The 72,089-nt window shown below is 40.2% G+C and overlaps 1 protein-coding gene across 3 annotated transcripts; it reads right to left on the bottom strand.

Annotated features, from left to right (window-relative positions):
• Positions 1-23,947: 23,947 nt before the first annotated feature.
• Positions 23,948-66,765, bottom strand: PUM3 (pumilio RNA binding family member 3). 3 transcript variants are annotated; one of them, XM_022573592.3, is made up of 18 exons: positions 64,175-64,657; positions 58,687-58,778; positions 57,545-57,763; positions 54,805-54,940; positions 54,136-54,211; positions 51,992-52,085; positions 51,664-51,730; positions 50,076-50,250; positions 48,989-49,092; positions 47,911-47,989; positions 45,672-45,770; positions 44,700-44,753; positions 40,733-40,813; positions 33,622-33,764; positions 32,733-32,955; positions 30,985-31,072; positions 28,557-28,647; positions 23,948-24,859 (listed from the first exon to the last, which is right to left on the bottom strand). In XM_022573592.3, the coding sequence occupies exons 2-18, from the start codon at positions 58,766-58,768 to the stop codon at positions 24,727-24,729; spliced, it is 1,944 nt and encodes a 647-aa protein (XP_022429300.1). In that variant the 5' UTR covers positions 58,769-58,778; positions 64,175-64,657; the 3' UTR covers positions 23,948-24,726. The 3 variants fall into 3 exon arrangements, with proteins under 3 accessions (XP_022429300.1, XP_089769375.1, XP_089769376.1); XM_089913249.1 differs by lacking the exon at positions 23,948-24,859 and adding an exon at positions 24,866-26,792 and having other exon boundaries at positions 64,175-66,760; XM_089913250.1 differs by lacking the exons at positions 23,948-24,859; positions 48,989-49,092; positions 50,076-50,250 and adding an exon at positions 24,866-26,792 and having other exon boundaries at positions 64,175-66,765.
• Positions 66,766-72,089: the final 5,324 nt, after the last annotated feature.

Genomic DNA, 72,089 nt, shown 5'->3' with positions numbered 1-72,089 from the left:
ATGGGAAAGATTTTTAAATATCTACACCATAAACTTTTTTTTTTAACATCTTTATTGGAGTATAATTGCTTTACAATGGTGTGTTAGTTTCTGCTTTATAACAAAGTGAATCAGCTATACGTATACATATATCCCCATATCCCCTCCCTCTGGCGTCTCCCTCTCACCCTCCCTATCCCACCCCTCTAGGTGGTCACAAAGCACCGAGCTGATCCCCCTGTGCTATGCAGCTGCTTCCCTAGCTATCTATTTTACATTTGATAGTGTATATATGTCCACGTCACTCTCTCACTTCATCCCAGCTTACCCTTCCCCCTCCCTGTGTCTTCAAGTCCATTCTCTATGTTTGCGTCTTTATTCCTGTCCTGTCCCCCCTAGGTTCTTCAGAACCATTTTTCTTTTTTTTCTTTTTCTTTTTTAGATTCCATATATATGTGTTAGCATACGGTATTTGTTTTTCTCTTTCTTACTTCACTCTGTGTGACAGTCTCTAGTATACCATAAACTTTTAAGTCACAAATTGATGTTTCTCCATAAATTTGGAAGTCCTTTGATATAAAATGTACCCAAAGTACCATTGGGCAGTATCTTTCATATCACATGATTCATCTAAAAGTAAAGTACTTGCAATTTTTCAAATTTTGAATTAGTTGATCTTTGATATTATCAGAAAGGTCTTGAATTCTATGGGCAATTCTTTGTTTGCTTAATTCAAGATCTTTTAACTTTTGTAAAATACTTTCAGGCTTCTCATACATTTTTAACAAAGTTTCTATAACTGAAATAATTTTTTTTTTTTACCATCTCTCCATCTAAAAATAGTTGTATGTGTGTGTACATGCACATGCAAGAATTCAAAGTTACAAGCTCAAATCCTGTTTAAAATTATTTTTAAATTTTTTGAACATTTAATTTTGATTTCAGGTGACTAATCCTGTAGATTGTTTTTTGACTCTTGAGAGGAAATTTCACTATTACTGACTTAAAATTTTTTTTTTACACAACAAACACCTTTTTCATTTTGTTCTGCTGTAGGAAATTGCAACTGCCATTCTATGTGAAATCTACAACATACCTCCTTCCAGCCTTTAAAAAAAAAAAACTCTTCTAATATACGGTACAGAATGTTTGTGTCCTCTCAAAATTCACATGTTGAAACCTAATCCCCAATGTGATGGTATTTGGAGAGGGGGGCCTTTGGGAGGAGATTAGATCATGAGGGAGGGGTCCTCATAAATGAGATTAGTACTCATAAAAGCGGCCCCAGAGAGCTCCTTTGCCCCTTCTGCCACTTGAGAACACTGGCAGAAGACAAGCTGTTATGAACCAGGAAGTTGGTCCTCTCCAGACACCAAATCTGCCGGCACCTTGATTTTGGACTTCCCAGCCTCCAGAACTGTGAGAAAGTTTTCTGTTTAAGCCACGCAGTCTGTGGTATTTTTGATATAGCAGCCCAAACAGACTAAGACACCATAGTCCTAGCTTCTCTTTCTCCATTCAATCCTGCATCAATAGTACAACTTTCTTTTAAAGTAAAAAAATTTCTTTATATGTATTACTTGAATTAGAAAACTGATTTAATTATAACAAAAATAATAAGCATTTCAGCTCAATTACCAATCCCAATTTACATGGGAATTACTATAACTCATGTGGTCTGTATAAAGTGTTCAAAAAATTATACTATATCAGTACACAGAAAAAAAATCAGTTGAACTGACACAATCCACTGTCGCTGACTAGATCGCTATACGCTCGTGTATAACACGAGAAAACCCAAAGTGCTCAGTCTACACACTGCAACCATAATATATTAAGTGATGCAAAAATTAAAGTGAAATTTAGTCCTACTAAAACAATACATTCGTGTTTAATGGCAAAATGTTTTACACTGCTTTGGTCTTTAAAATTAAATAAAATTAAAAAAAAATCAGTTTCTCAATCAGCCACGCTACATTTCAAGTGTTCAAAGTCACATCTGGCTAGTCCATACTATATTGAATAGTGCAGTTGAGAAAGGGGAGAAGAGACATCTGGAGACCTACCAGGAGATGTGGGATTTTGAAAAGAGGGAGCAATCACAGGAGAAGATTCTAGTTTTGTTACAGTGCCGTATTATCCTCCTTTTGCTGTTCCCTCAAGAAAATCTACAGAGAAGTATATATACATATGTGTGTGTGTGTATACATATATATGTTTTAAGGCCTTTTGAATCACATCAGTGACTGCTTTTAGTTATTGCATTTGTCTGCTTGAACTGCTATAACAAAATACATCTCTCTAAATTCTCTTGTTACATACAGATGGCCAGCAAACATATAAAAAGATGCTCAACATCACTAGAGAAATGCAAATCAAAACTATAATGAGGTACCACCTCACTGGTCAGAATGGCATCATCAGAAAATCTACAAACAATAAATGCTGGAGAGGGTGTGGAGAAAAGGGGACCCCCCTGCACTGTTGGTGGGAATGTAAATTGATACAGCCACTATGGAGAACGGTATGGAGGTTCCTTAAAAAACTAAAAATAGAACTACCATATGACCCACTACTGGGCATATACCCTGAGAAAGCCATAATTCAAAAACATACATGTACCACAATGTTCATTGCAGCACTATTTACAATAGCCAGGACATGGACGCAACCTAGATGCGTATCAATAGATGAATGGATAAAGAAGGTGTGGTACATACATACAATGGAATATTACTCAGCCATAAAAAGGAATGAAATAGTGCCATTTGCAGAGACATGGTGGACCTAGAGATTGTCATACAGAGTGAAGTAAGTCAGAAAGAGAAAAACAAATATACTGTATAATATCACTTATATGTGGAATCTAGAAAAATAGTACAGACGTACTTATTTGCAAAGCAGAAATAGAGTCACAGATGTAGAGAACAAACTTATGGTTACCAAGGGGGGAAGGGAGAGTAGAGGGGGTGGGATGAACTGGGAGATTGGGACTGACATATATACACTACTATGTATAAAATAGGTAATTAATGAGAACCTACTGTACAGCACAGGGAACTCTACTCAGCGCTCTGTGGTGACCTAAATGGGACGGAGATCCAAAACGGAGTGGATATATGTATACGTATAACTGATCCACTTGGCTGTACAGCAGAAACTAACGCAACATTGTAAACCAACTATACTACTCAAATAAAAATAAAAAATAAAAATAAATAAAGTCTCTTCTTACAAGGACACTAATCCTATCAGCTCAGAGCCCCACCCTTACCACCCCATTTAACCTTAATCGCTTCCTTTCTTCAAATATGGCCACAGTGGGGCTTTGGGCTTCAACATATGAATTCTGAGGGGACACAAACATTACTCCATGACAGTCATACAGACCAACAGGAACAGTCAAAAATTTTTATTTTACTTATTTAAAATTTTATACATTTTAAGAATTTTGCTGACTAGAGAGCCACAGAAAGGTGGACCCAGTGAGAATCCAAAAGCTGGTCCAGGATTTTAAACAAATGTAGTATCTTTCCCCACAGATTCAGGCTCGCTAATGTGTAGCTAAATGTAGCTTTCCTTTAATCACTGTATTGGCTAACTGATTTGAGGTAACTCATACATTTCTGATTTAAACCCAGTCTAAGTGGGAAAATACTGATTAATTTGGATTATTCTCCTCCTTTCTCTCATCCTAAAAGTGGCACCTGGGCACACAGGAGGTTACATAACACCGTGACATGGTGGATGGGGGCAGGGCGGGCACCTGACCCATGGCTGTTTCTCTGCAGGCATCCTCCACTGAAGTAACTCATCCATCTGTTCTTTGCTCCCCGTCTCTTAACCTAAGGAATCCACTGTTCAGGTGCCCTTGTCCTCGGAGATCCTGCCTCTGGTGGATGTAGGTTGTTCCACGCCTTTCTCATGCCCACCACAAAGCCTCTCAGGCAGCCCACAGTCATTCTGGCTGCTATCTGTCCCTTGCAGCATCACAGGAGATCAGATCTGGAGTACCATCTTATGTGCTCCTTCCCTAAACATGCCATTGTTTCCATTTTGCTGTGATCAGTACCGAGATCAGATCTGGAGTACCATCTTATGTGCTCCTTCCCTAAACATGCCATTGTTTCCATTTTGCTGTGATCAGTAGCCCTGTATCTGGGGCTCCTCTAAGACATCTACAGTCTCCTTCAAATACACTCTTAGAAATCAAGATACAAATTTTCTCTGTCTACAGAGGTCATCAGTTATCTGAGGTTTTGTGTTCCCTTCAACCCAATCAGGTACCGACTCAATCGGGTAAGAAGACTATTGATGTCCTTCTCAAGAACCTACAGCAGTGGTTCACCCTCACTCTCCTCATTAAATCCTCTCAGGGACCACCCCCACCCAAGCCCAGATGAGAATGAGTTTCTGTCATCCTCTGCATGGCAGAAAACCTGGCCTTGTATCACCACCTATTTCCCCACTAACACATACTTAGTGTTTCCAGTCCTCTAGATCTGGCCTCAGTCCACTCATTTCCATTAGGAAATGCAGAGAGAAAAGTAGAAAGAATAGTAAAATGAAAATCTGCACACCCTCCACCTAGATTCAACGCCAGTTAATGTTTTACTATATATGACTCTAGCACGCACTCTCTCGCCACACTTTATACTTTTTTCTTTTTAAATCAGGCATTTATAAACAAAAGTGTACATTAATTACGTAAAAACAGTTTTCAAATAGTAAAATTATTAAAAAGTTAGATTTAGGTTTTCAGAAAGATAGAGCCGAAAGTACACAAGGTTCTCATTTACTCTTCCTGCCACCCTCCCACCACCCTCATCCATAGTTTCTCCTATTATTAACATTTTACATTAGCGTGGTACATTTCTTACAACTGATGAACCAATATTGATATAGTATTATTAATTAAAGTCCATAGTTCACATTAGGGTTCACTTTATGTGTTGTTCTATGGGATTTGACAAATGTATAATGTCATTTATCCACAGAATAGATTAACTGCCCTTAAAATTCCCTGAGCTCCATTTATTTCTCTCTCTCTCCCACGCTCCATCCCCACCAAACTCCTAGCAAACATGGATCTTTCTACTGTGTTCTATAGTTTTGTCTTTTCAAAATGTTATATAGTTGGAATCACACAGTGCACAGCCTTTTCAGACTGGCTTCTTTCACTTAACTATGAATTTAAAGGTCCTCTATGTCTCTTCATGGTTTGGTAGCTCATTTTTTTTGTCGTTGATGAATAATATCCCATTGTATAGATGTAGCACATTCATTCACCTATTTAAGGACTTTCTGGTTGCTTCCAGTTTTTGACAATTCTTAGTAAAGCTTCTATAAACATCTGTGTGTAGGTTTTGTGCACACATAAGTTTTCAACTAGTTTGAGTAAATAGGAGTGTGACTGTTGGATGGCATGGTAATGCTGTTTAACTTTCTAAGAAACTGACAAACCGTCTTCCAAAGTGCTGTACCATTCTGCATTCTCACCAGCAATGAGAGTTTCTATTTCTTTATAGCCTCACCAGTATTGGGTGTTGTCAATGTTTTGGATTTTGGCCATTCCAATAGGTGTGTAGTAGTATCTTATTGTTATTTTAATTTGCATTTCCCTAATGACATACGATGTGGAACATCTTTTCATATGCATATTTGCCATCTGTATATCTTCTCTAGTGAAGGGTCTGTTCAGATCTTTTGTTCACTTTTGAATTGGGTTGGGGTTTTTTTTATTATCATTATTGAGCTTTAAGAATTAGTTCTTTGTATATTTTAGATACAAGTCCTTCATCAGATATGAAGGACTTTCTCCCAGGCTGCAAGCTAACAACCATAGTTTTATAGACGCTGGTAGAAGCCACAGGACTTCTGTGTCAGAGACAAAGGACTTTACTACTCTCAGCACAGCAAGTGGCATGAACTTCTTGTTCACGTTGGCTTCTCTTGCCCTCAGTTCCCAGGGGGGTAACACAGAGAAGCCTGGGAGGAGGGGTGCTGTACACACAGTGGGTTTGTGTCACAATTAAGGAACTCCAAGCTCAGGAAGCTCAAATCTTTTATAATGAGCTGCAAGAAAACCTGCTTGACTTTTACCCGAGAGGGGGACTCTGTTTTTATTATGCTACACTCTAAAAAAAAACCTTTCCCTTTGACTTAGAGAGAGACACTCTATCTTCCAAAGCTTTCTGCTAGTCAAATGTCATTGAAAAGACTGTTTGGTGAGACTTCCATGACGGCGCAGTGGTTAAGAATCCACCTGTCAATGCAGGGCACACGGGTTCGAGCCCTGGTCCGGGAAGATCCCACATGCCACAGAGCAACTAAGTCCGTGGGCCACAACTACTGAGCCTGCGCTCTAGAACCCATGCACCACAACTACTAAAGCCCACGCACCTAGAGCCCGTGCTCCGCAACAAGAGAAGCCACCGGAATGAGAAGTCCACATACCACAATGAAGAGTAGCCCTTGCTCGCCCCAACTAGAGAAAGCCCACGTGCAGCAATGAAGACCCAATGCAGTCTAAAATAAAAAAAATTTATTTAAAAAAAGAGACTGTCTGGCACAAAAGCTGTTAGTGTCTTTGCTCACAAGATGGTGCAGAAATTGATAAAGAACTGTCTCCCCACAGTAATGACACAACACCTCTAAATATCTTGGCATGTGTACTCTAAATAAATTCTCCTGTAGAATTACTATAACATTATCACAAATAAGAAATTTGACAATGATTTCATAAATCACAACTCCAGCAATTCATATCCAGTCCATACTAAAATTTCTCCAAGTATGCCAATAACCTGTTTTATGGCTTAAAAAACAAACCCAAAACAGAATCTTATAAAGGTTAACCATTACATTTGGTTGTTTTGTCTCTTTAGTATCATCTTGTCTAGCACAACCCCCTCTATTTTTTCCTATTGGGGAAAAAAATCTCACATTCTGAATTCATCTGATAGCTTACTTGTGATATCATTTATTTATTTATTAACAATTGATTTGATTTTATTTTTTTAAACATTTTTATTGGAGTATAATTGCTTTACAATGGTGTGTTAGTTTCTGCTTTATAACAAAGTGAATCAGTCATACATATACATACATCCCCATATCTCCTCCCTCTTGCCGCTCCCTCCCACCCTCCCTATCCCACCTCTCTAGGTGGTCACAAAGCACGGAGCTGATCTCCCTGTGCTATGTGGCTGCTTCCCACTAGCTATCTGTTTTACATTTGATAGTGTATATAAATCCATGCCACTCTCTCACTTTGTCCCAGCTTCCCCTTCCCCCTCCCCGTGTCCTCAAGTCCATTCTCTAGTAGGTCTGCATCTTTATTCCCGTCTTGCCCCTAGGTTCTTCATGACCATTTGTGTGTGTGTGTGTGTGTGTGGTATCATTTAACATGCTCCTCTCTCCCATGTATTTATGATAAACTGGAAATTTAGTCTAGAGACTAGATGATTCAGATTGAGCCATTCTGGCAAAATCACTTCATAGGTTGATGTTCATGTTAAATACAGTGAGAAAGCAGCATAGCAGGAGGCACTTAATGTCACGTGGTACTGCTACTAGTTTTATTACTTGGATAAAGTGACAACTGCAAGATCTCTCCTTCAAAGGTACCATCTTCTCCGTGAAATTTGTAAGCAATCTGAGATGTAATCCTTTTGACATCAAGCAAATAGCCTATTCTCCAACAGGTTTTAGCATCCGTTGAAGTTTCTTTCCTGAATTAATTATCCAGTGGGGTTAGGCTTTGCTATACTCATCATCAAAGCCAACCTTTTACAATTAAAAGAAGTGAGAACGGAAGCAGGGAAGGAGGAAGAGGGAACACCTCTCTTCCTGTAAAAATGCATCTCTTAAAATTGGCAGCTGTGGCTTTCAAGAGCTCATTTTGGAACAACAAGTCAAGAATTTTACTCTGTTCTTAAAGGTCCCCAGCATCCACCCTTCCCTGGGGCAGTGAGCCTTAGTCCCAACAATGGAAAGAACACAGAACAAAGAAGAAGTATTGAGAAGGAAAAATACATCAGGGGATATTTCAAATATTATCCGGCTATACTTAAGTGGCAGGGGTAGAAAATCATCAAAGGATGCCAGAACTCATGGGCAAAGGTTTGAGGAGAAACGTAGTATTTACATAGTCTCAGCATACATTCCTCCAAATTCCTTATTAATTTAAAAAGAAGTAGCTTTCAAGTTAAGAAGGCAGACCCTCTTTAACCAAAAGGTCAAAGTTAACATCAGCAAAAACAGGACAAGCTGAAGATGCCTCCTGATGTACCTGGGGCACAACATCATTTCTGTGCTACTCCTGCCTAGATACAGCAAACTCTGGGTTAAATCAGGCAAACCCAAGCTGAGGGACGTGACTCTTCTGTGCTCTTCAAAAACGTTACAGTCAATCATGGCAAAGGAATGCTGAAGAACTACTGCAGATTAAAGGAGATTAAAGAGGCATAACAACTAAACGCCATATGTGATTCTGGAATAGACCATGGACTAAAAAAAAAGAAGCCATAAAGGAACTTACTGGGATGATTGACAAGATTGTAATATAGACTGTGGATTAGAAAGTAGTATTACATGACTGTTATATTTCTTGATTTTGGGAACTGTACTATGAGTTTGTGAGAAAATGTCCGTGTCTAAGGAAAGACACAAAGAAGTATTTAGGGATAAAGGGTCGTATCTCCAATTTACTCTCAAATCATTCCAAAATACACAGGTACAAAAATATGTTTAGAGAAAAAAAGAGAACATGGGGCAAATATAAACAATTGGTGAATCAGGGTGAAGGGTATATGTTGATTCTTGCAACTTTTCATAAGTTTCAAATTACATTTTCTCCACCACCCAAATAAAGCCACTCCTGTTTTTTTTCACTTTCCTTACTTCCTGCTCAAAAATTCCTGTGGGAGAATGAGAACTGGCCTGGAGACAGAAAACCTGATTATAATCCTCACCTTCAACAATTTCACATCCTATATCTCACAAGAAGCCTTGGTAACGTTACTAACAGAAGCCCACTTGTGTGTAATGCTCAGTTCACAAACACTTTCACACATACCATCTTACTTCATGCTGAACATAACCCTGAGCTATAGGCAGGGAGACAACTATTTCCACCTATCAAATGAGAGGAAAAAAACAACAAAAAAACCCAAATCCCAGAGGCTTAAAGCGGCTTGTCCAAGGTCACTGAGTCAGTGAGTAGCCAAGGTGGGACTAGACCCCAAGAACATGACTCCCTTTTGAATGCCATAGCCATTATGCCCTGCTGGTCCTAGTTTGGCAACTGAGAGGCTTGGTTGCATAGGTCCTACTTTCGTGTCCTTTTCCCCAAGGACAGTTGGAGTATCGAAGATTTGGGAAGTGAAGAGCTGGCTGTGAAGATGATGTCCGGGAACAGGATTTTGGTTAGGAAGCCTATGGTAAAGCCAGGAGAATACTGAGTCCCAGGCCAGGGATGTGGTGTATCACTGTATCATGGGAACAGGAAGAATGCATTTGCTAACTCATGATCCCTAACCTGAAAAAGAGTTCCTTACACTGAAAGATGAAAGCAACAGAAAAAACTACTAGATAAAATAGCAATAATTCCCACTAGGAAACCACAGAGTGGGTTCAGCTATAGCACTGATGACCTCAGATGTCTTTATAATGATGTACAAAAGGGATGACCACGGCAAACACGGAATTTTAATCTGAGGGAACTACAGTCTTACAAGTGTCAAGGAAACTTGGTGGGTTGAGGATCTCACAAAGTATGACCCCGTGGAAAGCTGAATCATTGAAAAGAAATATCTACAGAGGAGTCAGAAGAATCATATGAAATGTTAAGAGGGTGTAGACTTAGTTGGAAATCCATAGACCCGAAATAGACACAATGAAGAACATGTGGGTGAAGCAAAAGGAGAGGGAACTAAAATTCTACCAGTGGAAGTGTGCTTCTTATCAAAAAGGCTACAGCAAACATTATTAAGAGAGACACAAATGTCAGGACTGAAGAACCGATTAGAACTCTAGTTTCTTGCCATAAGGCAGGCCTCTAGACCCATAAGAAATTGCAGATCTGTTGGAGGGAAAATAGATTTTGGCAAAATTACAAAAATAAAAATGATAAAGGTTAGACAAAATTCCAACTCTAGTCATTTCTGATTTCTCCCATGGCACATATCTAAAATAATCTGTGAAAGTGAAGAAAGACTGGACACAGACCATGTTCAAGTTTTCCAAGTGGGGAGAAGGAGAGATTCCAGAAACAACTGGCAAGCAATAAAAGTCCTCCCCCAGAGTGCTTAGCAGGTGGTTTGCCATTTAGAATGGAAAACAGTGGTCTTCAGGAGGCAGCATGGGTCACTGAAGCAAGCCATGACAAGGTGACTCCACTTCCTACAAGGACTGGACTGACAGCACAGAGGGATGCAAGAATGTAGAGAACTTGCCATTAGCAGAATTCCTGACATTTTCTCGTAATGGTGGACAAAGTATTTAGAAACATGGGCTGGATGTTAGTAAAAAGAGTTAAATCTGTAGCCTGTTGGGCTTGCCCAAAGAATGTTGATTGACGTATCCACAACAACTTGGACAACAGAAGAGATTTCTCTAGTTGGCTTCTGAGCTTGATCCTTGGCTTGGTTTTGATCAAAATTTTTATTAATATCTTGAGTAAAGATATAGAAGCCGTAGTGTGCTGAAGCCGGCTTATGAGCATAGATCATTAAATTCTTAGAAAATCTGTGAACAGGTTAACATGTTAGCTTGTAATTGGTCACAGCAGGGTATTTAGACTATAGAAATTAGCAAGCACTGTAAATCAGGGCCGTTCCTTTCCCTTCCCAACGAGAACTGGTTGTTCAACATTTACTACCACACCACTACACAGAAAACAGTATATTGGTTAGGACTCATTTGACTGAAGCTAAAATCGGTTTAAGCAAACAAACAAAAGAACAGCAATTTCAAGTAACTGGAAAGTCCAGGTCACAGCCTTAGGCAGAGTTGGACACTGGCACAAATGGTGTCACAAAGACTCAGTCTCTCTCCCTCTACTGCTCTCCCTCTATTCTGCTTTCCTCCATGTTGGCTTCGTTCAGTAGTAACTCAAGGCTTTTATCATATTGGTATTGAAATGCCAGTGGAAAGAGAGGCCCTCTTCCTCAATAATTTAAACGAACGATCTACACACTACGATGAAGGGAATAGTGTTTTGATTGTTCAGTCCTGGGCTGTGTTCCTATCTCTGGGTATAGAGACTGAGAATGCGGAAGTAACCAGCCAAATCATGATGACGTTACCAGGAGAGAGGGAGATGGATGCTGGGCATCTAAGGAACGTGTGTCCAAAGTGCATTTACTTGATCTGTGAAAAAGACTGAGAAATTACAATTCAGCTAAAAAAGTGTAATCTCGGGATGATTGAATCAATGGGCATAGAGTGCCAAACCAGGAAATGTAAGAGCTGTTCTATAATTACTTAACTACTCGGAGTATCGCATTCAGTTCTTGGCACTGCAGTTTACAAGGGCCATTAAATATTCATGAGAAAGTCCTAAAACCACGTATGTAGAAGAATGTACTAAAAATGGCTGAAGAAATCAAAGAATGTTTGCTTTGGAGAAAAGAAGGTTTAGGAGCATATGGGATCTCTGTTTTCAAGTATTGAAAGTCTTCTTCTAACAGAGGCTGTCCTCTGTGTGACTCTAGAGGGTAGAGTCACAGGACCAGGGGACAGACTTGGTTCAACGTAAGAAACTACTCCCTGACCCTGAAGGCTGCCCAACAACCTGAACGGGTTGCCTCAAATCAGGCTCATGGAGGTTAGACTCTATAGTCGGTAAGGCAAAAATCACATGCAGCCAAAACCACCTTGAAAATTACCTGTAAAGAACGGTTAATATAGATCATGGGTTTGTGCCTGTATATCTATGTATAAACAGACGATGTATTTAGTAATGTACAACATAATAGAGAGCACAATCTTTTAAACACTGGCATGACAAAACCTTTGAGAAGTGTGTGGCGACCAAATAAAACCACCACTGATTCAAGTCTCCCATTCACATTCACTTTGGGGCACACACCGATTGGGTGTGACAATCACTCTTGCCTCCCACTCCTCTGCAAGCACATCCTTTGTCCCTGCTTCCTGGGAGAAAGACTCTTAATCCTTAGAATTTCCCAAGTAATAGGAGCATGTATTTATTCATGAGCCTCTTGGATCACACCTGAGTTTATGCTACGAGATGAGATAAGTCAGGATGGGGGCTGGTCACCAGAAAGACTACATGATTGGAGTTTGGGGACTTGGAGCCAGCCCAACCTCCAGGGAGGGGAGGGGGGCTGGAGATTAAGTCCAATCCCATAACCAATGATTCCATCTATCATGCCCACTAAAAACTCTAGATCAGCTAAGTGTAATTTCCTGATTAGGGAACACATTGAGGTGCTGAGAGAGTGATGTGTTCCACCAGGAGAGAGTATGGACTCTCTGCATTTGAGACCCTCCCACACCTTGCCCTATGCATCTCTTCATTTGGCTAGTCCTGATTTGTATCCTTTACAATAAAACTATAGTCACAGCATGGTGCTTTCCTGAGTTTTGTAAGTCTTCTAGTGAATTATTGAACCTGAGGGGTTGTGTGAACTTCTGAATTTGTAGCCAGTGGTCAGGAGTGTGGGTGGCCTGGGGACTCCTAAAGTGTGGCTGGCATCTGAAGATAGGGCAGTCTTGTTGGGGACCATGCCCTTAAGTCTATGGATATGACACTAACTCTGGGTGATTAGCATCAAAAGCACACAGCAGTATTCCAGCTGGTGTCAGAGCAAGTGTAACTTAAATATGGGATGTGATTGTACAGTACATCTAACAATAATTCTCTAATAACTCCAAAAGTCTACTTTTTTAAACTACAGACTTAACAAAATTAATTCTTTTATCTTGGCCCATAGAAAAGCCAATAGGCAACAGTCTTGTATTATCTTACTTTACGAAATTTATGTTTAAAAGAGGCAAGAGGGCTTCCCTGGTGGGGCAGTGGTTAAGAATCTGTCTGCCAATGCAGGGGACACTGGTTCAAGCCCTGGTCCGGGAAGATCCCACATGCTGCGGAGCAACTAAGCCCGTGCATCACAACTACTGAGCCTGTGCTCTAGAGCCCGGGCGCCACAACTGCTGAGCCCGTGCGCCGAGAGCCCGTGCTCCGCAACAAGAGAAGCCTCCGCAACGAGAAGCCCCTGCACCGCAACGAAGAGTAGCCCCTGCTGGCCACAACTAGAGAAAGCCCGTGTGAAGACCCAATGCAGCCAAAAATAAATTAAAAAACAAAAAAAAAAGTCAAGAAAACTGGAATCTGAGAGTCTTTGGCTCATGCAATTGCACATTACTGATTCAGGTTACCAGAGAGCAGCTAAGGTCTAGGGATGCAACAGCTTCTCCACAGTGAGGTCAGGCCAATTAGGAAAGGAAAACAGACACCCTCTTCCTAAATCAATCAGAATATGACCCAGGAGACACTAGCACCGTAATAACAAGATGGGCACTCCCATGCCTAACGGCTTAAAAGTTTGGCAAGATTTTTCTTTTCCTTTTTTCTTTGAGAGAGATGTGAATCAAAAATATCCACTGCCAATTTCACAGAAATTTAGAGAGAGGGCAAATCCACTTGCAAGCTCTTTCAGGGCAGAAAGGACAATGCATTTTTCCCCTAGCCCCTTCAGTCAGAGGCCAACAGCAGCAGTATTCATCCCCAACACAACATCTATTCAAATCTCTTAAGATGCCCCCAGAGATGTTGTCCTGCTCCCCCGGTGGTAAAGGGCAGGGAGTGAATTCCCAGAAAGCAGAATTGATCAAGGGGGGAAGTTATAGGGGTCCTTCTCAGCTGAGTGTAAGGAAGGACTTTCTGAGTGGAAGGTGCTTCTCGGGAGATTGGGGATGAACTCCCTGTTGCTAGCAGGTCTAAGCTCAGGGTCACAGCCAACTCACGGGGACAACTGGACAAGGAGATGTGCAAACCCGATAAGGGATGAGGACATCAGAAGACATTTCAGTCCCTGCAGCTCTGACAGCCTGTGGTTCTGTCTGTACGCTCAAAGTAAAACCAGGGAAAATAATCCCATGCAATGAGACCTATCTGCTGTGTCCTTACCACAGATACTTCTCAACAATAAATCCCACTAGAGTACGTCCTGCATGATGTTATTTAGGGAACTTAAGGGAGATTTTGGAACTACTTCAATGCTCTTAAATTCATTATCTAATGCTAATTAAAATGATCTGTTTTGCTGTCACCAAGGAAAACCTTGTTAGCGAAACTGATGAGTTGCAGCGAGCTCTCTGTCACCGAGCTGGGAGCAGATGCACGCTTACAGCACCACACATCCTATGTCACGGACAATTAAAGGCGAAGGAGAATTAACCTGGCCGTGTATCTGGCCTCGAGCAGGTTTCTAGGGCCAGCCAGGCATCTGACGAGCACTCGGCTGGATAGCAGGAGGCCTGCCTCTGACCCTCTATGCCACCTTGGGGCAGGCACCTCATCTCTCTGAGTTGGTTTAGCTCAGCCTTATTCAACCTATTAAAATCACCACAGGAACTTTCAACAATTCAGTACCCTGGCTCCACCCCAGACCAATCAAATCAGAATCCCTGGAAACGGGGCCCAGGCATCAGTATTTTAAAGCTCCCTAGGTGATTCCGACGTGCAGGTAAGGTGGATTACCACTGCCTCTGATGGCCTCTAAGGACCCCTCCCTCCAGCCCTGTGCCCCTCCCCGTTTCCAGACTAATCAAATGATGAGAAGTCATTTGCTCATTTCATCACTCTCTTGCAGACACTGGTTATAATGAGTCTGGTTCAACGGGACTTCCACATGAGTATCAGCTGTTAAATCCTGAAGGTTAACTACTGTTAATCATGACCACGTCTCAGTTATTTCTGTACATGCCTAGCACATACTAGGTGCTCAGTACCCATCCGACAGATGAACGATGCAGAGGCCCAAAACTCCTTTTGCAGTTCATCCCATCTCTCTGCTTCACTCTGAGGGGCATTTTAGTCGTGTTGCTGCTCCTCAACACTCAGCAGAGCAAGAAGAGTTACTTACTAAAGTTAAATAATGTGTAAGACTCAACTTTAATAACAAAATAGCCCCAAATCTTGTTTAACCCCTTAAACAAGAAAAGTTTATTTCCCTAAACGCGTAAAGCCTTGGCTTTCAAAACATGGTTCTGGGACCAGCACAATCCGTATCACCTGGGAACTTATTAAAAATGCAGACTCTTTGGCTCCAAACCATTATCTACTGAATCAGAGACTTTTGGGGTAGGGCCTAGAAATCTGTTTTAACAAGCCATCCAAGTGATTTGAGAACCCTGCCTTTATAAAAGCATTTGAGAGCTGGTAGTCCAAGGTTAATATAGCAACTCCATGAAGCTGGCAGGGACACAGGCTCCCTTCTGCTCACACGCCTATAGGGTAAAAACCTTGTCCACATGCTCCAATACAGATGCTGAAGTTCCAGCCATCACATCTAAGTTCAAAGGAGTGAGAGAAAAAAAAGACCAGGAGAGGGCACTCTCTCTCCTTTAATGTGACTTCCTGAATGAGTACATTTATTCTTACATCTCATTGGCAAAAAAACTTTTCTGTGAAGAAGGCGGAAATGTTTTTGAGTTGGGCAGTCCACCCAACCAAAAACTGGCGTTGTTTCTGAGGTACTGAGATAGGAAACTAGTTGTTTCTATCTCGACTAATCACCCAATGATGATAATAAGGAAAATGAAAACTTATGAGCGCTTTTCATGTCCAGGCACTGTGTTCAATACATCACATGACAGTATTCTATGGGGAATCGTTACACAGTAGGCGTTCTTAGCCTCAAACCTATGCTACTCTGATAATAATGCTGGTGGAGAAGAAAGAAGATGAGCAATAACCAATATTATATATCCATTCTTATTTAGCAGGAATAATACAGCACTGGTTTTGCCATCACTTAATAAAGTTGAGCTTGCAAAGCAACACCCACCCCATTCCAAATGGCTGGTTTGTTCTTTCTAAGGGTGCACGTTCAGTTCACTAGGACGGGTGTGTAGTGATGTCTGTACATTAAGAAGCTTGCGTCTTGGGCTTCCCCGGTGGCACAGTGGTTAAGAATCCGCCTGCCAATGCAGGGGACATGGGTTCGAGCCCGGGTCCGGGAAGATCCCACATGCCGTGGAGCAAGCAACTAAGCCCGTGCGCCACAGCTACTGAATCCCACGTGCCTAGAGCCCGTGCTCCGCAAGAGAAGCCACCGCAATAAGAAGCCTGGGAACCACAACGAAGAGTAGCCCCTGCTTGCCGCAACTAGAGAAAGCCCGCAGCGCAGCAACAAAGACCCAACACAGCCAAAAGTAATAAATAAATTAAAAATAAATTGCTAAAAAAAAAGAAGCTTGCGTCTAACGCAAGGATCCAGGATTCATGGGGCCTAAAGCCTGTACAATTTAGGATCTCCCCTTAAGAAAAAATTAAAGTATGAATACAAAATGATGTAGCAGGCTTTGGAATGCCAAGCAAGCAAGCGGCCCAGATGCTTAAGCCTCGCTGGCTTCACAGGAAATCTGCTCGCAGTCTAATGCCTCCCTTCTGGCCCAGCTTGCTGACTGCATGTAGCACTGAGGACACCGTGCAGGAGATTGCAATCTCAGTGGTTTTCTAGCTTTTGGTTTGTTTTTAACAGCAGAACCCTGTTACAAAAAGAAACCTAACTCCAAATCTGAACGCGTTAAACAGATATTAGTGGGGCTGCTCTCACTGGAGCCTAGGTGGCTGGTCAAGAGCCCCATCGGCTCTGCCCCCACCTCCTACCACAGTGCTGCTCCCCAAGGCATCTCAGGGCAAGCTGGGACTTGGAGCATCCCATCTAGAAACCACCTGATCTACTGGTGGGTTGCGGGTTAGAACTCACATCTATCCCAAGCTCCTTTCATTCTACCATACTAATCCTTTGATTCCCAGGCCAGGCCAGGTCTCAAACACCTTTTGCTGAGCTCTCACCTTATCCCAAATGCATGATTTGTTGTACTGTAGAATCAAAGTACCACGTATTACCTGCTTCTAAGGTGAGTCAGGACATGCCTGTCCCCCCACAATCCTGGTGGAGGAGGGCTGTGTACTCCTTGTATTAACTTAAGTCACCGAAGGTTCTTCCCCTGGAGAAGGTCCTTTCTCCCCTTCTTCCACCCTGCACCTCTGGCCGAGTCCCTGGCACACTGCAACCCTGTGACTTGGGAACCAAACAAGGCAAGGAATATCCAATCTATCTCGGGAATCACGAACACCTACAAAGTTTTACAAGGCATCTTCACATACACAATCTCATTTGATTCTGACCTCAACCCTCTGAAATTTTCAGGTACTATCTCTATTTTTATAAATAAGAAAACAGAAGTTTCTAAAGATTGTGACTCACATTCCTGGTCAGACTCAGGGCCGCGCTTCAAAGCCAGATCTTCTGAAAACAAACTCCAAGTGCTTTTCACTGCGGTACTACTCTCAAAAACCCCTCCCATTTGTAGTGAATGTTCTTGTTTAAAGAAGTCTACTAATTGAGGGAACGTGAAGCAGGTGGCTTGTTTTGTAGATGAGAAAACTGAGGACCAAAATCACCTGCCTAGTAAGTGGCAGAACCCATGCTGGGTCCAAGCTTCTCAAACAAATCCAAGGCAACTTCCTCTACAAAGCAATCACCTGGAGTTGGCCCAGTGTCTCCCGGTGCTGACTCACACCCATCTCTGCATGACAAGACCACTAAGCAAGTTGAAACCCTGGACTTCTCTGCTGTTCCTAGGCTTTTTGGCCCAGGTGAATGACCTCAAATTACCCCTTGCTCCTTCCCAAGGAAACAACTCCCTCTCCAAGCTGCCTAGCTCTCAGCATTCTACCCGAAAAGTTGATAGACTTTAAAGGAAGGTGTTAACCACGGGCTACAGCTAAAGGTGCTGTTCCTATCAGCGTTATTTGCATTTAAAAAACAGCCAATTTGGGCTCAAGTGCTTTCACCCTTGCTTCCTAACCTGTGGGCAGAAGAGACTGCAGGGGGCCTGCAGACCCTACCTTGCCCCAAGCCCTAGCTACAAATGGAGTGACGGCTTTTCAAAGGTACACAGCTGCTTTAAATTGATTGTAAAATATGTATTTAAAAGTGGTAATGAATTCATGGACCTTCCTATGTGATTTCTTAGCCAATACAAACTCAAAAGTGCAAGTGTAATACTGCATTTTGGGGCAAGGGTTGCTGAAATGTTTGATGTCAAAAAAACTCAACAATGGGAACTCTGACTTCCAAGTCACGGCTCTGTGACAACAAAGCTTTCCAGCAATCTCCAAATCTCCCATGATTCTACCTGGCCACTAGAAAGCCTGGCCCTGGGAGTGAGCCCCAACCTGTGTATTCAGGCCCAGTTCTAGGTCCTTTTCACATGTAAACTCAATTTAAGTTGAGTTAAACCTCACAGTGATCCAGTGAAGCCCCAGAGCTCTAAATGCTCTTGTTTTGGTCCCATGCCAGATTCTGATTTGATGCTATTTATTAAAAGGCGCACTTTACCCATTAACTAATCATCGTGGCCAAGTGAATGGTGCTGTGATTTGGGAGCCCTGGGTCACGTGCATCTGATGAAGGCAGGTCATGACGGGCTCACCCTACACAAACGGGATGACTGAAACGTGAGAGGAGGGGAGCCCCCAAAGAGGTGCCAGCCAGACCAAAACACACGTCCACCAGGTTGTATTACACGCATATGCAATGGGTTTCAATACATCTATGTTTAGAGCTAGATTTAAGTATTAAGCAATACAGATGGGGCAGAATAGTTGATTGGGCAAGAAAAATAATACCCAAGACTTGTCCATTTCCTCAAAAGCACTTCCTTGCTGTTACACAGGTCTTTAAAAATCATGTTCATTCTTTCTATCACTGTCTACTGTGGAATGTAACAGCAGCAAGTCAATGTGTTTACTGGCAGGTTTATCAATAAGAACATGAGTTTTAAATGCAAGAGGATTTCTATCTAAAAGCAAAGTCTGTTTTCAAGCATCTGGAAGTCATTTAAAATATCTAAATTATTCATTATGCTTAATTATAGTCATCAAGAGCACAGATGATCCTCATAACCTTACCAGATTTCTATCACCTTCCACTTAAGTGCTATCACATATCGGCACAACGAAGAACTAATCATTTCCCCCAAGATAGAATTAATTCCCCTAGAAACAAGACAGCATGGACCAAAATTTCTCATTACCATGTTTTTGGAGCTCTCTCCGTCCACTTACATTCAGCAATGGGCATGAGGCCATGTTTAAACATTAGAAATCATTTTGATGAAAGATTCCAAACACCACTCCTTCACAGGGATGCGAGTGGAAACATCGGCACTATTTTCCAAGTCACTGTTTTGGGTACAAACATGCCCACAGCAATCAGTGTCTGTTTGCAAACTCTGGAATGCAGAGCAGAGCGGGCTGTTTAGTTACCATTCATAAAAGACCAATCCAAAGAACGTATCTACTGGTTGACTTCATTTAAACCCTTAAGAATTCATCTGGGAAAAAGGGTAGGGAATTTGGAGGCACTGTGGCGGTAGAGGTTTTGAATTTAGAAAAGGTGTCTTAGTTTCCTAAGGCTGCGAACAAATACCACAGACTGGGCGGCGAAAACAACAGCAATTTATCTCCTCAAACAGGTTCTGGAGGCTGGAAATCCAAGATGAAGGTGTCAGCAGGGTTTGTTTCTTTTGGAATCCTCTTTCCCTGGCTTGGGGATGGCCCTCTTCTCTCTTGCCTTCACATGTTCTTCTCTTTATGTGTGTCCTGATCTCTTCTCACAAGGACACCAGTCATACTGAACTAGGGCCTACCCATAAGACCTCATTTTACCCTAATTAACTCTTTAAAGACTCTATCTGCAGATACAGTCATTTTCTGAGGTACGGTACGGAAGTGGGAGTGGCGGTTAGGATTCCCACACACACACTTGAAGGGGACACGATGAATTCAGTCCTTAACGGATGGAGATGATTATAACCTGTTTCCTTACGTTAAATGGTTTCAGAGGTGAGAAAAAAGTTCAAGTGGCAGATTTTTATGCTTATTTAAGTTCATTAGTTTTAGAAATAGTTTGATTAGCAGCTCAGTATAAACTGTTGCTGCTTTTTCTGAGACCTTGTACTCTCTTAACCATTATTCTAAAAATATACACACACTCTTGTCTTTGTAAGATGTACTCTTAAGAGTGACTAATCTGCTATAATTAAGATGTAACCTTTCCAAAATTTCATTGCCAACAGAAACAGAAGTGCCATCACATATTTTAAAGAGCCTATCCTTTGCGTTCAGGCAAGCAGGAAGCCTTATTCCATTAGGCAAACACACATTACCCCACGCTTAAAGGGGAACAGGTTCTCCTTCATTCTAGGCAATGTCAGATTGATCCCTGAGAAAAGCATGGGGTGCAATCTGAAAGCTACAAAAGCTAAATTTAAAAATTAAAGACATTCTCAAGAGCAGGAAACTTTTCCATGGAAAATACATCCTCCATTCAGCCAGGTAGGTTGTTCTCAATTTGGTTAAAACCATTTGTTGATTTCTGCTAAGAATAAATTAAAATGGTAGAAAGTCAAAACAAAGAAAGAAACAAACAGGAGAGAAGCCATCCGTGAGTGAACAACAATAAATATCTGGAAAAAGAGGACGCCACGGAGAAAGTTATCAGGGCCAAGAAAGCTGAATACCACGTATAAGCAGAGGAGCAAGTTAATTCTCACTTTGATCTACAGAAAATCCCAGCAAGTAGAGGTGCTAAGTACTGGGAAAAGCTGGAGTGAGGCCTACGATGGAAAACAGGGGGATTGGCTAAAACTGGTTGACTACCACTCCACACATTGGCAGAAGGCTGAGAGTTTATTTCGTGGACTCACAGTGGTTCGATTTCTTCAGACAAGGGGGTCCCAGGTATACGAGAACATGAGGGAGAGGTGCTGTACTCAAAGCAGGTGGGTTAATGAAAATCTGCACACAGTGTTGAGCACCCAGAATTTTGGCTGCCAGGTGGATTTCCCTCTAGAGGCACAGAATGGCCCAGACACAAGGCCTATGGATCCTGACATCTGGAGGACTCCAGTGAAACAGGAGCATCCATACCTCGTCACCTGTGCAATGAGCAGTCAACAGTCCAGAAGGGCCTGCCCCCTTTCTGATCAGTTTTAAATGTCTTAAGTATATAAAGGAGAGCCAAAGATCTCTCCCAGAAAGTCTCAAACATGAGAGACCAAAATAAACAAAAAGTGCAGACACAAGAGAGAAAGCAAGGTAAAACAAACAAACAAAAAAGACAACATTCCCAGGGATTTAAGAGCTACTTCATTCAAGAAACAAAAAAAAAAAACAGGTCAATGGAAGGGCTGACAGAGAAAGTGGAGGAAATATCTCACACAGAAAGCAAAACAAAGAGCCAAAGAATTGAAAAAGAAAATTAGAGGATCAAATCAGCATGCGAAATCTGCAAAACAGATTTCTTTCAACGAGAAAGAATAGAGAAAATAGGGTTGGAGGAGGAGGGGGTTAGGGAGACAATACAGATACAGCCCCCAAATGGAAGGCCTTCACGTCTCCGACTAAAATCCTCAAGTACCCAGCACGAAGGATAAACAGCAGACACACGTGACACATAGCAATGCACATGATCCTGAAATACAAGGAGGCTGGGGATAAAAAAAGTCCTGAAACCTTTCAGAGAAACCCCTCACAACCGCCCCCCCCCACAAAGGCAGGCCACATATAAAAGACTGAGAATAAGAATGGCATTAGACTTCCACAGTAACTCTGCAAGCCAAAGAAAATATTGACCAATGTCTTCAAAATTCCAAGGCAAAATTAATTTCAAACTAGAATTCTATATCCAGCTAAACTAGGTGTCCAGGTGTGAAAGGGTAGAATAGACATTCAGACTTTAAAATTTTACCTCACATGCATTCTTTCTCAGGATGCTACTAGAGATTGTGCCCCATTCAAAAGAGGATATTAAGCAAGAAAATGAAATGCATGGGATCCTCGAATGGGCTCTCCATAGGAGACATGAAGGGAAGGCCTGGCATGAGGATGGCTGTGCTGCAGGTTCTTAGGACACTCAGAAAGCCAGGTGGCTCCAGCGGAGGTGTCTGCCAGTTGACCTGAGGTACTGGATAGTGTGGAAGTCAGTATTCACTGACAGGTTAGCACAATTTTGGCTTCAAGTTTCTAAGGATTCAGCTCAAAATGGCCTAAATGATAAATGAAAGTTAATTCTCTCACGTAACAGGAAGTTCAGGGGTAGGGCAGCTCCAGGAGTTGATTTATTCAGCAGTTCAACATCAAAGTTTCAGATTCTTTCAACCTTTTGCTCAGCCATCCTCAGTATGCTTTCTGCATATACTAAAGTCAGCCGGCAGGAAAGGGACTCTGTTCCTTGTGGGTGTGAGACCAAAGGAACCTCTCCCAGGAATATACTTCTGAGGTCCATTGGCCAGGCTCCTTCCTAAATCCATCACTGACTTAAGGAAAGGGCCCCTGGGATTAGTTCATACCAGTGATCTTTTGCATGAACCACACAAGGGAAATGTTTGTATGGCCTGCTGGAGTAAGGGTTGAAGCTGTTAAAATTTCAGCACATCTATGACCCACTGGAGGCACACTAGATGGGACATACTGGAGCCATCGGGAAAGGGGTTGACCCCAGAATAACATGTGAGCCTTGCCAGGCTGAAAAAAGAGGAAAATGCCTACTGGAGAAGAGTGTATGCAATTCTGATGGACATTTTGAGAAAAATTAATTATAGGAATGTAGGAAAGTAAGCAAATAAAAATAAATGAGGCAATTTATTAATTCCAAGAAAAAAAATGGTATAGGAAATGTCATGACAACTCACTACTTCCTTCAGTATTTAACAACTGACGTCAACATAATCATATAAACTGAACATCAATTTATCAAAGATGATGCAATTCTACTGGGAAAATGGAAAGAAAAGAAGTAGGGAGACAGTGGTGGTGAAGAGTCTCAATCTGTATTTTTCCATAACAGGAAGTTAAAAGAAAATGCCTAAAACGGATAGATTTTTTTTTTAACCCACAAAAATCATATATTTAAAAACTTAGCAGAGCTAAAAAGAACTGAAAGTCGTTGCTTCTGGGGAGGACAAGGCAGGGGTGTGGAGGAGGGGGGCAGAAGAAGAATTTCTTCTTTCGTTATATGCTTCATAATATTCTAACTTTCCAAACTACGGATGTTATTTTTTTAGTCTTACAGATGGAACAAACAGCAGAATTTCTGTCCCCCTCTCTTTCCAAATGGGCCCTTTATACGGAAAACAAACACACAACATATCAGTCAAACAAAAGCAAGCTCTTCCCCATTGTCTCCCACACCACCCCCAGTTCCCCCAACGGTCCCACCTCTACTCTTAGACCTGGCTGGGTCGTGGTGGTGGTGGGGCGGGGTACAGGGTGGGGGTAGGAGGAGAATCCATGCCAAAAGAGAATTACAGGCATCGGCTCTTTTGCTCCTGCAGGGTTCAATGCACCCACAGGAGAGGGCAGCAGGTAACGTCCTGGCAGCTCATCCGTTGGGAGTAGTCCTGGGACCCAGCGGTCTGGTAGGAAAGGCACAGCTGTTCACCTGAGGTGTAACTGCAGTGACAGACTTGAGTGGGTGTCCTGTTACATCAGGCTACTTAGAGGAAGCCCCAAAGCTCGGTTTCGAAAGCAGTCAGGTATTCATAGGCAGGGCTACATGAGCCTGGCTATGAATTCTTCCAAGGTTTACCAATCCTTCCAAGCTTTGTTGCTTGGAAGCCAAGTGTAGTTTTAAAACTCAAACATCCTACTTGTACTTAAATTCCAACTTCTGCACTATTAACAAATTTGCATATCCTTCTAACTCAAACCCTGTAGGCCTCAACTACTTTAGGGAAAGTCCCAAGAGAGAAAGTCTCACTACAAGGAGCTATTTACTGGGAAGGCCCAGTTTCAAAGACAGGAAGATTTCTCCTGTGACAATGACCTTAACACTGCTACCCACTATGATCCCCTAATTCATTCAGCACATTTCCTCCTAAAAATCTTAACTTCCTGGAGTGGCTTGTTTCAAATAAAATCTAACATGGCACCCAATCCATAAGGCAGATAGGAATGCAGCTGTCCTGGATGCAGAGTATCCCCATGACTGTACCCAACAAGCCCCAAGCCTTCCTGAAGTTCAGTTCAAAACCATTGACTGCCACCTCACTGCTCCCACCAAGGACTCCCCGTGGCTCTCCTTTACCACATCCTGCCTTCCTCTGAAGCAGGAAACTCTCAGGTTCCTCCTCCTCCATGAAGCCCTCTCAGACTACTGTTCACTGAAGATGTCTTCTCCCCTGAATCAATGCACACAACTATTTTATATAAATTTGGTTGGTCTCACTGTGCATGACTGTTAAACATTTTACATTGTAATTTGCTTACTATTCAATATGATAAAAGAGAAGGCTGAGATTTTTTTCTTACAAAGGCCATTTTTAGAAATCATTTTATCAATAGATTCTTATACAAAGAAGAAACACATATACAGAGCACCCAAATTACCAGTAAGATGGACCCTAGCCCTTCTTTTCTGTACTGGGAAAACAGAAGAGGAAAAATGACTCCAACTTGTTCTTAACAGTTTCTACCTAGGCAGTCAGTTTTTCAAGTAGCATTTCTATTCCTTTGCTGGTGTTTTTGCTTTTTTCCAATGTGGGAATAAGGCTTTTCAATCCAGCTTTGACTTTATTTGCAACATCTTGATCAGAGCTCTGGAGAAGGCTGAAGAGAGAAGACAAAAATTAACAAGCAAAAAATTAAATTTCATAAAAAACCCTTAGATCGTCTGCAAATACTAACTTCGCACACAGTACAAAAAATTCATTGACTTGTGAGACAAGTTGTGTAACTATAAATACTTTTTTTTCCCCATTGATCAGATGAATGATGGGGGCTAGTAGCCTATATTCTAAAACCTCATAATAGGTCCTGCTTTCACTTTGTCTTAGGACGAACACCCTGCCTTAAAATTGTTTACTACATTTATTCTACCTTTCCTTCTCCACCTAGAAAAGCTCAGGAGCAAGGACCCTGTGCTTTATTTATCTCATGGTACCATGTACACAGAGCAGTCAAGAAATGCTCACTGAGTGACTGAATTAACATGCGTGAATAGGTGTACACGGAGGAACGGTGGGGAGCATGAAAGGTAAGCAGTTAATGAATGGCCTTCTTACTGAACTCTATTGCCAAAACACTGAGTGAAGGCGTAAAGAGCTTTACCTTGGAGCTTAACTGCCCAGATCTGAAACCTGCCTCTGCCACTCAGTAACTATACAACCAAGAGCATGCTATTTAAATTCTCAAAGACTCAGTTTCCTGGCCTGCAGGATGGGAACAAGAGAACCCGCCTTCTTCACAGGGTTGTGTTTTGAGGCTCACATGATCCTGTATCTGAAGCACCTATAGCCAGAGCCGGGCTCCTAGTTAACCACTCGATCAGTGTGACTCATTCAACAAAATGAGGTCAGCTCTGCTCTCTGAGACCTTGCTGGCGTACTTTATCACAGGTGAGCAGAGCTCTTCAGACTGGCAACAAGTAGGCCCCTTTCTCTAAATAGGGGCCAAGTCACAGGCACTCAACCACCAAACCCCAGGGCCGAATTTCCTATTCTCCCCCGACGTCCTCATGACCACGTTTAAATGCTGACCACTGAAACACAACCCAGAAAGAAATCACTTGGCATGTTTGAAAGACCCTGGTCCCAATAATTTCCATCATGTCCACAGAGAGGAGGACATGCTTGTGGAAGACAAGCAACAAGTACTGCTTGCCACCTGCAAAGCTGAAAAGTAAAGTGCCCTCCTAATAGACTTGTGACTCATAGGTGTTCTCATTTATAAACCTTGGCTAAACGCAGTCATACAGTGCATAATAGTGACACAAGTTAATATTTACTGAACACACGCATTAAACATAATGCTAAGCATTATGTATGCATCATCCCATTTAGTTTTCATAACAACCTAGGATTATTATTAATCTCCTTTTACATCCAAGAAAGTTAAGGCTCAGAAAAGCTGAGTAATTTGCCTAAGGCCACACAGTGAGCTGGGACTGGAACCCAGGCAGTCTGTCTAGAGCTCATGCATTTAAATGCTAGAGAATTATGCTTCCCTGAGTTATTTTTCAGACTGCATACATGGCTGATGTTTTCACCCAGAATGACACTTTGTCACTTACTCTAAAAAAGATTTAGCAAAACAAACAAACAAAAACAAACACGCACACATACACATACTGCACGAGTTTTAAAGAAAAATATAAACAAGGAAAATGACAATATTCCAAACAAGCACATGACAATATTCTAACGCCAAATAAAAATAATTATTATATTAATCAATTATTAATTTTTCTCCAGTTTCACTTCCCTTTAGAACCTCAGATACTTCATGTTCAGATATTTCATATTGCCGTTTTAAGGAATATTCCATAATAAACCGACAGTATCCTTCTCATGTTTGAAATCCACCCAAGGGGGGCTCTGATTGATGAGCAATCTTTAAAAATTAATTTTGTTGAGGATTTTTGCATCTATGTTCATCAGTGATATTGGCCTGTAGTTTTCTTTCTTTGTGACATCTTTGTCTGGTTTTGGTATCACGGTGATGGTGGCCTCGTAGGATGACTTTGGAAGTGTTCCTTCCTCTGCTATATTTTGGAAGAGTTTGAGAAGGATAGGTGTTAGCTCTTCTCTAAATGTTTGACAGAATTCGCCTGTGAAGCCGTCTGGTCCTGGACTTTTGTTTGTTGGAAGAGTTTTAATCACAGTCTCAATTTCAGTGTTTGTGACTGGTCTGTTTATATTTTCTATTTCTTCCTGGTTCTGTGGCACATATACAATGGAATATTACTCAGCCATAAAAAGAAACGAAATTGAGCTATTTGTAATGAGGTGGATGGACCCAGAGTCTGTCATACAGACTGAAGTAAGTCAGAAAGAGAAAAGCAAATACGGTATGCTAACACACATATATGGAATCTAAAATTAAAAAAAAATGCTCTGATAAACCTAGGGGCAGGACAGGAATAAAGACGCAGACATAGAGAATGGACTTGAAGACACGGGGAGCGGGGAGGGTAAGCTGGGACGAAGTGAGAGAGTAGTATTGACATATATACACTACCAAATATAGATAGCTAGTGGGAAGCAGCCGCATAGCACAGGGAGATCAGCTCGGTGCTTTGTGACCACCTAGAGGAGTGGGAGAGGGAGGGTGGGAAGGAGATGCAAGAGGGAAGGGATATGGGGTTATATGTATACATATAGCTGTATAACAAAGTGAATCAGCAACTATACTCCAATAAAGATGTTAAAAAAAATTAATTTTACGGCATTGCCATAATTTTTAGTTAATTGAGTGTAATGAAAGAATGTGTCAGTAGGTGTTAACATTCCAAATGCCCAGTAAAGAAATTCATGTCAAAAAGTTCATGTTTCAGCTAATAGACTCTGGCTGTTCAACACCAACTGGAAAATTAGCTAATTTTAATGAGAAATAAACTAGTGATCTGTATCACCCATATATTTGGAGATACTGATATACCTAAAAATAATGAATGCCCGTTTGGAATGTACGTATTTGTGAGTATATGTGTACCAAATCAAAATATATATTGAAGAAATGCCTACAACATTTATAAACATATACAAATTAAACTGCATAGTAACTTGCATGTGAAATACTGTGGGAAATTCAAGCTGAGACTGGTGACTGTTTTTCCAAATCTCGATAACACAGGGCAAAAAAAATCAACAGTGATTACTTCAAAACAACACACAAATCTATTTTAAAATGAATATCCTTAATAAAAGGATCTTATCTGGGAATAGAATAGATGGAAATTTCAATGACCTGTAAATTATAAACTCAACCTATGTCCAAACAACAATATACAAGTTAAGCATATGTCTCAATTCACAAATCATCAGTTTTCTATCATCTTAATTAGAAACAAAGATTAATTAGCATGCAGACTTTAATAGCAAATGCTTCTCGAATCCTTTTAGAATAGTTGAAAACAAAGTCAGTAAAGTCAGTCACGATTTGAAAAACAACTCTGTCAGTTTTTACAGGAACAAAACTAATCCATTAAAAGAGAATACAAGTAAACTTTGGTCTAAACCCTAAATGTGGTGAAACAATCAAATGATGCCTTGTGAATGCCCTCATTTTATGGTGCTCGCCATCCGAAAGAGGGCATATGAAAAAAACTGTAAGGACTGATGCAAAGAGTTACATTTGCTCTCTAATATTTGGTGTACTTGTCTAGACCAAGAGTAACTGACAGGAATGCTGGACTATTGGAAACAGACATTAGAACTGAGAAGTAAGTGTGAAGGAAGCATGCTGCGCACCCACGGGCATTGAGGACGAGGACCCTAAGCAGAAAAAAGGCACACTTTCTACACACCTGGAAAGAATAATGGCTCCTCGATTGACACTAGCCCAGGACTTCAGGTTCTTCATACCAACAAGCTCTACGAGTGTTTTTGCAAAACAACCTGTAAAATAAACTTAATGAACATCATATACCCAGGTTTAAACTCCCAATCTCTCTCCCTACTACGCTTAAAGCTGGAAACCTGTTTTAACGAGAAAGCTAATAAAGCGTTCTCACCCAGTATCACTTAACACTAAAAATTCTAGCTCAGCTTTATGCAATGCATTTTTAATACAGCCATTTCTCTCCACTCTGACCCAAATCCTCAGCTATGTTTAGCAGTAATTACTCAAGAGAAACAATGACTTCTTATAAAATGCTCGCTTGGTCATGTTTGCATTTCTTTGTACTATTTAATGATTTAACCCTGACAATTATTCAGGAAGTAAATGTTTGACAGCAGCACCTCCTGTTTGGTTAAAATCAAGTTTCCCCTCAAGGAAAATGCTCACTCAGAAGGTGCCTTGAACACAATTAACGGTCAAATGACTATTCTGGCTTACACCTGGCAATTTCTCTCTACAATACTAAACATTTGTTCACCCATCAAAAATACGATTCATCTTTTGTTATTATAGTATATCTGATTCCCAAGGTCTCAGAGTGTATTATCTTATTCACTGTGCCACCTAAGTTGTTAACTAACTCTTGGACAAAGGAGAAATTCTGAAGACTAGGATCTGGTACAGATGGAGGTGGGGACAACCTATCTTAAAGGCAAACATCTTGGGTAGGTAGCATGTAAAATTCAAAGATACCCAAATATGAGGAGCCTTTAAAAGCCAAGAGGCCCACGACTATTTTACTCTTCGTGGCACATGCTCAAGAGGGACAGAAATCAGCTGGTGAGGCAGACAATGTTTTCCAAAGGTGACCACAACAATATCTCCTGTCTGTGTATGCTTCTAGAATAGTGCCACTCCCTCACCTAAAGGTGGAATTGATGTCTTCTCCTTTCAAACTGGGTGGGCCTTTGTGACTGACTTAATCAAGGGAGTACCGTACAACTGCCCTTAAATAACTTCTGAGGCTAAATCATGAAAGTACCATCCACCTACTTTGTCCTTCTAAAACTCAACCACTATATTGTGAGGAAACCCAACAGCCTAGGGAGAGGAAACGAGGCTGCTGGACTTAGCCACTGCCAGCCATTATGAAAGTGGATAATCCAACCCCAAGCCAAGCAGCCCCAGATGACTCAGAGTAGAGCTTCTGAGCTCCACCAAACACTGACCAAATGACTGTTGTTTTGAAAACTAAGTTTTGAGGTGGCTTGTTACACAGCAACAGATCACCAAGACAGCTAGCCACTCATTTGGTGCTACATGAAAATGACAAATACATCAAGTTCAAGCAGATGTGTTTTAGGGTTGCCAGGGCAATTTAAATGAGGAGAAAAGTCACTAGAAAATTGCTTGGATTTTAAAAGCAAGACGACTTTTCTGACATAAGCTCAACTATGCACCAACTTTTTAATAATAAAAAGATAATTCAATACATTATTTTTTCTTCAAAATTTATTACCAGAAGCTTCCTCTTTTCTAAAAAATTTACAGTGAGAAATAGGCCCAAGTCTCTGTTCTTAAAGTCAGAGTGAGAAGTAACAGTTCTATTACTATACTGGTTGCCTCATTAGCCATTAGAACTGCAACTTGCCTCAAGACATAAATTCATGATCTGTCACTTTTTTCAGACACAGTAACAGAAAGCCCAAACTGTTTTAACTCAGTGGGAGGAAGCCTCTTTAGTGGCTAAAATACCAGATGGAGTTTGAATTTAGAAAGAGAAGGTCTGGTCAAAGACAGGACTGAGAGGGGAATGATATGCAAGTTTTCACTCATCAATAAATAAAAGATGCTGTCCTCCTCTTGAGAGCTGAGTTTCTACAGAGCAGCTGTAAGGTTTATGAAAAACCAGGAAGTGCCAAGGCCTGGCTTGCTCTTTGGTCATATATATTTCAATGCCAAATAGGCACCAGTTCAAAATTCCCTGATGAGGATAATTTTCTTCTGCTTATCCTTTCCTCAAAACTAAAGATAAATATGCTTTTCAACTGGGATGATGATACTCACAAACTGGCCCTCCTACTCTGCTCTCACCATCCTCAAAGAATAAAACGGCATTTTAGAATGTTGGACAAGCCCGTTTTGAAGTCTGAAGTAGCAGAGGAGGGAGGAGAGAAAGGGAGGGAGGGTGGGAAAGGGAAAGAAAATGAAAGGATTCTAGGAGACAAATTTCCAGGGGGAAAATGCATTATTTGCAACCACTAAATCATTTCTTACTCACAAACTCAACAGACTCTCATTTGAACTTAAATGGCCGGCATAAAGTTCAGGGATGCCAGATATGACTGAAATTCCACATCCAATACAAGAAAAGGTCAAGTTGCACAGCCTACCTTCTCGTCCACTTTCTTTCATCTTTCTATCTTGCTCTATTAACCACTTCAGAACTAGATGTCCTGCAGGATGTTCTGCAACGTGAAGCTGTGAGGGGTCAAGAACATATTAATTAAAAAGCTGTTTTCATCCACTCTATACCACCACATACAGATAAAGTCTCAGGCGAGTTGAAAGTTCCAAAAGGCTTAAGAGGTCTTTATCTACAATGACTACTACACCTGGAGGGACGAGAGATCTACTCCAACCCTGACTGAAATGAAGATGGTTATTCAACATAGCATGGCCACTGAGGCAGCTCACATTCAGCTTCATGAGCTCCAGTTTGAACAGCTCCACCACCAGGCTCATCTTAAGATCATGCTAACCACTTTCCAGATTGTCATACGTAATTCTGAGGAGCAAAGAAACCGATGGGACAGAACACTACAGCAGAAACATTAAAACCTAAATGCTGAATGATGTTTAAATCATCATTTAAGGTGATGCCCGAGGAGCACTAGCTGATGAGCAGGCCAAGAAAGCATCTTTCAGCTTAACCTCACTCCTTTTCAAGGGCCATACCAACTGCTCGCACAGAGATCTCCTAGGACCTCTCCTTGTCCAGCACGGGAGACAACAGGCCCTGTGTCCTTACAGAGGAACTTTCATTACACATGCATCGTCCCAATTTGTTAACAGGATCTGCCCTGTGAGGGCAGGAGCCAGGGTGTCTCTAAGATCCATGGCCCATTTCTTTCCCCATCTCCTGTGTCAGAAAACAGTGGGCTCCCCATCCATGTGGGTCCATCAGGAGCTCACAACCCAGCACTGGGCGAGGGCCTGGCAGGATCTGGCTTCCGCCTTCCTCTTCCCTTTGCTCACTGATTTCCAGCCCCGTGAGCCTCCTGTTCTCAAACATGCCGAGCTTCTTCCTTCCTCCAAGGCGGCCGCACATGCTCTTCTCTCTGCCTAGAATCTTCTTTCTTCACTCAGCTACCAGTCCTTTGGGTCTCAGCTTAGCTTTCACTGCCTCAGGAAGCCCTTCTAGGACAGGTTGGCTCCCATTTGTATATAATCCCATAGAACCTGGTGTTTTCCTTCACAGCACGTATCTCTATTCTACAATAAATAATCATTTGTGTGCATATTTATTCAAGTATTGTGTTTCCCCAAATGGTATTCTCCTTTTTGGGGGTGGGGGGGTGTTGACCACTGCCTAGCACATATCCAGTGCATGAACCAAGAAACTTAAGATACAAGGCAGAATAACACAAGGCCCAAAAAACACAGGCAGGAGCTTTCAGAAAGAGCAAAAACTTTCTGATTGAGAGGGAATTAAGGGAGACTTCACGGAGAAGGATTCCAAGGCCCTGGAAGGGTTAATAAGGCTTTCTACAGGAAGAGCGCAGGAAAATGGAAACATAAGTAGCACGTGAGGTTGAGAAAAGAAGTACATACAAATGAAGGAAGTGCAAAAGTCCACAGCAAATTCAAAACAAAATTAAGAACACAGAATATACTGGAAAGACAGCCTGGGTCAATCATGGACAGCATTAAGAGGATTTTGTTTTTACTCTACAGGTATGTGGAATCATCAGAAGACAGTGCGTGTTAACAGCACTGTTTTGAATTCGCAATTTCCAAATGTACTGTGGGTATGAGGTGAGTTAATTATCACTAAAATTCTCTTTATAGCAATGTTCCCAGTAATTGGAGTTTTTGCAGCCACTGTGGCTTTCCCGCCTGTCTCACGATAGCACAGTACCTCTCCATCCTTGCCACCAGGATGCAGCTCTGCCGCTGCCAAACTGGCGACGGCATTCATGGCGGGCTGCACATCTCCAATGGCAGCTCCCAGGATGTCAGCCACAAGCACACACGCAGACTTATCCAGCACCACCTCTTGGGCGTGTCCTTGCAGGTAGCTTAGCAAAGCTGGAGAAATGGATTCTAACAGTTCTCGTTGGCGGATCTCTGTATCTTTCTTACTGTGGTAACATGTTGAATGAAGAATTAAGGTAAGATAAATAGCAAAGGAAATATGGTGTTTTATTATCACAGAAATCTCTAAGGGCTTGTAACAGTTTGTGCCACGCTCTGTTGTCTAATTTCTGTTGTGCATGTAGATAAGCAGTTTGAGGGCGGGATATCTGTCTTTCATCTTTGTGTCCCCAGGATCTGAACAGTGCCTGGCACAGAATGAGCGCTCAATAAGTGAAGCTTGCCTTGCGTAATACAAAAAAAAAAAAAAAAAATCCCGAACCAACCCCAAACCAAATAACAACAATAACAAAATATCTTACAACACATGTTTAGACTACTTTATGGATTCTGCTCCCTAGAGTACTTGATTAAGTGGTACCAGTTGCTTTAAACATAAAGCAAAACACACACCCGAGTGCCTACTATGTGCTGGGCCTCAGAGGCGTTCTTTTGGCATGATGCTTTCATTTCCTTTTCAGGATAAAAACTTTAAGAATCTGCCAAAACTACAGGCTTAAAAATGGAATTCACCTTTGGAGTTTTAGAGAGGGAGGGAGCATGAGAGGTGTACACATGTGAGTAGATTTATGGAAGCACATGCCACTCAAAATGAATGAACAATCAGAGCAGAGGAATAAAGGGCCCAAGCCCTTTATTCTACTGTCCCTCACCTGTGTGCGTTACCGTCTCCTTTCTGCAGAACTTCAATGATCTCTCTTACCGTGTGTGCAGGATCTCTGGGGCTTAGTAAATACAACAGGACCTTCCTTCCATATTTGTCATTTACTATGTTAGGCAAGGAATTAATAATTTCCTGTAAAATTATAGAAACAAAAAGTGAATCTATATGCTTAAAATAAACTATGATTGTAATCTGAATGGTAAAGAAGGATACATAACTTTTCCCCAATGTACTTAATGAAAAATGTACAGCTAGTTCTGAAGTCGTCTCATTAAAGCACAAAGAAATTTACACTCGGAATACAGAACTGCCTCTCTACTGGGACTAGCATTACTGAACAATCCATTTGTATTTAACCGACCAAGCTCAAGAACTTAAAAAATATATGTCTAAAGGAGTTATCTCATTCATTGTAACCAATATTTCTTAGGCCACTATTACTAGGGACATTGCTTGCTGGGCCCACTGAGCAGATACAGTTAATTTGCAGCTGCACTTAAATGGAGCAGCAGCATTGATGACGACCATTCTTATCAGAATTTCCCTAATGAGATGTATGTGAAAGGAGATAAAGAAACTCTGTTAAATAGAACAAGTGGATAAAGGCTTTTAAAGTTAGGTTACTTACTCATGGCAAATGAAGGCTGTTTAAGTATCACGTGGAAAACAAAAAGAGCGGGGAGGGAAATAAATGCAGAAAGACTCCATGGAGCAGTTACAAATAATTGCATTCTATGACATCTCCAATCAACTTAACAAGAACAGTAACCTCCTTTTCTAGTTGTTTGATTAAGGAACAAAGGCAATGTCATCCCCACCCCAACTGAGCTCCTGTGTAGATTTGGCGATATTTGCAAAGACAGAAAAATCATTGTTTAAAAATTCGTTTATTCTACGTATGCAACAGAAAAATCATTAGTCTTTCCCTCTCTAACATTCCTATTTCTTATAGCAAACCTAATATTCGAAGCCATGTGTGTCTGAACACCAGAGATTCTTCAGAACTGGCTGGGGCCACAGAAAGAATTCAGTCCAACCACCCAGCTTTACAGATGAGGGGCCCAGAAAGGGGGGAGGTGACCTGCAGGAGGACATGAGAGTGGCAGTGCAAGGGCTCTCACTAGTTCTGCTCCTCTGACTTCAACTCTAGTCTCTTTCAAAGAAAACATACACCCCATTCTTAAGGAAAGGAATTCTCCGGGAGATGATATACTCAGATTTGCTATTCTCTTGAGTGCCTACTGATTACAACGAGATTAGTAATTTCAGTGCAGGAAAAAAAAACAAAAAAACAAGCTAGAAAATAGGTGCAACAGATCGAACCACCTGAAAATGAATATAAATTTTAACCACTCAGAAAAAATGACGTAAAATTTCAGTACTAAAGGGGAAGACAGAAAAAAATGTACAGCACTTCATGGGGATGGGAGCTCTTTTGCAATTTCAAGGTAAACGTGTCCCAAAGTAGACTCAACATATGCACTTTTGAAAAAGAGGCATTTAGTGCCACAAATATGGGCTACTTTTAGTGTGGCTTTAGTTAAGGTTTAACCAACTCATAAAAGAAGATAAATGCTTTAATCAGTTTAAAGAGGAGACTGAGAATGATACATAGCTTAGGCCAATTTGTACAATCATTAAAAAATCTCCACAACTTTGCTGTCCTTAAAAAACCCTTTGGGATATTATACCTTTAAAACACCTGCTTTGGGCTTCCCTGGTGGCGCAGTGGTTGAGAGTCCGCCTGCCGATGCAGGGGACACGGGTTCGTGCCCCGGTCCAGGGAGATCCCACATGCCGCAGAGCGGCTGGGCCCGTGAGCCATGGCCGCTGAGCCTGCGCGTCCGGAGCCTGTGCTCCGCAACGGGAGAGGCCACAACGGTGAGAGGCCCCCGTACCGCAAAAAAACAAAAACAACAACAACCACCAAAAAAACACTTGCTTTAAAAAAAGAAAAAAAAAGGGAGGGGGGGAGTAGGCAGTGAAGAACATAAATGGCTGCTATTTATTTTTAATTAACTTTTTTTTTCTTGGCCTAGCAGCAAAAGGGGTGGCATGAAGCCAGCAATGTAGTCTTCAATGTACTTGATCTTCTCTGTGGGTTCTATACTTAAGGACTAGTGCATCGTACCTGGCTTGGGCAGAAATGGTTTCACCTTAACACAAAATGCATATAAAATCCATGCAAAAATACTACTCAAGGACTAGTGCCCAAATTCACTGAACTTTTACTACCTTTCAGTCTGTAATTAAGGAATTTAGAATCTACACTTATGTTGGTCTAAGATTCTTAAAAGAGTGCAATGTTTATAAACCAACAATCATATGAAACTAAAAAATGTTTACTTAAAAATGTGATATCAGTTAATTCTCCCCCAACTCCCCCTTATTCCTGGTTTCCTACCATCAAAAACATTCATCTCGGAAAAAATAAAACAGTATGAGTGATGCTATTTTATGGAGTACTAATTCATTTCTCTTTAACCTGGTTCACACACAGAGGAGAGAAATTTCTAGATGATCACCTGGAGAACACTGAATGTCAAAACACGTAGAGATAGGGAAGAGGCAGCTACAGAGCAGCTGATTTGTGCTGAATTTGGTCTTTGGGTTCAAGCTGTGTAGCCGTTGGAAAATCCTTTAACCTCTCTATACATCAATTCCCTTATCTGCAAAAGGAAATGATACACCTGCCCCACCTGTGGGCCACTACCAGGAGCAAATCAGAAAATTCACACTATAAACTGGAAACTGCTATAAAGTAATTATCTTCATATGGAAAACACCCATCAATATACAGCATCTTTAACTATGGAGGTTAAATAAAGCTGATGGGAGTCATGAGTTTGGCATCCTCAAAAGAGCAAAGAGCCCCAACAATGAAGGTTCAAATGTAAAGGTTTTCAATTCACTTTCCCTCTTACTTAGAGAAAATCACAAGAAGGACCACTGTTGTAATATCTTCCCCTTATGCTTTACTCTAAAGCAGGTATGTAAACAGAAGAAAAGTGCAAGAAGAACAAAAGATCTCCCTTGTGAAAATGTGTGGCCATTCTAACCTTGTGTTGGACGCTTGTCAGATTCTTTGGCATTCTTGTTTTGCCAACCCTCTTTTAAAAGGGAAAGGTAAAGGTCAAAATGAAAGGTGAACACTGGAAGTAAGGTTAGAGCACATATGCATTTTCAGTGGAAGAAAGAAATGCAAAATGCAACACACATTACTGAGCACCATGCCCATCCATGGTGCGTGTTCCTCTATGGAAGGTTGTGTGTGAACAAAAAGAAACACAGGCTGACCTTAACCTTAAAGAGCTAAAATCTAGCAGAAGAGGCAAGAGGAACTCTTTAAAAGTTAAAAATAAAAATAAGAGATTTAAATAATGGATAAAAACAGAAGTGTAAGAAGAAGGTTAGATCACTGGCAGTGACTGCAGCCTCTTGAGTGTTTTGTTTTAAAAAATGCGGTGATTTTATACAAAAGTCCAACTTTTTGGCTGCACTCAAAAAATTGGGATGAGGTTATTAAACGTACAGAGTTTTGGTTTTGCAAGATGAAAAAGTTCTGGAGACTGGTTGTACAACAGTGTGACTACACTTAATACCACTTAACTATATACTTAAAAATGGCTAAGATGGTAAATTTTATCACAGTTAAAAAAGAAAAATAAATTGGAAGATCTATCACCATGGGGCTCACACTCCCAGAGGCTGGAGCCAAGGGTGGCTACCGCCTTGGACAGGGCATGTGCATTCTAGTTCCCCCCCCGCCCCTCCCAACCTGGCCTGCCTCACTCATTTACCTGCCTGGTCAATGAATGTTTCTGAGTTTGTAAGCCCTGGGTCGGATCACAATTAACTGCTAAATGAATAGACGGCAAAGACAAAAATTATTAGAGTTGAGAGAATGGGGAGAGCAGGTCTGGCTGAGAGATCAGAGAACATTATCTGGAGATTGAATTGGAGCCTGGTCTTAAAGAGAAAAGGAGTGTTTGTTAGGCTATGATTTCAACCTGACATTTCAGGAAATCCAGTTACTCTGAATAGAATGCTTAGCAACACTAAGTTTTCTTGGCTATTTTTAAAAGCACTGCATAATGCAACAGGTTTTGTAGTGGCTGCGTGGGAAACACAGACACATGACTCTATATAACATACGGGCAGCATATCTGGCAACCCACAGTTCTGCTAAGTAAATGCCTTTGAGAAACGAGGAGACATACAAGAATGCTTACAGAATTATTTGGAATAGCAAAAAATAATATGAATGTTTAAAGTTACAAATACTATAAACAACCTAAATGTCCATCAACAGAAAAAATGGAAAAATCAACTGTGGTATATTCATAGAGTAAAAAACTATTTGGCATTGAAAAATGAATGGTTTAGAACAGTGGTGGGTAAACCATGGCCTGTAGGTCAAATCTAACCAGCAGCCTGTTTTTGTACATCCTGTGAACTAAGAATATATATATATATATATTTTTTTTTTTTACATTTTAAAGTGTTGCTAAACAAAAAACAAAGCAAACAAGAATATGCGACAGAGACCATACACGACTCACAAACCCTAAAATAATTACTATCTGACCCTTTATTAAAAAAGCTTCCTGACCCCTCCTTGATGATGACTCACAAACATAATGCCAAAAGGAAAAAGCAAGTTGCAGGAGAAAACACACATCACTTATACAGAATTTGTAAACATGCAAAGTAATACCATAAACATCTACATATAGCAAAAGGATAAGGGAATGCATGCAAATAGTAAGCACCAATCCATCACAGCAGAGGGGGGCGGGTACAAGGATATGCAAAAAAAAAAAAGGGCTTGAACTTCAACTGTATTTGGCAAGTTTTACTTCTTCATGCCCGATCAGGTGGGAGGCTGGGTGTACACTGTTATTATCCTTTATATCTTCTGTATAGCATCTTAAAGATACTACACTTTAAAGTATGTATCAATATTCACTCTCAAAGAGCAATTGGCCAGTGTACTTACTTCCTTTTTAGAGGATCACTGCTGTCAAAGCAGTTGCATCATACCAACAATTCCAGGGTCGGATTTTATAAGTATGTTTATTTTAGAAAGTAAAGTAAGTGGGAAACAGTGTGTATCCATTTTGAAAGGTGAGGGCTCAACTGACCAGGCTGTGATTTCAACCTGACATTTGCAGGAGTCTGGTTACCCTGAACAGAATGTTTTGCAACACTAAGCTTTCTTGGGTATTTTTTAACAAGCACTGCATACTGCAACAGGTTTTGTGGTGGATGGCGGGGAAAATGCAAGAGCAATTAGCATTCCATAATTTTATCACTGGCTATGTAGTTTAATGATACACAAAACCCGTTGAGCATTTGTCAGCTGGAGGCAAGGCATCAGCAAATGAGGCCATTCTCAGGGAAAGCTGCCCTAAGTATGAGAAAGTCACTAGGAATGTGGGTTAAACAGTTGTGCTTATCAAACTGATAAGCACAAAGAATTAAAACTGTTTCAACAGTGACTTTAAGTGGGATAAATCTTTGGAAAAAATTAATCTAGCAGACAATTGTGGCAAATCCTGAAGGAAGTTTGGTTTCTCTTAAAATCCATTTGGAACAGTTATGCAAATTTTAGTTGTCATGAAAATATTAAACAAAAGCAAGCTTTCAATAGCCCAGCCTGTTTCCATTTTCATGAAACAACTTTATTCATTAGCTAATCTATGGCCTCACATTTCTGTCACTGGAATGAAAAACAATCATTATTGATTGGAGTCAAAAGGGTAATAAAGTCACAAGGAACATGTCAAAATACTCAGTTTGTAACATCAAAGTCCTGCCAACTTGTTTCTTCCCACAATCCTATCCCAAAGAAAGTCATCACAATCTTAAAACAGTCAAGGGGAAAGCTGGAAAGTGACAGCAAGGGCATGAGAAATTCACACACTGGGACCTACAGCTGGCATCTGAGAAAACAAATCTATCCCTTCACCAGTTGGGACATTTTTCCTAATCAGCCAGCTCTAACTGGTCCAGATAGGCTACAAAGAGGCCACAGCACCACCACAGGCCAACAGGTAAATTCTCTTTCTGAACATCCATATGCTTCTCCCTGCAGATGGTGTGGAAGTCGCTTTTGTCACTAAGATTTCTGCAAGGGCCCCATCCATGTGTACCAACTTTCAAATGAATAATCTGTGTCTATACAGATGATGTGCTTTTTAAAACATTTCCAGGTTCGGTCCCTGCTACCAATGTTGCAATTTCTTATGCCTTCCCCCGAAACCTCTATCATACACCTAACACAACTTGCATGCTAGAAATAAAGGAAGGAAAAATAAAAGAGGATCACAGAATCTCAAGTCAGAAAAGGGGCAGTCATTGCAGAAAGAAGAAAATTATTTCATAATACAGTTTTTACTTGGGTGTAGTTTTTATAAGAGAACAGCTCAGTTGTTCTGAAGGCAAATTTAGGGTTAAGTAAACCGCATTCAATTATTACCACTTTATGGTCATTATACCAGGCTAAAAAAACTGAAATGAAAAAAGGAATCTAGTATTCTAATTTTAGTTAAAAAGTTTAATCTAACTCTACACCAGCTTTCATGAAATCTCTAAGAAGCCATCACAATTGAGTGAACTTCATCAGTTTTTCTTCTCCAGTTCAAGTCAGGACAGATGTATTGATAAGCTATGCAGAGGTAGTTTCTCCAAAGGGAGAGAAAAAAGGTCATGGATAGCTTCTGCCTGGGTGGACATGAGTTCTTGAATAACTGAAGAATTACTATGAAAATAAATTTCCGATCAAATCTAAACACTGCATCGCTAATTTTTCTTTTAGTATGTTACGTGGTCTAAAAAGTCACATTACCCTAATTTAAGCAGTCTTTTACATATTTAAAGCAACATTAATTAGTAATAATCAAGTAACAGGATTATGGTTTGTATGGGAATAAAGCAACCCCCCAAAATAGGCTTAAGGCAACTAAAAAATAAGAAATACTGGCAGAAAGTATTTACACATTTCAAAGTCTTTACACATCTACGTGTGAAATCAAACTTACACACTCACAAATGATGTATCAATTTAAATTAAATTCAAGACTATGTGAATTACTTACTGATATGATTATCTGCTTCACAAGCTTAGTATCATCAATACAGTCAAACGCCGCCAATAAAACCAAGTGGGAGTATTGGCCCTGTAGGAATTGAAAGCCAGTAAAGGTTAAAAAAATACACAGATTCTCCCTTTTCTTCCACCTAAGGAGTTACGTTAAAAGGTTATCACCCTGGGGCTTCCCTGGTGGCCCAGTGGTTGAGAGTCCGCCTGCCGATGCAAGGAACGCGGGTTCGTGCCCCGGTCCGGGAAGATCCCACACGCCGCGGAGCGGCTGGGCCCGTGAGCCATGGCCGCTGAGCCTGCGCGTCCGGAGCCTGTGCTCCGCAACAGGAGAGACCACAACAGTGAGAGGGCCGCGTACCGCAAAAAAAAAAAAAAAAAAGGTTATCACCCTGACGACGTATCCAGCATAATATAAATGAGATGGATAAAAGTCATTCAAAGAAATGTGCTCTTGTATCAGGACCTAGTTAATTATATTCTAGGGTGAGTAAGAAAAAGACAGAAACAGGTAAGCACATCCTTCAATATTAAATAGCTGAGACTCATTTTTTTAAACTAATCAGAATATAACACCTCTCAAAAATAGGTATCCTGTTAATGAATAGCTACTTGAAAATTAAACTCAAAGAAAGTTACAGTGACAAGTGGGAAAAAAAAAACTAGAGTACTGCAATCATAAAAAAGAAAATATATAAACTTAGATATAATTATATATACAAAATATACATAATACACATACACAGAAAATCCTGGAAGGAAAAACACTGTCACCACTGTGTTGAAGGATTACAAATAATTTTTCATTTTCTTTGGTATATTGTACAATTTCTTTAAAATAATCCTATATAATTAAAATAGAAACACTAAAAAAAAAAAACTAGAATAATATACTTATATAATGAATATGAGAATAAGATAAAAACAATTGCTTTCAAAAAGGAGAGCAGCACGAGATCATACAAATATACATTAGGACGTTCAGAATCATTCCTATTGAAATAACAGAATTTTTTCCATGATGCTGATATTGTTCCAAGATTTAAAGAACTTCTACTTTATGTTAAAAAAAAAAAGAAAGTTTTCAAAGCTTGTGGCATATTCCTTTTAAGTATCCCAGATGATGATATAAATCTTTTTTTACTTTAAGAGGGATTTGACTTTTGCTACCAGCCAACACTCATTCAGAGCCAGATCCGATGAATATGGCAGGAATAACATCTCAACTAGAAACAAACTGGAGAAAAACAACAAAGGTCTAACATTTTTACTATATATAAGACCAACAATCAACTAAGAATGGGCTAAGAACATGAAGAATCAGTTCACAAAGAGAAGTACAAATGGCTTTAAGCATATGAAATAATGCTCATTAATTAAGGACTATAATTAAAACAATGAAATACTATATCCCACCTGTCCTATACACAAAAGTGAAAGCCCTTGATAATATACTAATTTGGCAAAGGTTTGGGGAAGAGCAGGCACACTTTTATGTTGCTGATGAGACTGTAAAGTGGTTCAACCTCTTTAAGGGCAACTGACAACAACACTGAAAATTTTAAATGCATGTACTTTCTGATCCAGCAACTGTAGTTCTAGGGAGGTATCTTACAGACATGCTCCCACATATGAACAAAGGATATGCCCTGGAGAATTATTTGAAATAAAAAACTAGAAACTAACATGTCTGATAGTAGGGACTTGTTAAATGAACTATGGAAGTCATATAATAAAATATCATAAAGTCATTAACAGGAAAGAGGTAGATAGATGAATATATATTGACATAAAATGACCCCTGAGATGAATTAAATGAAGGAAACAAAGTAGAGAATGTTGTGCATATAGTACACAACCACAGGTTTCTGGTTTTTTAAGTCCCACACACGGAAACACACCCAAGCGTAAAATTTCTCTGGGTGAATACAGAAGGTGGAACAGAATTTAAATGAGAAATAGACAATTCTACAATTATACTTGGAAGTTTGAACACACTTCCCCAGCAACTGATAGAACTAGACAATGATAAGTAAAATCAGTAAAAACATCCATGATATGAAAACACTACAAACCATTTTGATCTAACTGACGTTTATAGAGGACTACACCCACATATTCTTTTCAAGACATTAACGTAGACCATCCATTGGTCCATAAAATAAGTCATTATAAATTTCAAAAGACTGAAATAATACAGAGTATATCAAGAAATCCCTAATATTTGGAAATTAAATACTTCCAAATAACCCATAGACCAAATCCATGGGTTGTATTAGTTTATCTCACCCCTTTAGAAGCAACTCCTTGAGATAAAAGAGACACTGAATTGTTAATTTGCTAACATCGCAATACCTTGTGGGGATGAGGTTGTCCAAAAAAATTTACTGTTGATGTAACCAAATTGTAAAATTAAAACAATCTAATTTTATTACAAAAGAGTGTCTTTTACTATCAATACCTTTCAGAACTTTTTTTCTGATGTCATTTTATTTTTATATTTTTATTTTATATTGGACTATTGTTGATTTACAATGTTGTATTAGTTTCAGGTGTACAGCAAAGTGATTCAGTCATACATATACATATATCCATCTTTTTTTCAGAATCTCTTCCCATCTAGATTATTACAGAATATTAAGTAGACTTCCCTGCGCTATACAGTAGGTCCTTGTTGATTTTCCACTCTATATAGTAGTGTGTATATGTTAATCCCAAATCCTAGTTTATCCCTCCCTTCCACCTAATAGAACTTTCTATTAATGTTCTATTTTTACTCATTTCTGATTTAAAATATTCAAACTAAAATGTTATACAAAAAGATTTACTTAATGATGAATTATGAATCATAAAATTCTCTCATACTCTGAAAACTCCTCACTAGAGAGCCTCTTATTTCATTTTGTTACAGCCAAGTTAGCTGCCTTCTATGTGTTTTTATACTAACTCTCTTCCTAGTCTTGAATCCTACAGAAGACAACAGATATGTATACAATCACAGAGCACCAGTTTATCTGAATTTGAATTAGCATTTACTGTATCAAGTACTCACTAGATGCCAGTAGTTCTTATTGGATTTTTCAGAGGGAAAAGTTGTTGATATCACTAATTTTAGTTCACCTGTAAATTAGAAGCTATAAAACATAATATATAAAATAGTTCAAAAATTGAAAACTAATGCTTACTACTACATATATTTTAGAATTATTATGGAAAACTATTTAGTATTTAAATACACAGAAATACTATTTTTTGAGACAACTAATCCTTTAGAAAGAACTTTTTATATCCTCCAATTTCATTCAAAAAGCTGTTACACCATCTCCAAAAGATTCCAAAGAATTATAAAACTTAACTAAAATTTTCTTTGACCACACTACAAATTTAATCTAAGAAAAGAGACAAGTTTCACTTTCTGTTATGTTTTGGTGGTAATGAAAATTGGTAACAAGTTTCTGAAGTGCAATTTACCTAGAGACTAAATATCAGGTCTTCAAAACTTATCTAATAAAAATGGAAAATTGCCACAATACAATGTTAAATGAAAAAAGGAGAAATTCATTTTGTGTAAATTTAATAATATATAAAAAGACATGCATATGCATAAAATAGATTATAACAAAATGAAACAATAAATAATTTTCTTGGTAATTTTCTGAACTCTTCAAATTTCCTATAATAGATATAAATACATTTTATTGTTAAAAATAGTTAAAAGAAATACATAGGTTTTTTTTTTTTTTAAGAATTTTTTTTTTTTGATGTGGACCATTTTTTTTTAAAGTCCTTATTGAATTTGTTACAATATCGCTTCCGCTTTATGTTTTGGTTTTTTGGCCCCGAGGCATGTGGGATCTTAGCTCCCCAACCAGGGATCAAACCCACACCCCCTGCACTGGAAGGCGAAGTCTTAACCACTGGACCGCCAGGGAAGTCCCCAAGAAATATGTAGTTTTTATACTTACATTAGCCACCTTTTCAACATAAGTCTTCATTGTTTTCACAATCACTTTCCTGTCCTTAAAAAAGAAAAATTGTCTCAATGAACTTATAGCTACAGGTTTAGTTACGGATTAGTTATAGATTAAGGTATTTCATAGTTAAAAATTTTATATAATATTAAACTTTCATTGGAGTGGCATACTTTTCATTAGTGAAAATAGTTATTCAACCAGAACCAAAAAATGCAATACACTATAAGTCCTCTCAGAGCTATTATAATCTTAGACTTCTATGTGACAATCCATTGAGACATAAATATGGAACCATAAAATTATTAGTTGCAAGGCAAACCTAGTGAAACTACCTCCTTTTATAGTAAGAACTGAGATCCCTCTTCCAATGTCTGAACTGTCTTCAAATGCATAAAGTCTAGCATACAGATGGCATTCAATACATTACTTGTTGAGGAGAAATTAAATTTGTATTAAAAAGTGGACGAAAGAAAAAAGTGGACAAAATACAACTGTCTTTTAAAGGCAGAATTATACCAATCAAGGAAATGAGGATAATTTCTGTTAAGCTTCTATAATTAATATGGTTCATTAGTTTTTCCCTCAAAGTACTTAAGAACCATGGGAGCAAATGCAAAGCTGCTTATTTTCTTCTCTTTCCTCTCCCTCTCCCACAACAAGATCATTAAATGAGGAATCAAAGAGGCTGACGGGTACCAAAACTTTTATAAACTTAAGCCTAACATAAATAGTGTGTTTACTTGCTTGACACACGCCTCCCCATATAAGACAACCCAAGGTTTTCAAACTTTAAGAAGACTCCAGTAGAGAAGAAACAGAAGGCTCAAAGGGGAGCCAGTTTCTGTGAGGCCTTGAGGCACAACTTTGCAAAGATAATATTGTTGTGCGCAAGAGGGCAAAACCCCAAGGAGACCGAAAAAGTCTAAGGAAAGGCAAGTCAAGCCCTGACTGACTGACGCTTACCTTGGGCGTGCCGTGCCACAGGCAGTGCATGGCCACCCGGGCGCCATCGTGTGTGTGCGCCAGGTATACCACTGCTTCTCGGATGGCTTCAATCACTTCCTGGGGAATAAATGCAGTTCAGGGCTTTGGTTTACTCTTTCTTTTTACTTTCTCACAGTCTGTCTACTAAGGAGCAGTTATGCACAGAGAATGAAAGGCAGAAAGTATAGGTAGCAAACAATTTAACAACCGCTTCCTGGAAACATTCTTTTCCATCAAGAGCAGTAAGTACTGCTGGCAGGCAATTTCTATTAAAATCCCTGAGTTCTACCAACGTCTGTTCAAAAATGTACGCATACGGTTGACCCCGAGTGCGATTTGAACCAGGCGGGTCCACTTACACGCAGATTTTTTTCAGTAAATATGTACTATAGCACTACACCATCTGAAGGTGGGTAAATCCGCAATCAAAACTGCTGATGGGGAGGGCTGATAATAGGCGGATTTTCCACTGAGGGGGACGGGAGTGTCGGCACCCCACCCCCCGTGTTGTTGTAGGGTCAACTGTATACGTATAGTATATTCTAAAGGACTTCTCAAGAAAAAAAAAATCTAAGAGTTGGCTGTGGGAAGAAGGGAGTTTTTAATTAAAAAGCCAGATAAAATAAATAAAATGTTCTTCCCTAAAAGAGTCATGTATATAACAAGCAGAAAACCAAAACACTAATTTTGTCTGAAAAAGTTTTTCTTTTTTAATTTATCACTGGATTACCTCTGGAAATCATATTAATAATTCTTAAGACACTTAAATAACATTTCTCTAAGAAATATTTATCCCTACATTAACATTTAGACTAGGTCTTCACTAGGCCTTTACTCAATGACCTTTAAGTAAAAACCCAATCACTAATTTATTACAAGGTAATTTTAGCTTATTTTTAATCTTTATTCCTTATTTTCAATGTATATAATTTCATAATTATATTTGGAAGTCTAGCATATAGGACATAAGTGAGTTCTGCCAGCTAACAGCTGCGGGGCCAGTTTAGTCCATTCCCGATTTAAAAATTTATATTAAATAAATACAAAGTCTCCTGCCAGGAAGGAGAAAAGTGGCCTATTTTTATCAATAAGGAACAGCAATTTCACCCTTAACTATCTCACAATCTTTTTCCAGGATAAATCTCAAGAACATAGCTTTCAGCTTACATACCTGAACTTATGAATCTCTTCAAAGCTATCCAGTTGGGGAGTTAAACATATATTCCAATTATGCTTCTTTTACCTCCAAAAGTTTTTTTTTTTAAAGTCTCTCTATTGAAAATGCCCCCGGGGCCACGAAGACCTGTCTGATTATTTTATATTCACACTAAGTTCCCAATGATTTTTTGCTATTACTAAAACATATTCAACATTAAAAAGATAAAGACTTTCTACTGTGGAATATATTCAAATGATTATTTTCTCAGTTCTGAAAATAAAGTCCTGCCTCAGTAAATCCAGAACTGTGAGATGCTGTGCTGTGCCAGAGCAAGAGAGAAATCCCCTAAAGAGAATCAGCAACTGCTGTGGCCACTGAACCACACGCTTAGGTGGGCGGCTGCTCTTGGAGAACTATTTTGCATGTCAGTTTTGAGAGGGTCAAAATTCCTATGAATGTTTAATCTGGCATATTTGTTAAAAAGACGCGAGTCTCGTTACTTGGTTATCGCTTATTATTAGAATGAGAACAAATGGATGATGAGTTCACAGTATGATGAGGCAAGCAAAATTCAGGGGACTAAATGAATTCTCATCTATATTCCCATCACTGACTTGAAGGGCAGTGCAATTTACCTTCGCTCTCATGTAAGGTCCAGTTTTTCACGGTTCACTTAGTGTCCTCCCGTAACCTTTTAACACCGATATAATTTTTTGTTTTTGTATCAATACAGGTGAATTTTGAACTCCCTGAATGCTGAATATTCCTCCATGTTAGTTAATTTTCTGATTAGGTTAAGCTACAGGATGCTCTCTGGATTATAATTAAAATATAAAAATTCAATGAAACTGATAAAATTATGGTCAATTCTACTGTCTTTCTGGCAAAAATCTAAATGGAATTAGTAGACTTCTTCAAAGGGAGTTTAGCACATTATCTTTTCTAAATAAGGAAACAATTCTTTAAAATTTTCAAAAGCCAATATACATCAAAGCAGTATTCCACATTTTTTACACAGTTCTACATGTTTCAGTTTAAAACCTAAAACCAAGAACTTACTGATCTCAGCTTTGGGGGTGCATAGGTAAAAAAGTCCAAGAATACTTTATGTACCAGTGAGTGCTTAATCACAGCTTCTCTGAAAACAGAATAAAAGAAGAAAAAAAAGTCAGAAATGGTACCACAATAATACAGAGATAGGTAACCTCGGTCGCCCTAAAATAATCAAAACAAGTGAAATGGTTTTAGCAAATGTCATTTGTCATAAATCATATCTTTAGCAATACTAAGACTAAAAAAAAAAAACTTTTAGACCTATTAAAATATATATAGGTCTTGGTTGCCATCTACAACCAAGACCAGAGTACAAGTTTCTAGTATCTAATCAGCAAATATGAAATTATCATTCAAAATACACTCAACTTTCTTAAATAAGGACATCTATATTCTTTTACACAACAATGGACATGTGATTAGAAATCCACATGTAGACTATTTTTTAATGGCTATTTTCTTTCTGTCAAGCCTCCTTTATAATGCGTCAGTTTCACAAAATCATTTTAGCAGTTAAATCCTAAATAGATCAAAACAGTATCAGCAATCGCAACAATACCTAATTGATCCAAGCCTCCTAGTGTGACACTTGGTGAATTCAGGTGTACAGTGGAGGCTAATGATCAGGCACCAAAGACTTCAAGTTCACACGGAGTATCCATGTAGACGGCAAAAACATGTTGTTTTTAACGGCAAAGCACTGTTCTGAGCACTTTGGAAATATTAGCCCATTTAATCTTCATAAAACTCTATGAAATATACACTATTATTATCGTAATTTTACAGATATGGAAACTGAGGCACAGAGAAGTTAAGTTGCCCAAGGTCACAGTTAGTAAATGAGAGAGGCACCAGGATTCACACCCAGAAAGTCTGGTCCCAGACGTAATGCCCTAACCACTCCGCTGTGGTACAAATTTCACGAAGGCCAAATGCATGGGCTTTTAGGTCTCACAATCCAATTTAAATAACAGACTATAACTGGGAAACTATCCACCTTTTCTCTGCAAAGGCTATGTAAAAATTTCCTCCTTCAATTTCCTCTGCCATTTGTTAAGAAAAAAAAAAAAACCAGCTTCCTTACTTCTGGGCCATTGGAGTTAGAATCTGTTTCATTTCATCCATGATAAGCTCTAGTTTTTCTGGTTGTACCTCTAATACTTTGTCCAGAGTTGGGTGATCTGCTGACTGCAACAGAAGAAAAATCAAACCCCTCTAAATTTAATCAAGTTTCTTCAACTTTAGAACAAAGAAAATCAATTACTGTCATTTTACATAAACTTAAATTTTTAGATTTGCCATATTTACATAACAAAAGCCCCACTGTAGATACACTCACAGGGTAATTTTTGATTATCTAATTCTCATTCTATACACCCACCATCGTACTTCCAGAGCCAAGCTAAATAACCAACCAGCCAGTTCATACTAGCCAAGCACCTAGCATGTGCCTAATCATAAGATCAAGTAGTCAGTTACCAAATTCTTGCCACCAGGTTTTGTAATTAGCTGGATATTCCTATAGTGACTGTGACAAAGGAAACAAAGCACTAAGTTCAACCCAGGGGCTGAAACTGACTAGCAGAAGAAACTCAGGAATCAATCCATCTCCTTTGAGATAAATATGTGTATTTGTATCCTAAAGTCTGAAACTGATCCTTTAACTGTCCTAGTCCCATTACTAGCCTTGTACTAAATCCAAGGTTGCGTCTCTCTACTCTGCTTCCTCTCTGCATATGACCCGGGGAAGGGTAATCCACAAACATGAGGAAACATGGGAGAAGGCAGCAACAGGGAGCTCGATGCCCTTCAACCAGAGCTGGTTAAGGGGTGTTTACAGAGCTTCACTGTCTATTAAGAATCTTCTTCCTTGGTCTATCTGACTGTAGAAACAGAAGTACCAAAGCATTACACACAGTACTTGGGAAGGAGTAACAAAAGTAGTTTTAATTTATAGGGGATTTAAAGATTGTGCTCTGGGAGAATGAAATGTAAGTATGATCACTTGCTTATTACACCAGAGACAAAATAATCCAAGAGGATAAAGGCTATGAGGTAGTCTTTAAAGGAACAACCAAAGTAAAAATACATTCTGAAAACAGGGCATTGGAAGGTAAGGAACAGCACACAGAGAAAGTAAAATCTCTAGGAAAAATGTCTTGAAATGTCACCTTGTAAAGCTGAAATGTGTTCCCATAGAGCTCTTCTGTCAGCATGTTCCTCTGCTCCAAGACGGCTTTATCATTGTAGGCGTACTCCACGATGGCGGACGCTTCCGCATGCCGCAGCATCTTCCTCACGTGACCTCTAAAGCTTCTCATTATCTCTGCAATCTGTGCTTTACTCCTAAACCCAGCGTGACCATGGGAAAAGAGAAGTGATAGAAGGAGAAAGATGGGTGGCAACAAAACATAACACACTTCTTCTGAGACCAGCTCATCATTGTGTGTGGAGGTGGCTAACACAGAGAAATGCTACGAGAAGGAAAATCAAATTGCCTTGTATTTCTACCTTGTATTTCTTTCTTTTCTTTTTCTGTTTTTTTTCTTTTTTTGTCCATGCTGCACGGCTTGCAGGATCTTAGTTCCCCAGCCAGGGATGGAACCTGGGCCCTCAGCAATGAAACTGCGGAGTCCTAACCACTGGACCGCCAGGGAATTCCCTCTACCTTGCATTTCTAAGTGACTCGGGGGCCAGCCTGCCTAGGTTTGAAAAGACCTAGGGTCTTACCAGCTGAAAGACCCTGGGCAAGGTATTTCACCACTCTGTGCCTCAGCTTCTCTAGTCATAGAATAGAAAGAATAAGGTTGATGTGAGGATAAATGAGTTAAGATGCACTGAGAACTGTAACCAGCACACAGTAAGTGCTCAATAAATGTCAGTTCCCATTAGTAAATTGTTCAGCTTAAAAGAAGCGGGGTAGAAGGAGAAAAGGAGAAGGTAAAAGTCAAACATGCAGGATAATATGAATAAAACATATTCCAGGATTCTCTCTTTTTGTTTGTTTGTTTGTTTTTGCGGTACGCGGGCCTCCCACTGTTGTGGCCTCTCCCGTTGCAGAGCACAGGCTCCGGACGCGCAGACTCAGCGGCCATGACTCACGGGCCCACCCGCTCCGCGGCATGTGGGATCTTCCCGGACCGGGCACGAACCGGTGTCCCCTGCACCGGCAGGCGGACTCTCAACCACTGCGCCACCAGGGAAGCCCCAGGATTCTCTTTTAAAACAGGACTTAATCACAAATATTTCTATTCTATCCTAAAATAATCAAGCAGCCAGTAATTCTAGTCAGGAATACAGTTTTTGAAAATTTGTCAGCTGTACTTTTTGTTGTTGGTTAGCATATTTTGGCCCATTATTATACTTGAGACAGGAAGACAAGTATCAATTCCACCTAGTTTAGGAAATCCTCCCATCTCGACATTTCCTAACCCACTAACCATGCTTCTGAGCCTACTCACCTGCCCCTCCCTTCACTCCATCTTCTAAGTAACTGGTGACTAATTTAAAGTTCATTATAACCATTTCTCTTCTTCCAGGGCTTCAAGATATACTCGTAAGAACAATGAAGACAATACCATCATTGTACATTAATTTTAATAACATTAATTTTTTTAAGACCATATTTATTGCAAACATCACAAGCATCTGCTTAAGCCTCCTATTATGCAACTTTTAAGCAACATTTATTTGCACACAATAGGTATCCACACCTTTAAAAAACTAATAAAAAAACATTTTATAAATAGAACAACTCACCCATACATGAGAAACTTCTTAACAATATTTCTGGAATATTTAGCTTTACTTAATTCAACCAAATCACCTGAAAAACAAAATACATTACATTAATGATAACCTCATTCCAGTCCTCCAGAAACAAGGGAAGAACTAACTGCACAATCTTGGGAACACAAACGAATAACTCCCTATTTGTCCCAGGCAAAAAATACAAATAAACAGAAAAGGTCCTGCAGAGGACACACTGCTATCCCTCAACAGAATTCTTTTCCAGGACAGTGCTGGGTATTTCAAGAGAAAACAAGCGACTTCTTACAAACAATTACGAAATATATATAAGAAATACCTCGCAGTTCTTCAAAAGCCTGTTTCCTCTGCTCTTCGTTGCCATACTGAATGTAACACTGGATCACACGAGTTGAATCATGTGCAAATGCAATCTGTAGGAAAACAGTTGGGGCCTTTAGACAAATTCTCTCTGAAAATATATCTTTCTATCATATTATTTATGTTGTATTGCTTGCTGCCTCTTTTACAATTCCTTGTGAGGAAAAAAAAGTAGGGTCTTCATAGCTAATCAAACCTAGGTTACTTGGGAGTAGAAATTCTTGTTTAATTGTTCAGAATGGCATTCTTTGGTTTTGCTGGCTACCGTACAGCATCGAGACAGGAATGCATTTAAGTATTCTGCAAGATTCTATCATTATAATTCAAACCAAACCTGTCTAATGATTATACACACTTCATTTTTCATTTCTCTGATAGTTACTTTCCTTAAAAGAGGAATTTTTCAATGCAAAAATTCTATTATTCTATGATTTTTAAAAAAATATAAATGATCTAAGAATGTTTGGCTTTGGCAACCAAAGTATTGCTACATAATTATACCTAATTATTATAATAATCTAGATACACATTGGCAATTACAATATGAGCTAATCACTCCATTTCTCACATTTTCATTAAAATCCCTGAACATACATCCAGTTATATTCCTAGAATTTCAAATCTGATTCTCCAACCCAAGCCCCCTCACAACTATTGGATGGATTAGATCCTCACTGAAGGACTTGCTGATCAATTTTCTAAAGCAATAACCGCAGATAATCAGTCATGCACTATTATTTTTTAATATGCTACAGTCTACTTTAATAGTGCTTATTACTCGTTGCTGAGTCTGTCTTTAAATTTTAAAATTCTAACAAGTCAGAAGGTAAAGGTATACCTTCATCAAAGTCATGGATTTCTGAAGAATTTCCTTAAGGGAGATTTGCATAGACATTTTTGATAAAACTTTAAAAATAATTTTTAAAAAGAAATAAGGCTGTTTTGTGCATATGTTGATTACCTACTATGTAACCAATATATGCGCTTAAGTATATTTTTCTCATTTAAACTCAAAGCAACCTTAAAAGTGGGTTGTTGTTATTAGCACTTTGTAGATTAAAGTGAGTTTATGAGAAGTTAAGGAACTTGCTATCCTTGTGACCCTGGGGATGAAACTCAACTTCTCTGAGCCCAGATGTATCAAACGTTTAATAGGGATGATGACTAAGTTAAAGGATACAAAGTATGCACTGGTTAGCATAATTCCTAGCACACAGTAAATAATCAATAAATAGGCTGTTATTGTCTAAAGGCACACGTATGTTAAATAGCAGAGTGGGTATTTGAATACCAGACTAACCCCCAAGTCCATGGGCATGCAGTAATAACCTAAGGGTAATTGGGAAAGGATCTTGAGTGTAAAGTATTTATAAATTGAGTGTAACAGACTACTGCTAGAGACGAGGAGGAGTTCCAACCTAAAAAGACCTTGCTGGCTTCAAGAAAGCAGCAGCTGGGAACTCACTATTTTAAGACAGTCCTTCAAACTGCAATACAGCATCTGGTTAGACCCACGTACGTGGTTCGGCAAAGGCTGCCCCTCAAGGGTCTCCAAAGATACCGTGTCTGTTGGCTTACAAGTGAATATCACTAAGTATTTATCCAAATACACAAGAATCAACAGAAGTTTACTATAAAACAGGATTAAACAACAAAAATCAATTCAGAAGTCCCAAATCTATTATATTTTAAAGATCTTTGCATGATGCTTGTAAACGCAGGAAGAAAGTAATCATGTGTTTGCATCACACATACAAAATAGCCAGCAATTTAGAACATACAAAAGTATAGAGTTCACAGCAAGACATTCTAACGAACACTGTTGAACTAATAAATTTCTCGAGATAACTTTAAAAGAACACTGATTTATTTTAAGTAAATTATTTTAAAATGAACAGCCAAATACTTGATAGCCTTTTTATAATTTCCCGGCAGTAAGGTCTCTCACTATTAAATTTTTTAATCAGTATTATAAAAGGTATTTGAAATTTGAGGCCAAATACATTAAAAACAGAAACAATTTCACCTGCCACAACGGTCAACTACCCTTTACTGCGAGTCAATTTCAATTGTTAAAATTGCAACTGAGTATGCCCTACTTACAGTTTTAATTTTCCCTTGAATCAACTTCTGCAAATCATTCATCAACTTCACTCTTTTTTCTTTGTCACAATCTTTTCTATAAAAGAGGCAGGAAACATAGCCTAAGTAAAGACATTATTTTAAACACACAAAAATAAAAACCATACCAGTGTATGTTCACCCACTTCAGTATGATTTTCTCTTCGAAGAGAGCAAACTGGACATTAAAATGACTATTCCAGAGCAGCCAGAGAAAAGTAATTTTCTCAAAGGCAGAAACTCATCTCACAAGGTATAATTTTACGCATCAATCTAAATCTTAACAGCCAGAACTTCAAAAGTGAAGAAAATAATAAAACAAGTCCAAGACACCAAGTACTCAAGTATCTCAAAACCTAGCCGAAAAGAACTGTCCTTCATTTTCTCAGAAATTTCTCAGGAAGGACGTCAAATCCATTTTAACTCTCATTCATTTTCATAAGCAGATCTGACACCATCCGAATGATTCCACACATTTCTGCAACAGGCAGACATCCAAACACTGATGCCTCTACTGGAGTATTATGAGTACTCCCTAAATAACCCAAGCGCTATGTTATTTATCTTAGGACATTTCACTATTTACTAGTTACACTGTTACTCCTCCATCATCTCAAAGGGCCTAATAAAGATGCCATTAAGTAGCATTACCTTCTTAAGATCTCCCAGATCTGCTTCGCCCGAACAACAATGTCGTAGTTGGTTTTATCACTGAGTTGCCTGCTCTGCTTCAGTTCTTTTTTCTTTTTTTTGAACTCATCCCATTTGGGTTTCTTGACTGCTGTGCCTAGTCATTACAGAAATTATTTTCAATTACATTTAACATTCTCAGTGCCATACACAAGGACAAATTAGGCACCTATGGCAATCACTAATCAAGATCAATACTCACTGAGGAAACTAGAAGGGGGAAAACATCATTCCCTACCAACTTATACTTTATTTCATTTTCTGAGCAGTTTACACATTTTAAATTTGGTTGACACCAACTGTTCATTTATTCAACAGCTATTTATTTAATCTTAACAGGATACCTATTAAAAAAACAAAAGGAACTAAACAGATTATAAAAGCAATTTTAAAAGTTTAAGCATCTTTCTCAATTGTAAAATAAAATTTTACTCTAGAACATTAAGATCATTGGACTTTAGGTATAATCAGTTCTCAATGAAAACAAAAATTAGTCCAAATTAACATAGGAAAAACCATATTCAAAAATTCACTCTTCTGAGTGCTGTTATGTAGTAAGTGATTTAATTCTTACAACAACCCTACAAGGTAGGTACTATTATTATCCCCTTCATGTCAGGGAAACAAAGGCACCGAGCAGGTAAGTTCCTTGTCCAAGGTCACGTTAACTCCTAAGTGGCAGAGTCAGGATTCAAACCCAGACGTGGCTCTAAAACTTTATTCTCTGCTGTCTCTTACTCATGACAATGCACAATCAAAATTCCTCAGTTCTCTACAATTAGGGTCATGCTATAAAAGTCGAGTATCTTTCTATTGGTTATTGTTGGTCTTCACAATCTAAATAACTTATTAATTGAATGAAAAAACCCAAAGAGGCCAAACAAAAAAACCTTAATAAAATGAGTATTATTTACAAGAGTCCCTGCAAAGAACCCTTAGGAGAGTAAGTTATTTCTAGATATCTCCCCTTCTCTGATTAGAAATACACTCAAAAACCAAAATTCTCCTATAATCTCAAAACCTAGGGATTAACATTTTATTTCCTTCTTGTCTTTTCCCCTACACGTTTTATATTAATTTCCTTGTTGTCTTTACTTAAACATTATTATGTTGTAAGCATTCTTCCATGAAACTAAATATTCCTCAAGAATATAATTTTTAATGGCATTCGATATACTATAGTGTATTTAGTTACTCCCCTTTCTGCTCACTTGCTTACTCCCAGCCTGGTAATAGAGGATTACAGGCAACAGAAGGCATATTTACCATTACTATTAGGGCATCATGTACTGTGCAGCAGAGGATAATAACCAATCCAGAGTTCATTTAATTCTACAAATATCTGGGCACCCTTGACATATGCCATGCCGGGTTGCAGCGGATACAACCAATTCTGGGGATGTCTAGTATCCAATTCCCCTCAGTTGCTGGTATAAAACTGAGAAAATAAAATCAAAGTTCCATTTTGAGATGCTGGGAACTTATCTCCTATAGCAAAAGGAACCAGGGGTCCACTATAATAAGATGAGGATGTGTGTGCACTTAAAATGCAGGTGTCAAGAACTCCAGTGTGGAAAGGAAGATTTAGGACCTAATAGAGAAGCTAGGAAAGAGTAGGTAGGAAAAAGAAGCTGGAAGAGAAGGGGAAAAGAGAAAAGATGGAAGCTAGAGCATGAAAGAATCCTCCAGGCCTAATGAGAAATAATGAAAATTTCCCCTTTCCTCTCTCCCTATGCCCCTGTCTTGCAGCAGCGCTAGGCAGAGCAGAGAACAGGGACCAGGTCTAAAGAACTGGAGTAAAAAGGTCCCATGGCAGTGGTCTCAACTGGCAGCAAAGGAGCAGTGTCAGGCTATGCCACGCTGGAGAAAAAGAGTATGAAAGACACCAGAGAAGTTCTCATGATGCTGCAGAGAAGGCATATGCATGACAGCACGCGTAACCTGGAAGCTGCTCGTTTGAGACCAGTGCAGGAGAGACGATGCACAGCAAGGGCAGGCTGTACAACAGACAGCAAAGCTCTGGGTTAAAGACAACCGCTTAAACATCATGACGAAGAGATTAGTAGTTTGTTTCAACAAAGAGGAGCCCTGCCAACACTTCTAACCAGTTAGCAACCTAGCCTGTTCAACCAATTCAAGTCAAATCTGTCACATGTATACTACGCCTTCTCTGGAACTGTTTACCGGCTCTGAGCCATCTGATGGGTTGATGATATTAGAGTGGCCTGAGCCCTGTGAGGGCAGGGTCTATATGTTTCTTGTTCACCAGGGCATCCTTAGCCAAGGTGGATGTTTAGCTGGGACACACTGGTTATTTAAGTATTAAATTTAAGTATTAAGTATTTGTTTGTTGAATGAATGAGTTCATTAATTTTAGCCTACAGAAAGGAATGTTTTATTGAGGTTCCAATGCATAAAGCCAATACAATTTAGCCTAATTCCACAGCTAGGGGAATTCAGCAAGGGCCTAGGAAGTAAGGAATTCTAAGTACCAGAGGACAATTTTGACAGGGAAGATGCTTTCTGTTTTTTATTTAATCCCATCTACCTTCCCCTGCCCCCACCCCAAGTGTTGCCTGTCAAGGAACAAGAACAGAAGGTCTCTACCAGACTTCTAGAGTCCCTGTGCACGATGGTTCAGGCAATAGCTCAGGCAAGGCAACGCTTTTGCAAAAACTCTGCTAAAGGAATCAGTGCTTACCATCATTTTTACTGTCTGGCTGGAATTTTCTCTTCCTGTTGAATTTATCTGCCTGCTGGAATTTGTTCTTTGGTATTTTATCCCCTTGCTGCTTATTCTTGAACTGCTTCACACCTTTTTTCCCAGGTTTTGTGGCAGTTTTCTCAAAGTTCTTAGTTGTGATTTTAGGTCCACCTTCCTTAACAACTTTTTTTGGGAATGTCTTTGAAGAACCAGAATCTAGTGACAATAATAAATAATTGTTAGTTCAATGATCCTGGGCCTAGATCTTTTATCCACTGGATTGTATTTGTTACAGAAAATTACACACTCTTTAGTGAAACATACTTTGTTTTATTCTCAAAAACGGAGCACAGTAGGATTTAAAAAATCAAAACAAAATTAAAAAACTTACTCTGATTATAAAATTGTAACACAGGTTCATTATAGAAAACCTACGAAGTAGAGAAATACATAATAAAAACTACCCATAATTCGAGAGATAACCACTATTGTCAGTTAGGTGTACTTCTGTTTTAAGCACATATCACAAGATGAGACATTATTTTTACGTTTGTGTGTGTCTGTGTGTGTGTATTTAGGGCATCAATAACATAATAGGAATCTAAGAATAAAATGAACATTTAAAATTTAGAAAGTATATCATATATAAACAAATTTAAAATGTTTATTTTTCAGAATTTCTAGTTGCAAGAAAAAAAAAGATTGCTTAGGAAACTAGTCATTGACACAATTCCTGACTTTTCTATTTTGCAATACTGACACCTGATGGAACAATAAAGACATCACAATGAGAAATCCTGAAGATCTGGCTCACCAGTACACGTATTAATCAGCCACAATTTATCAAACGTTAAAATGTTGTTGTGAATTAGCGTGACTAAAGTGAGGAAACAGCATCACTAGCCGACATATCTTTCAAAAGCACAGTATTCACCAATTATCCTGGCGATTTCTTAAAGGTCTAAGTTTCACAGGGAACATGCAAACTCATATATAGTAACACCTACTTTTTCCTACTACTTTAATCCTAACTCTAACCCATGAATAGATTGGAATCTGCTACATGCCCCCTCATACCACCAACTGCTCCCTCCAAGGGCCAAATAAACCACACGGGAAGCATGTTTTGAGTATCTTACCACTGTTTTTATGAAATCTGTTTTTTTCTTGTGATGGCTTTGTACCTTTTCCTGTGATTTTTTTTTTCCCTTTGACTTCCATTATAGCAACTCTGGAAAACAAAAACAAAATCCAAAAAAGGATCACTGAATTGCTCTCATCCAATAAAAGTCATTAGTGGTCACTGCCACATTTACTCCTTGAGGTCACAGATGCAGGACAAATTAGCTGCATCCAGCACAGGCACCCATGAGTCCAGGAACTACACAATCACGACTTCTAAGATTGTAAGAGCGAAAATAAATACGATACCAATACAAAAACTAAGAACACACACACACCTTGGCTAGTGTGTGATGTTTTGGAGGCAACATTTCAGCAATAGCAATGGCTAAAACTAAATCATTATTTACATTAAGCATGATAAAACTGTCAGTGTTTGCATTACTTACAACCTGGGAAGACTTTGTGATGAGAAAATGACAATATTACCACTTGATTTTTTGGTCTCTATCCTAAAAAGCCAGCAACAAACATTGCACTTATCATATATTCAAATTTAATGAAAGTAGATTATCTAAAAGTTCCTTATGTAACCCAAGGTAGCTAAAACAAAAACTAACTTCGAACGTTTAATCTGTTATTCTTTTAGAGGCAATCAAGTAATTTTCAAAGACCTCCGAAATAAGATTATTGAAATATTTAATATTTCATTTTAAAGAAATCTGCCTAACAGGCTGCTTCTGGATAGAGACCCCACCATGCACATGGCAAACAACAGATAACCCTTCAACTGCCCAAGGCTCCTGAAAGCAGCCGAATGTATCAAGAGCAAAAGTTATTATGTTTTATTTGTCTATTTCTGTACCTTCCAAAGTTGCATATTCAACTCATTTCAAAATTTCTAAAGTTGACCCTCTCGAGTAGATGCTAGGGATCCCTAGACAATTCCAGATATTTCTAGACAAGAATTTTCCATTGAAGAACAACAAATTTCTCAAGATATTAATAGATATAAGAGAAACAAGGGGTTCTGGGGTGAAATGTATTTGGGAAACTCTTAAATGAAAATAATGAAGGAGGCATGTTTAAGGAAAGGCAGATTCTTTTGCTAATTTAAGCCATTAATCACCAAGCACAAGCTAAAGTATGCAGGATTTCCCAACCGTGGTTGAACCACTTTTTCCTGGAATATCTCAAGGGACCAGTAGGGTCTCAAAGAGCACTCTGGAAAATGAATGGCCTCTGAATTACTCCGTTTCCTTAGATCATTAATGACTGTAGGGTCACTGTCACTTGGCTATAGCCTTCATAACCACATCTGCATCCCTTAGCTCTTCTGTGCATGAACTTTTTATTTTGATGTAAGTTTAGTTTTAAAGAAGAGTTGGGAAAGACAGAAAAAGGTCCAGTATACCCCTCAGCCTCCCTTAATGTTAACATCTTACCATGATGCATTTACCCAAACTAAGAAATAACATTAATATGATGCTATTAAATTTGGATTTCGCCGGTTTTTCCACTGACGTCGTTTTTCAATTCCAGGATACCTTGCATTTAATCATCAAATCTTCTTAGTTTCCACCAATCTGTGACAGCTTCTCCATCTCTACTTGTTTCTCATGACCAAGACACTTTTGGAGAGTACTGGTCAGGCACTGTGTAGAATATCCTACATTTGGGGTCTGTCTGACATTTTCCTATGATTCTACTGGCCTTACGGATTTGAGGGAAGAATACCATAGAGATGAAGTGCCCTTCTCATCCCATCACATTAGGAGGAGCATGATATCGACATGACTAGTGATATTAACCTTGATCACTGGTTAACACAGTGTTTGCAAGGTGTCTCTGCTGTAAAGTTACTGTAGTGTTTGCAAGGTGTCTCTGCTGTAAAGTTACTATGTCTCCCTTTCTTTTTTTTTTTTTTGCGGTACACGGGCCTCTCACTGCTGTGGCCTCTCCCCTTGCGGAGCACAGGCTCCGGACACGCAGGCCCAGCGGCCGTGGCTCACGGGCCCAGCCGCTCCACGGCATGTGGGATCTTCCCGAACCGGGGTACGAACCCGTGCCCCCTGCATCGGCAGGCGGACTCTCAACCACTGTGCCACCAGGGAAGCCCTATGTCTCCCTTTCCATACTCTGTTAGAAGCAAGTCACTAAAATTCAGCCCAAACTTAGGGAGAGAATTAAGCTCCACTTTCTAGAGAGGGGAGTATTAAAGAATTTGAATCAATGCATTAAAATCCCCAAAGCAATTAATAAATATTTTGGATATGTTTTGAGATCACGCAAATATCCTGTATCCCTCACTGATTTTAGCACTCTCCAATGGATCTTGCCTGCAGCAATTTCCGTGGTGTTTACATGATGATATTCTATTTCCCTTGCTTTTACCTTCATTATTTTGTATTCTTCTGTAGGGAACATTTATTCCTTCTCCTCATTCATTTAATCATTTATTTACATCGGTATGGTCTCACAGTATTTTATTATTTGCGATATGGACTAACAGTATCTTTGTATTTTGTTGCTTATAGTATTTTATTATTTGCATATGGGCTAATAGTATCTTTGTATTTTGTTGCTAAACAAAATGTATTTTGTTGTTTAGTATTTTGTTGCTAAAATTGTTCCAGCTTTGAAATCTCTAAGGTTGCTTCTGTGTCCTTTTCATATGGTCCATCCTTTTCTTTTTTTTTTCCTTAGCATGTCCTTAATTCCTGGCACTTGTTCCAAGTTTACCTTTTATTTTCCTTGCACAAGCCCTAAAATCAGTCATTTCTCCAAGGAACCCTAGAGAAACCCTCTTATTGAGATCTGAGTGCTAGGTGTGCTTGTCACTGGGGTGTCACTGCTTCTAGGTCTTTTCACCAGACAGGGCTAGGTAATATATGTATGTATATTAGCCTATGTGTATACACAAACCTGTATTTCTGTACCTATTAAGTAAGTTCATACTAACGTCTCCAACTCTAATCACGTGCCACAGGGTTATAGTTGGTAAAAACAAATGTACCAATTATAATGTGGTGTTTATTTACAGTTCTTTTTGTCTTTTCCCTCACAGTATCCATTCAAAACACTGCTTTCCAAAGTTACTTAGGTCAGCTCTTTTCCCTCCACTCCTTCAGTGAGGTCTTTTTATACCTCTGTACTAGTTAGATGCATTTTGTTCCAGTCTGCATTCCATTTCCTGACATGTCAGTTGACTTTCTTTTCATCTGCCTATAGTCAAGTTCATTCTTTTTGGTGTACAGTGCTGATTTTGACAAACCCACAGTCATGTATCCTCTACCACAGCACCTTACAGAACTGTCCCACACTCCTAAAAGTCCCCTGTGGAGCCCTTTTGCAATCATCCTCTCCTGGCTCTCTTGGCAATGCTTGATTTTTTTTCTACCCTCTAGCTTTGTGCCTTTTCAAAAATGTCCTATAAATGGAATTAGACAATATACAGCCTTTGGGGTCTTGCTTCTCTCACTTAGCAAAATGCATTTGCTTGGGGACCCTGTACCATCACATCCAACCATCACACTTCAGTGTCTTGGAATTGTCTCCTCTTTTTCCCTTCCCTCTACTACCCCATTCAGACTCTATCTCTTGCTCACAATGTTTTCTGCCGTTAGACCCAGTCTGCTATGATCCACTGCCTCCTGCCCAATTAGTTGTCCAGTATCACAGCCATTTCATGTCATTTCCCTGCTCTAACACCTTCAAAAGCTTCCCACTGCTTATAGGAAAAATTTCAAACTCAGTCTGGCATTCACGTCCATTCAACACTTAGTCCTAACTTACCCACATCACAATACCACACTGAAGCCAACCTTACTCCCTCACTGTTCTTTTTCAGGAGCCAAACCTTAAAGCCATTCTCTATCAATATAAATCCTACCCATCCTTCAAATCCAGCCTAAATGACAATTTCTTATCATTCCTCCTCCAGATGCCTTCTTTCTCAAATGATTCTCCTTACTCCTATGGCACATTTTGATAACCTTCTTATAACAACGCTTTGGACTTGAAATGTATTGCATACCTACACACTATGTGCTAGAGAGCTAATGGGTTTTAAATATATATATACAAAAAAAAATCAAAGTGTGGTGTCATAGAGACAGGAAAGCAGAAAATTAAAACATGGCATAATTAAGCATTATAACTGAAGTATATAAAAAGTGTTCAGAGAGCCACAGAGCTGAAAGAGCCCAATTCCGCCTCATGGAGGAAAAGAGCAGAGATTTCCCAGAAATAGAGGGACAGGTGACTGATCGTGACTGATCTCGACTCCTCTCAGCAGGCTCAGCATTGCACTTGGAAAGTAATGACCATTCAATACCCAACTTCTAAATGCTGGCATTCCTCAAGTCTTGCCCTCTCTCTTCTCCCTAGGTGATCTCGTGCAATCCCGTGGCTTTTTATGCTGGACTCCCAAATTATCTCTCCATTAGGAACATCTCCTTGGGCTCCAGGCTTCTGTATCTAACTGCCTACCTGAAATTTCCATTTAGGTGTCTAACAAACACCTTACACTTAATAGAACCGAAATAAAATTCTTTAACTATATGACCACTGCAAACCACCCCCGAACAATAACATCCTCATCTAATTTTCCCCACCCTATTCTTCCCCATTTCAGCAATGGCACAGCATCCACTCCACTGCTCAAGAAACCTAAGATTTACCTGTGAGAGTTTACTCTTCCTTGTCTGCTACATTCAATTTTTCAATAATTCTTCTCGAATCTTTAAAAACACCTCTAACCCTTCAACTTCAATCTCCAGTACCACCACCCTAATTCAAACCATCATCAATAATTCAGCTATATAATCAATAATAATCCAAATTATTATCCATTTTCCAAAAAGAACCAGGGCCTACTGTGTTTCTCCCTTGCTTATAAGCCTTCACTGTGTTCTAATAACGCAAATATTTTTCCATTGTAGAGAAAATCGAAACTCCCACCATTGCCTTCAAAGCCCCACAGAACCTCCTCTCACCCTACTCCTTTACCTCATATGGCTGAACTTCTAGCTCACGAACATCGGCCCCCCTTCCACCTCAGGGACTTAGCCCAAGTTACGGCCTCTGGGGAAAGTAGTTTTCCCTGGGCTTTCAGATTTCGGGGTTGCCTCTCGCCACGCTCTAGGTCTCGGCTTCAGGATCACGTCAGACTTCCCCTATCTTGTATCTCGACACCCAGGTCATTTCCTTCCCAACGCTTACAACCTACAACTGTACATTCAGGTTGCAAACTGGGCATCTAGCACTGACCGGGCGCAGAGCGGATGTCAAACATACGACAAAAAGGCTGAAAGCGTGGCAGGGAGAGGAGTTGTAAACCGCCCTTGTCGCCAGGCTCCCGTCAACCCCCAAACTCCCAGAACAGAAAAAGGCACAGAAGGTCGCCCAGCGGGTGACATGTGTGAACACCTCTACCCGAGAGACCCTCCTACTTCAGCGCCGAGCAAGCCGCAAATCCCTCCCGGGAGCGGCCTCCGCACTCACCGCACACGTGTTGCCCAGGTAGGCGTTCGTCCCAGCTCCGCCGCCACGGCTTCCGCTTCCTCGCTTTGCCCCGCCCCCTAGTCGCCTTTTCCTTTCTTCCTCGGCCGAGTTCGGTTAAGGGGTGGGGATTAGCCGGAAAAACGGAAATTCGGCATTTCTATTGGCCCACTTCTATTCTCCCTTCGTCCAGAAGCGCGAGGGCTGCGTCACAGGCGGGGTTTGGCCCTTGAAAGGATCCGTGGGGCGAGGACGTGATAGCGGCTCCTGAAAGTGACGTCATTAACCCTGTCGCTTCCCGGCCGGGGGAGCCGGCGGCATCCCACGAGGGTTGACCAGTTGTGGAAGCGGAGGCTTGGTTGGCTCGGCTAATTTGTAGCTGGAACTGAGGCTAAACTAGTTAACGCTTTGAGAGTGCGTTCATTTGCATCCTCCCTGGCAGTCCAGCGGGGGACGTTAAAGGGAAATCTCGGGAGTCGGCTAGAATTGCGATCTCGGTTTTTTCCGCTTCTTAGCTGTATGCCTTTGGGCAAATGACTGAATTTCTCTGAGCCTTGGTTATCTGATTAATAAAATAGAGATGGCTAAGTCACACAGGGAAAGCGCCTAGCACACTGAATGATCAGGACAAGCGCTCAATAAACGTTTGCCGCTTTAAACGTCTGCGCGTTCCTCCAGACAGCAGTTACCCCACTTAACATTTCAGGAAATGAGACTAGGATGTTGTCCCCATTTTACAGATGAAGACACACCACAAACCTGGTCTGGTCAAACAACAGAATTTATTCTCTAACAGTTCTGGAGGTTGGAAGTCAGAAGTCATGCTGGTAGCGAGGTTGTGCACTCTCTGAAGGATCTAGGGGGAGCATTCTTTGCCCCTTACAGCTTCTGGTGGTTCCAGGCGTTACTTGGCTTGGGCTGCATGACTTCAACCTCTGCCTCTGTCTTCAGACGGCTTTCTCTTCTATGTCTTCTCCTCTTCTACGTTTTATAAAGACTTGTCATTGGATTTAGGGCGCATCAGGGTAATCAAGGATGATCTCATTTGGAGGTCCTTACTTAATTACATCTGCAAAGATCCTTTTCCCGAATAAGGTCACTTTCATAGCTTCTGCAGGTTGGTACACTGACATACTTTTGGAGGGCCACTCAGAAAGTTGAGGAATGGGACTTGATCTCAGGGGTGTCAAGCATCAGATTTTACTGTCTTCTAAATCACATTGCTTCCCGCCTCTTAAGGCACTGGCTTGAGACTGATGATTCACTAGACTATGCTTCTTGAGGGCGGGGTCCATCATTACTTCCCAGACACCTATCCCACTCTTCAGCACACAGACCGTTGATAAGTACTTATTGTCTGCCTTTAGTATTATGTTTGGATAAGCTCATTTAAGTCTCATAAGAACAGTTAAGTACATCTTTCCCCCTCATGTTATGGACAAAGGGGAAACATTCAGTATTTCTGATCCAGTGAGTCTGACTCCAAACTCAACGTGACTGACCCTGGATGGCTTTCTCTAATTCATTAGTTCTCCAGTGAAAGCTCAAAAGGAGAGAATACAGAACAGGAATGGCAGGAGGTCCATCAACAGCACCTATTAGGCAAATAGTATGGTATGTGCTAGCTAATAATAATAATAACAAAATCTTAACATATACACCCTACCTGGAAGAGATTCATTTGTATTTGCAACACCACAGTCTGCAGCACCCCATATCCTCTAAGACACATCCATGTAGCTGTCTTAAACATATACATCAAACTCTTAATATTCTTCTGCCTTCTCACCAGGGAGAAAAAAAGTTGTCACATACCTAAGTCCTAGATTATTATTTATGGTGTTATCAAATCTGTGCTGTCAAAAAGTTGACAGGAGAGATTGACGTGAGTGTTTTGTTTGGAGTGAGTTGGAAGTATCTTGCGGTTTCGCAGACCACCACCAACAACAACAAAATTTTCTATAATTTTACAGTTGACCAAGTTAAGCCCGTTAATTCTTCAAATATTTAAGGATCTAAATGTTGAATGTTATATGTATTCCTACAAGCTTAAAATGCTCTTCCTAAATGATATGGCATGCAATTTAATCAGGACAACTAGACCTGTACACATGCAAGAGGTTTATAGCAACATAATTAAGAGCACTGGCATTGGAATCAAAAGAACCTGGCCTAAAATCCAAGGAATATATGACCTCTGCTGGGCTATGCTGAGGACAAGATAACTAATTTGTATGGGCCTCAGTTTCTGCATATGTAAAATGGGAATAACAGCACTTATCTTTTGGGGTTGCTGTGTGACTCAAAAGCTGATAAAGTTATCAGCTAATAGTAAATGTTTAGTGATTTGTAGCTTGGAGGGGGGGAGAGAGAGGGCGAGCGCATACCAAGGTGTATTCATTCGAAATTATTTTGGTTGCAAATAATGGAAAGTTCAGCTAATAGTGGCTTAATCAATAATTTTCTTCCCCCAACAAAAATTCTGAAGGCAATTGGTTGCTGTAGTTCAGTGGCTCAACAGTGTCATCACAGACCCAAGCTGATTTCATTTTTTCCTTTTTCGTTTGTACCTTTGGACCACCTTCACCCATTTCCCCTATGCTTGATCCCCCCCCCCCCGCGACAACCACCAATCTGTTCTCTGTTTTTATGAATTCGGGTTTTTTGAGATTCACAATAAGTGAGATCCACATCGGGTTTTTTGAGACTCACAATAAGTGAGATCCACATATAAGTGAGATCACACAGTATTTGTTTTTCTCTGTCTTATTGTTTTCTGACTACAAGATGTACTTCTCAGTTTCCGGATTTATATCAGAGTTCAGGGCTAGGAGAATGCAGAAAAGATGAAATCCACTTTTTTTCCCCCCAGTAGGGCGCTATCCTTTTATCTCAGAGGGAAAAGACCTGGCAGGGTTCCCCTTCTATTTAAGCACCTAGAACTCAGTCACATGGCCACCCCAAGGATTGGAAGACCATCAGACATAATGTTAACCAGGCATTTGGAGTTCATTCTTTTTCCAGTGCTCGAGTAAAATTAAAGGTAACTTGGCAAATATGCTTTCATCCAAGAGTAGAGATTTAATTTGTAATTTAAACTGGTTTAAAACTTAAAATAACTGTAGTAAGCTTAAACTTAAAACAATTGTAGTATCCAAGGTAGTGGATCTCAATCTTGGCCACACATCACCTGTGGATTAAAAAACAGCAACAACAACCACCGTAATTCTGATTTAATTAGCCTGAAGTGGGACCTGGGCATTGAGAATTTGGAAAGTTCCCCCAGAACATGCTAAGGTGCAGCTAAAATTAAGAGTTGCTTATTTAGGGAATGGAGTTCAAGTTGGTGATTTGATTTTCCAGTTAACTGAGGATTAAACCCTGTTTAATCCTTTTGCAGTCACTAGAATTAGAGAATTAAATGTATAGTGCACTTGTTTCTGTAAGTAGAATGTCTTGGACATAACTGTATCTCTCTTGTTGCTTGAGGTCTCCTGCAGTGATTTAACATCATTAGATATTGAAAATGGTTTAAATTTGAACTATACACTTCCAAATGTATTCTGGAAAATATTCACTCTTTTTTTCAATTCATCATGATTCTGTACAATTTTTCTCTTTTTCATAAAAATAAAGTGTTAGGTGTCAGCTCCCACACATGTCCCCTCCCTCCAAATCCGTTCTTTAGAGTTCTAACTAATGGATTTTTAACTAATTGGTATAGTTTCTCTGTTTCCCAAATGCATAAGCAGGGATAAAGGGCATGTTATTGATATAAAGCATAAGTGAGATTTTGGCAAAGATTGGGTTTTATTTTCAGGACCTATTAGAGTCATAAATCCATGGAAACGGAGCAGTTGCCAACACATTTTCATTTAGTAAAAAAGAACTGCTTCTGACTAGAGTGGATTATGTTTTTCAATACCACACATTTGCTAAAAAGTGCACAAATATAGTCTAAACACTAATTGTGCATTTAGAATGTTCTAGTTACTGTCTAGTAAACATAAAATTGACCTTGTCCTAATTTTACTTTCTTTGGTGACACCCACAGGAGCCACAGAAAGAAAAATCAGACCATCACAATGAAAGTGTATCTGACTGTAATATAAAATACGACCTTTAATGAAAGATCATGTCAAAGATTAGTTAATATCACTTAAAGCCCACGAGTTATCACTTATACATGGAGCATTAACAATGCACTATGGTAAAACAAAACTCCTCAGGCCAAATGTACCAGCCCCAGGTGTTAGCGAGGATGAGAACAATTAACATGTTTTTGGTTTAAGTTTTTGTTAAATTTTTGTTTTCGGGCTTTATGAGAAGTATTTCCTTTGGAAACTAGTGACTGATTTTGGCTTGTGATTTCCTTGATTTCTGAGCAATAAAGACTTGATAACCAAGCTTATTAATAAATTACTAATTTTCTAACTATTTCTGCCATTTTACTTTTAAAAACTATAGACAGGTTACGTCAGGGCTTACAATGATGTCTAGCTCTACATACCTACCCAACTTTCCTCCTCCTTTTAAGAGGGAGAAAAGATTAGCCAACTAACCTAAGCCCATTATGTCAGTTTGAATTCTCCACGAAACAGACGCCAAGATAGAATTAGAAGGCCAAGACATTTACTGGGGGGAAAGCCTGTGAAAGACAAGGATAGAGGGGACACGAGTAAGAGGGAATCCTCAGACCATAATACTGATCTAATACTGATCTGACACCTGTGAAGGGAGGGACAAAGAGAGAAGGATGTGGTAAAAAAAAAAAAAAGATCTCTTAATTGAGGGTTCTGAGACTCTGGTAAGCATATCCTTGTAAGGCAAGGACTACTACAGAGGTCCACTTACAGATATACTGGGGGCTAAGGAGTACTGAGAGGCACCTAAGTGGATCACCGGGGCTCTACAGTGATCCCACACGTCCCCGCCTCCTCCTACTGAGGAGAGTTCATCTCTCCTGCCAACATGGTGACTCCTCACTGTTGGTCCTGGACACAGTGAGTCCAAAATGTCCAGGTAGCATCCATAGTTCAGTGGAACTCTTGCTCTGTCCTCTGCCAAGAATACGGCCCCTCTGAGACAAAGACCTCGAACTCTGCAGAGCCCAGAGCTGTAAGAACAGGAAACACAGATGGCCCCAGAGGGCCATTTAGAATGATGGCAAGTGAGGCCATTCCTGCTTCTGTTCCTTAGGTCTCAGGCCTATGTAGTCTTCTTATAGCACTATATAGAGATCTCTGATTTAGATTTATTCTGCATTCTGGAAGATAGCATCCCATTTTTGCAGATTCTGGACTCTAAGCTGGTGCTTCAACTGCACCTTTAAAAAGCCAACGCCAAGCTCTGTCAGGTCGGCTGCCTCTGGATGGTGCAGTATGTGATATGTCCTGTGGATCACATGACCTCCCTTGTTGTGAAGTGTGTTCCCTACTCGATGCCATGTTGTGTAGTTTTCCATGAGCATGGATCAGGCACTTCTTAGCTCCTGGATAGCGGTGCTGGCTGAGGCTCTTGGGCAGGAAAGGCGAGTCCATACTTGGAATAGGGCTCTATCCCTATGAGGAGAAACAGCTGGCCGTTCCATAATAAAAGGAGCCCAGCGTCATCAGCTTTCCAGCAGGTGGCCTGTTGGTCTCTGGGAAACAGTGCCATATCAGGGGTTCAGCACTGGTTTCTGTTGCTGGCAGGTTCTACATTCAGAGGAATCACTAGAGACTGGCTTTGGTAAGTGGAAGTTCATGTTGTTGGGCCCATGTGTAGCCTCCGTCTCTGCCATTGTGGCCTCTCTGTTCATGTACCCATCAGGCCAGCTCTAGCGTGCCCAGGGCTGCAAGCTCACTGATGTCAACTGGCCAAGTCGTTTTTGTCTTCTTGGTTGTTCAGTGTTTATTGCAGATGCCTTTTGATGGGTATTAACAATGTGAAAATTGTCACTTGCTGTGTCCACTCCCATCTGCCTTTATCCTGGACCTCATTGTTTCCCATTGTCCTTTTCCTTCCAGGTCCCTGACCAGCTGGTTGGGGCATTGGCCAATGATAGGAATTTCTACATGTTCTCACCTTGGGCCACTTCTCCTTCCGCATCAACTGGATGACCAGGGGCACTGCCTGCCCATTAGGAAGATTCTCCCCCTCTGCTGTCTTTCAGCCTGAATGAGGTTGTAATGCTACTATTTAGTTTCAGTTTGCACCCCCGAGCCCAGCCAACTCACCTGTAAACTACGCTTGGGCTTTCTCCTCCTCCATCAGCTATTTGTAAGGCACCCTGCTCTGTGGCCATCGGGGAGAGACGAGGAAGGGGAGCTGGTGTAATGTGGGTGATATGGAGGTCTGGGTTTTCTGTTCACACAGCTGACTCATGCCCTCCAGTCTTACTTGGGTTCGATCCCTGATATACCATTTCCATGTTATAATGGATTGTTGCTGGGCCCTTTTCACTTTATGCATTGACAGGTGAGACAGAACCTACCTCCTAACTGGCAGTTGTGGGTGGATGGTCATTGGTACACTATAATTAAGCCCTCTGTCTCTATGAGGGCTCAGTAACATGCTAGGAGCTATTTCTTCAGATGCACATAATTCTCCATTACAGATGGCGAGGCCTATTGCTAAAGAACCCCAAGGCCCTGTGTTATATGATCCTCCTACTTGGGTTTACCATGAACTCTGCGCTTGCATCTCTTCTCACCACTGACACTTCCCACACCACAGGGTCTGCCCATTGTTCTGCTCTAAGTGGAGAGGCTGCTTTCACTACAGCCTAGACCTGCTGTACAGCTCCTTCCTGACCCAGGCTCCACTCACAGGTGGCAGCCTTCCACACCCTCCAGCGCATGGACCAGAGCAAGATTCCCAGATGTGGACTATTTGCCCTCCAGAACCTGAAGAGGCCCCCCAGATACTGTACTTCCTTGTTTGTAATAGGGAATCCAAGAGGCAACAATGTGTCTTTACTTTGGAGGGATATCCTGACATGCCCCTGACCCTAAAAATGTGTACCTCCTTTAGCTTTTTAGGACTCCTGAAAACTTTACTGAAGTGGTCTGTCCCTGAAACTCTGTAGAGTTTATTTCCCACCTTCTTGAACACATGCTTCTTAGCAAGGTCTCTAGCACGCTAGCCATGTCTTTATTTTACGAATGTAATGGATCAGTGTGATGTTCTGCGGGATGTCCAGATGGTCCAGATCTCTTTGGACTATATTAAGACAGAAGGTGGGCGAGCTAACATAGCCCTGGTGCAAAACTGTAAATGAATATTGTTGTTCATTCCAAGGAGTGTGAACTGTTTCTGATCCTCTTTTCCATCTGTTTTTTCCATCCTATTTTACCATCTGCTGTGGTAACTCAGGCATTTCACCTCTGCTCTGTGATTTGAGTAAAAACATAGTGTTTGCCCCATTCCTCCAGGGTCCTCGCTGGAGTGTTAAATCCCATGTCCCAAGAAAGTGACCCCAAGTCAGAGTTTTCCCGCTTGTTCACTTTTACCTTCCAGCCCCTTGGTCAAGCATCCTCTTAACCCAGTCCCTGGGTAGTCTTCTCCCCTGACAGTTACATGCTGGCCAACTCGTGCTGGTCCCATGGGAGGGGGGTAGTTTCTCGTCTCCTTCATCAGGCCCAGCATGTCCTCTGCTGGGCTATGCTGGACTTAACCCTAGTTACTGGCCTGGCAGCCAGGAGAGGCAGCGGGGGCAGCTCCTGAGAGCAGGGCGTCGGGGAGCAGGTGCTGTCTTGCAGGGAGAGGCCTCTGCAGTGTCTTCCTGCTCAAGCAGAGTGTGGATTTTTACGAGGCAGTGTGGCCACCTCTGCAAGCTCTGCATGTTCAGGGCAGTCAGCAGAGCAAAACTGGGGGCACCCACTCATGTCCCCATCCCATGTCTCAGGGTCTCAAGTTCTCCCAAGCGGGCCACTGG

The sequence above is a fragment of the Delphinapterus leucas genome, chromosome 6 (assembly GCF_059928025.1).
Source record: "Delphinapterus leucas isolate spDelLeu-1000000601 "Yukka" chromosome 6, BTC_Dleu_Yukka2, whole genome shotgun sequence".
Taxonomy (NCBI): Eukaryota; Metazoa; Chordata; class Mammalia; order Artiodactyla; family Monodontidae; genus Delphinapterus; species Delphinapterus leucas.
The sequence above is the reverse complement of the archived record's forward strand: the minus strand, read 5'-3'. Positions and strand labels throughout refer to the sequence as shown.

Bases quoted from the DNA above. Each gene is read 5' to 3' on its own strand.
- PUM3 (XM_089913249.1), bottom strand. From the start codon at position 58,768: ATGGAAGTCAAAGGGAAAAAAAAAATCACAGGAAAAGGTACAAAGCCA. The intron at 52,086-54,135 runs GTAAGTAGGGCA...GTTTTCCTACAG, and splicing joins TTCAAGGGAAAATTAAAACT to ATTGCATTTGCACATGATTC. The intron at 45,771-47,910 runs GTAAGTTCTTGG...TTTATTCCCCAG, and splicing joins CACCCCCAAAGCTGAGATCA to GAAGTGATTGAAGCCATCCG.